General features: G+C 36.1%; 1 protein-coding gene across 2 annotated transcripts; it reads left to right on the plus strand.

The window, feature by feature from the left end:
- The first annotated feature begins 1,154 nt into the window (after positions 1-1,154).
- Il13ra2 (interleukin 13 receptor subunit alpha 2) lies at positions 1,155-48,099 on the plus strand. 2 transcript variants are annotated; one of them, XM_070038970.1, is made up of 11 exons: positions 1,155-1,230; positions 29,828-29,946; positions 30,198-30,326; positions 31,990-32,141; positions 34,953-35,106; positions 35,838-35,958; positions 39,481-39,665; positions 40,342-40,487; positions 42,702-42,846; positions 45,554-45,669; positions 47,913-48,099. In XM_070038970.1, exons 3-11 carry the CDS (start codon positions 30,233-30,235, stop codon positions 47,997-47,999), a joined length of 1,200 nt encoding a protein of 399 aa, XP_069895071.1. In that variant the 5' UTR covers positions 1,155-1,230; positions 29,828-29,946; positions 30,198-30,232; the 3' UTR covers positions 48,000-48,099. The 2 variants fall into 2 exon arrangements, with proteins under 2 accessions (XP_069895071.1, XP_069895070.1); XM_070038969.1 differs by lacking the exon at positions 29,828-29,946 and having other exon boundaries at positions 1,159-1,230.
- Positions 48,100-65,865: the final 17,766 nt, after the last annotated feature.

Here is a 65,865-nt window from a genome sequence, read left to right on the forward strand (position 1 = left end):
ATTTGAGAGAGGTAGTCAAGTCTGAGCCTCTATTCCAAAGTGAAGATGAACTTTATCCATTAGAATTCTAGGTGTTGGGGAGACTGGATGCAACCCAAATTTATTCCCCTTCCAGACATTTTAACTCTAGAAAAGCATCTAAAGCATATGGTTTATTATGGTTTTGTGTACGTCCTCGATGTGGAGAAAACAGGAGAGACAGAAAAAAAATTGTGGAAATGTGAAGGATAAAGAACAATTGAGTGTTGGCCTGAGTCTTTTAATGTCTTCATGGATGAAATTTCTATCCTTTTTAGTTATGTAAAGAAAGATCTTTTATAAACTTTCAATGAACAAATAAATGTATACATGCTACTTACTGAATTTTTATGATAACACCAAGGATTTCAGAAACCAGAGGAAGGAACCTTAGCTATTATCTAGTTCTATTAACTCATTTTACACATGAGAATCTGATCATTTCTTAAGTAAAGTTCAGTGGAAATTTTTGTTTAGCAAATGATATATTCTTTTCCTTTCACTTATGTATTCTGTGGTGGTGAGAATTGAACCCAGGACCTCACAATTGCTAATCACATCTTCTACCAATGAGGTACATCTATATTCTCAGCACTTATTGTGTGTGTGTGTGTGTGTGTGTGTGTGTGTGTGTGTGTGTGTGTGTGTGTGTTTGCATGCAAACTTGAGTCCCAGAGAGGGTAAAGTAACCAGTCAGGATGAGAGAGCGCTGACTAGGAGCCACATCTCTGGAACAGAATCCAAGTTTCAAGATTCTTTGTGTATTTATGACTCTTAATATTTAAAGCTCTTTGAAACTTCAAACAATGATGCCTTTAGGTAGTATATGCTGAACAAATATCAATCTGGCAATCATACACTTACTTTTGGATTTAGCGCTCTATTTTCGGTATGGTGAGTCACATAGTAAAAGTAACATTGGCATACTCAGAAAAGCTAATTAAAAGGGAAAGAAAAGTTAATCAGATGAACTTTGTAATTTCCTCTGATTATATTTCAAATCTAACCTTGAATAGCTGACCTGCTTTGAATGCAAATTTTCTCATGACAGTTGGTAGTTTTCATAGTTAAGTCAGAGCTCCTCCTACATAAAGTAAAGGCTGTAGTTTAAGGTCATTTAAAATCCATTAAGCTAAGAAGCTGTTTGTGAAGACAGACTTCAGGAACATTGCAGAACATTGGGATTACAAGTGGACACACTATTCACATAGAGTAAGTCTGGAACTGTAATTTGGGGGAGAAAGTTTAGGAATGAGAGGGAATTTGATTTGAATAATTGTTTGCCTTTCGGTCTTTATCTTTGCTTAATGGGCTCATGAATCTTTTTCATGGCAAAAGCAGTTGATTTGCCATACAAGTAATTGGGGGACATACTGCTTTTTTACATGAAGACAATTAATAGATACTCGACCACCAGCATAGATACTACTATCATTTTAATATTCATTATTTTATATTGGCCTTTGCTTCCCATAATAATCATAATTCTTCATAAACACCTGGTGCTTTGGAGATGGTAAGGATAGTTGTGTTTGACCATTCTCTCAGACTGTTTTCTATGTGTTTTTTTTCTATAAATGATAATAATCCAGTTTGGTGCAAATTTTCTCTCCTAAACCCAGAGGCAACTGTAAAGTCCCTTTAAAATGGATATCATTTATCTTTATTTGATATTTTATAATACATACTCTGTGTGATTTTGTTTCATATATTGTAAAGTTATTAAAATAAAATTTGCAATTTTCACCACCATTGCTCTGAAATATACCAATATCTTATACATTTGATGCCTGTTTTCCTATGAAAAATACATAACACTTAAATACCAAAATCACAATGAATGCCAATGACTCACCTGTAATTATAGATATTCAGCAATATGAGATCTGAGGGTTGTGGTTCAAAACTAGTTGAGGGTGGAAAGTTCAGGAGACTCTTATCTGTAATTAACTAAGAAGCCAGAATTGGACACATACTTCAAGTAGTAGAGCACCAGACTTCAGTGAAAAAGCTAAGGGGCAGCACACAGAGTTCAAGCCCAGTACTGGTACATACACAAACAATGATCACAATCACTTTTACCCATTGCAGGCTCTTGGATGTTTCTAGATTAGTCTTCTTATTTTAATATACAATCACATACATAAAGCCAAGTCAAGAACTTATCAGTGATTTGACTGAAATTTTATTAAATGTTTTAGAGTATTGAAGCATCATGTAAATTTCTTGGATCTGTTGTTACCATCGTTATTGTTAAGTGCTGAGAGTATAAATTAAGGGAACAAAGGTCTGGTTTCCAGTTCTAGAGCTCCCTCATTATAGCTCTGTTGCTTTGGAATAGACATCCTAGTCTTCATTGGCTCAGGTTCTAGATCTGTCCTGATTCTGCTTAGGGTTATGAAGGGCAATGTAACTGTTAGAAAGAACTACTTAAACAACAGGATAAAACAGAGGAAAAGTTCAACAACTATTGGAAGGATTTTTTTCTTTTTTTTTTGAAGTACTGGGGGTTGAACTCCAGTTCAATTAGTTGTCTAATTTAATTAGGCAGAACACTTACTTGTTCATTTTAGCTTTATTTTTTGCCAGTGGGAAGGTTAAGGATAGAACTTTCAAATGCACTTGTCAGGACAGGGAGGTGTTCATGTATGAACTCTGTTTTGCTTGATACCTTAGGCAGCAATGTAGAATAGCAAAAAGTATTCAGATAAATTGAGTGAGGCAGACCTGATATTGAATTCTGGTTCTGCCATTTTCTACTCTTTGAACTTGTACATAGTACTTAATGTCTGGGAGCTTCACTTGTCTCTTGAGTAAAACAGAGGCAGTAGTGCACATTCATAGGACTTTAGTATGATAACTGTAATGTGTTGAACATCTGCTATATACAGGTAAATCCATATTCTGGTCCTGTGGGGGAGTGATTAATGTTCTTCACATTTTGGATAGAAAATTAAAAGTTAAATTATATCATGATGAACAAAATGAGCAAGATCTCTGACCTCATTGAGTTTATGGTCAGCAATTGATCAGAACATTTCACAAATAACTACAAGATTAGAATCAAAGTAAGTCTCTAAAGGGAAAATAGTCCATACTCTCAAAGCAACAGGGACCTCAATTTATCTTCAGCAGGTAACACTTGAACTGAGAGCTTGAGAATGATTTGGAACTGACCTACTTGTCCTTACATTCATTTAGATTTCCTTTAACTCTTACATTTTGGCAAGCCTCCTCATCTTCCTCCTCCCCCTTCCCTCCTCTTCCCCCCTCCTCCTAACTGATAGGGATTGAATCCAAATCATCATGTAAACTAGGCTCACACTTTCCTGCAAAGTCTCATCTCAGCCATCTTCTCAACTATTGCTTGATTTCCAAAGGTCACCTGGTCATTTATTTCACATACAAAGTAAAAATCTGTAAGGTGTGTTTGAAATATTCAGCTACTGACCTTCCACATATTAATTGGTATTAATTCTTTAGTTCTGTCTCAGTGGAAGAAGTAGCCCTCTCAGTTCAAGTTCAATTACTGCACATGTGTTTCAGATCCTATCATGGCATACTCTTGTTTTCTCAAGGACTCCTTTTCATTATTACTCCATTTGTCATATATATATATATATATATATATATATATATATATATGTGTGTGTGTGTGTGTGTGTGTGTGTGTGTCTTCTGTAAATATATAGAAGATGAATGGTGTAATATATTATATATAATAATATATTACATATATTATATATTATATATTTTATATATTATATATATTTGGTCTGTTGTGGTTTTTTCATATATCTTTTATTGTAAAAATACTGTACAGAGGGGTTACAGTTACATGAGTAGGGTAATGAGTACATTTCCTCTCAAGCATTGTTACCCCCTCCTTTGTTTTTCCCCTACCATTACTTCCCTCCCAACCTCCCCAACTCCTCTTCTCTCCCCTGAAGTTGTAAAGTTCATTTTCAACATAGTGTCTTGTACATCTCATTGTTACAATGGGTCAACCTGTATCCTTATTTAAGCATTTTGTTTTTTCCCTTTCCTTCCCCAAATTATAAAAATATATATACAAGATGCAGGGCACCGGAATCAGATACAGGGGTTATACAGTTGGGGAAATGAACCCAAAGACAGGGACACAAGTGTTTTTTTCTTGCTATTGTTTTTAATGTACTTATAAAGCACTATATGATTCTTTTGTTTCTTTTATATGTTGAGTTTTATCAACTCTTTATGATTTGGTTTTTCAGTTTAATACTTGAGGCACCTAGTAGATTATTCAAATATTAGAGAGAGGCATTGGCAACCCAAAATATTAAGTAATCCCTTTATTTATTGATCATTAATCTTCTATCAACTTCCTGATATGCATCTTCCTGAAGCATCACATCGTCCCAACATGAAATGGCTGTTTCATATGTGCTACTGCTGCTCCTATGGTATGTTTATGAGACTGGATCATTGCTGAGATTGCTCTCCTGTTTCTAAGGACCAGACTACACAGAGAAATACCTCTGAGTATTATCTCCCTTCCCAAACTACTGCTATCTAATACTGAGCTGTTCTCTATTTTCCCTGACACCTCTAACCCTTACCAGACCCTTGAATTATTTTTGACTTAAGTATATGTCCCTTTCCCTGTTCTCAGTACTCTAAAAGGAATTTGATCTGTTCTCTTGAGACCCTCACTGACATTCCTAAGCGTAATTTCTCCCATGAACTCGGGTTGTGGGACTTCTGGAAACAGGAGAGGAGGAATCTCGTTGGATAACGAACAATAAATGAAGGGGAAGAAGCCTAGAGCAAAACACAAATGCTTATCAAAAAATAATTCTCATACTTGTCTTTTTGTGGATATGCAGTACTGGGGTCTGAACTCAAGGCCTCTTGTATAGGACTTGCTGTAAAAGTCCTATTGTTTCAGCCATGTCTGTTTTTTAAAATTGTTTCATGCTTTAACTTAAGCTAGCCTTGGATAACTATCCTCCTACCTCCACCTCTCATGTAGCTTATATTACTGGGGTGTGGCACCACACCCAGTCACAAACTTGGTTTTTAATATTTTTTTTCTGGTACTGGTGCTTGAACTCAGGGCCTGAGCCCTGTCCCTGAGCATCTTTGCATTCAAGGCTGGAGCTCTATCATGCCACAGTGCTACTTCTGGAATTTTTGAATAGTTTATCTGAGATAAGAGTGTCATGGTCTTTTCTGCCAGGTTGGCTTCTCACCATGATCCTCAGATCTCAGCCTTCTAAGTAGCTAGGATTATAGGTGTAAGTCGTTGGTGTCCAGCTTTGGTTGTCTATTTTACTAAGTGGTGAGTAAAATTACTAAAATCATTGCAGAACTTCATTACCTAACATTTTATTCATCAGAATGGAGGATATACACATAATCCAGGTTGAATAAGCTAACATGTCTAGAAAGTTATAAGTACCTCAGTGAAATCTCAATGGCTAGGAGTAATGTCAATGTTGAGGTCAGATGAAGCAGGATTGCTCTAAGTGGAACTGCATGGGCAAAGTCTTAGGGAGAAAACAAAATCCTCCTTTTCAAGACTTACAAGTAAGTAATGAACTCAAATATGTTAGTAAGGTCCAGAAAGCTGAAAGCCTTGACTTCCATGGTAAAGTTTATGATATTTTATGAAGAACTATAACCACATAGAGGTTAAATGTCCAAAATCTGAAAGGACATCTTTGAATCTTGGCTCCATTACTTGCTGGCTAATGAGGCTTGGAGATAATCATGCAGTTTGTCTCTGCCTCGGGTTACCTTATTAGTAAAATGAGATGACGTCAGTCTGTACCCCATGCTGTAGAAAGGATTAAGTGAGTGAATACAGTGAAGTGCTCAGAGAATCACTGATACACTGTGAGCACATTGAATTATGAGCTGTCATTATAATTATCAACTATTCTGTAGAACAATGCAAAGCCAGTGAAAGTGTTGGGACACATTTGAGGTTTCTTTTATTATTTAGTTTTATTTTTCTGAACTTTATAAGTTTGTACAAGGGGATTATAATTAAACATGTCCCTTTAAGTGACTAGTGTTTTCTGTTTAGAGTAATCTTTTCCATTAATCTCCCCCATCCTGTCTGTTCTCCCTTCCCAGACTCATTTATATTTCCCCCTTCCTGAGAGGAGGAAGCTAGTTCCAGAAAGACAAATGACACGTTTTCTTTCATATGTGGACCTTAGAATTAAAACCCAACTTTCTATATAATCACACATTCTGGCATATGCTTACATTCATGATCTAGTTAACTTTCATATATGCATGAATGAATTTCCATGGAATAAATTTTTTGAACAATTAACAGACAGTTTAAACCAAATGAATACCACAGGGGAAATGAGTTATAAGAGGGTAATGGGAGGGGTGGATGAGAAAAAAGAAAACAGGTGACAAATACAGTAAGAATATACTCAATGTGCTAGTTTATGAGCCTGAAATTGACTTACTGTAATATGAAAATGCAGGTTAAGTTACATAATAAAATTTGCACAAAAAAACAAATATATGCACTCTGCCTGTGATGTAGAAAAGATGGGGTGGGAGCAGAGTAAACTTAGGGACATGTTCTACAAAGCTATTGTCCAGAGAGATTATGTAGTTATGGTGGTGATTTGACTAGCATGGGAGAGGAGATGGATATAAGTAGTTTTAGGAATATGTATAGATTAGACACTAGGGATGTAGATGTATACATGAGGTGCTTCTTTGATTTCTGGATTATAGTATTGAAAAGAAGCTGCAAGAGCACTGATTTCAGATGGAAGATTGTGATTTAGCACTTGATATCTTGCATTTGAGGTACATTTAAGACTTACAAGTGAGGATCTTGAGAAAACTATTGGTTAGTAGTTCAGGTGGGAGATACACATTTGAAAGTCATAGGCTGTAAGGGTGAGTACAATTACCTGTGGAGAACATAGACTAAGTAGAGATGAAGGTCTTACAAAAAGGTTAAAGAGCTCTGAAAGTTACTATTAGAATAAGTCAAGGGTAAGCCTGACAATGAAATAAAATGAGTGGCCAGAGATGAAGAAGGAAAAATTGTCAGAAACAATGGAGAGAAATGTATGTCAATGATGTTGGTAAATTGGGAAATGTTGCTGAGAGATAAATGAGATTGTATTCAGTAACATTGGAAATAACATCAGAAAACAGTTATCTGGAGAGACCTGTTGGGAGAATCATGGATTAGTGATTAAATGAAGTCAGACCCCAGAAAAGACTGGAATTATAAAGAATAAAGGGAATGTATGACAAATGTAGACAACTTTCTGGAAATTTGGTTTGAAGAAGTTGGAAGTATTGGAGCAGTAACTGAAGGCAACCCTGTGGACAGGTAGTTTGGCTTTGCTTTTAAGGATAGTGTAAAGTTGAGTACTGGTGGTTCACACCTGTAATCTTAGGTACTCAGCATGCTGAGATCTGAGGATGATAGTTTGAAGCTATCCTGGGCAGAAACTCTTATCTCCAATTAATCACCAAAAAACTGAAAGTAGTGCTGTGGCCTGAAGTGGTAGAGAGCTAACCTTGAGCAAAAGAGCTCAGAGACAGCTGCAAGTGCCCGGAGTTCAAATCCCATGACCAACAAAAATAAATAAAAAGGAAAAATTATATTAAGTGAAGTAAGCCAAGCCCAAAGAAACATAGGTACCATGGTATCCCTTATTTGCAATAACTAGTATATGTCTGAGACAAGCAGAAAAGGTCAGATAAAATTATGTTAGGGGCTGGGAAGATGGCTCAGTTAGAGTGCTTGCCTTGTATGCCTGAGGTCCTGGGTTCGATTCCTCAGCACCACATAAGCAAAAAGAAAAAGCCGGAAGTGGCGCTGTGGCTCTAGTGGTACAGCGCTAGCCTTGAGCTGAAATGCTGAGAGACAGCACCCAGGCCCAGAGGTCAGGCCCCATGACCGGACCCCTCCCCCGAAAAAAGATGATGTTAGGCGAAATGAACCCCAAGATAAGGATACAAGTGGTTTTTTCTTTCTTGCTATTGTTTCGAACATATTTATAAGGTGATTTTTTTTGCTTTGTATGTCCTCCCCCATGGTATAACCCCTGCTTTCACTGTATTTGATGTTGGTATAATTTGGGGAGGGGAAGGGAAAAAACCCAAATTGTTTAAATAAGGATACAGGTGGACCCATTGCAACAATGAGATGTACAAACTGCTATGTTGAAAAACAAACTTTACAACTTTGGCTGGGTGGGCAGGAGTACAGTCATGGAGATGGGAGGGCAGGGCTGGTAGGGGAAAAACAATGCTTGATAAGAAATGTACTCATTACCTTACTCATGTAATTGTAACCCCTCTGTATGGTGTTTACACGATTAAAAAAACTTATTTAAAAAAGGAAGGGTTAAATTAGCATGTGTAATGCAAATGGCATGTGCCCTGCTAATATGTGCACATCCATCTGTTTATTTTATGTGTTCTGAAGATATATTACAGAGGAGAAAAAAATAAAGTATAAGATTTCTGAGGGGTTGGGAAGGTGGCTCAGTGGTAGAGTGTTTGTCTTGCATGCATGAGGTCCTGGGTTCAATTCCTCAGCACCACATAAGCAGAAAAAAAAGCCAGTAGTGGCACTGTGGCTCACATGGTAGAGCGCTAGCCTTGAGCTGAAGAGCTGAGGGACAGCACCCAGGCCCAGAGTTCAAGCCCACGACTGGAACTCCCCCCCCCAAAAAAAAAGATTTGTGAATTTTGGAATTCAAAATATTGTGAAGACTTTTACCTTAGACAATAGAAACTGTATATCTTTCATAATAACAAGAGGAAAGGAAGGGAGAATGTATGAAGATTCTTGTTTCAAATGAGAAAAATGAAGGAATTTTCATCTAATATTTTCTAGTTTGTTCTTAAAGAGGCCAGGTCTTGTGCTAAGATGGATGAAAAGGAGAGGACTGGTGAGAAGTTTCTACTTATCAAGAATGGAATGATGCTGGCTTGGTGAGAACTCAGATAACGTAATTCCTTAGAAAAGCAAAGTCACAGCTCAGCAAAATAAAATACCAGCAAGTAGGTACTTGAAAGGGGTGGCATGGAGTCAAGGGGAAAATGAGTGGACAAATGAAGAGAAGAGGAGGTGCATGCAATCAAGAATCCAACATAAATCCTAGAAAATTTAGAAGAGTGAGGGAAGGGCTGGGTAGAGGAGGGATGGGTGAGCATGTTGAAAGTGGAGACATTAATGAAGATATATCCATAAACTGTTAAATGGCAACTCCTTTGTTCATCTGCTTAAAGATAATAATGCTAAAACAATTTAAAATTAGAGGAAAGAGGATAATAAAGAGCAACAGAATGTTGAGAAAAGAATACAATGAATTTGAATAGATTTGTAATAAGGCTTTTGAATAACACTGTGGGCTTATTTAGAATTGAATGTTATAAATTCATCATGTAAGTAATTTATTATGGGATTTTGATAATCAGAAATTACCTGCTAAAGTAGAGGCACAGAGAGAATCTGAGCTGATTCTAGGGTTGGGTATTGTCAGAGTGTTATGATAAAACAGGCAGAGGTCAATCTGAGTTTGGCTGATGGAAGCTGATCTAGATTGAATGAAGATGGGAATAAGGCAAGCCAGGTACCTGTGGTTTTTGCCTGTAATATTGACTGAGAGGATCACAATTCATGGCTAGTCTGAGCCAAAAGCTTTTAAGATTCTTCCCCTCAACCATTATCTGGGAAGGTGGCACACACATGGGAAGTTGAGATAGGAAGAATCATGAGTCCAGGAAATCCTGTTCTAAAAGATGTTTGTGATATTCCATCTTAACAGAAAAACCTAGATTTTGTGGCATCCTTGTCATCCCATCCATGGTGGGAAACATAAATAGGATGATTGTGGTTCAGGCTGGGCCAGGAAAAAAAATGAGACCTCTAAATAATAACCAGAGCAAAATTGGCTTGAGGCATGGCTCAAGTAGTTACAGTGCCTTGCTAGCAAGTTCAAAGTTATGAGCTCAAACCCCAATACTTCCAGAAAGAGAAAGGGATGAGGCAAAATCCAGAATAGATTTGGGAAAAAATAGACAAATTTGTGAAGTGAAACATTTTCAAAACTGGAAAATAATCACGAAGGATATACTTTAAAACCCAAGCCAAGATGACTTGCACTGACCTCTTTCTGTGTCTGTATATCAGCCATAGTGATAGGGGGTGGAAGTCAAATATATGTTTATAAATTTGTATATATACCTCATTATTTTTATGGTGTAAATAGCAAGAAATTCAAGAGGGTTGAGGAACTCCTGTAAAGCATCACATCTTCTTGTAAGGAATGAGGTGACAGTTTAGAGGATAAGAGATGTTACATGTTATTATCTTGTGGGTAGTTGGTTAAAGGAAAAGCCATCATCTATAAATTTAACTGTATTAAATTAACGCTTTTTTCTCTAGACATGTTTGACTTTACTCATCCAGCAACAATTAAACTGTGATCATGGAATCAGCTATCTTCTTTAACACTTCTGCAGTAAAATCCACATACATACTTGATAGACTTAGCATTGATTCACTGACAGAAAACTTGAACTCCAGGGTATCCTGATAATAAACAAATAGGATGAGCTATTAACCATTTGGAGCACAGAGACATGATAGAATCAAAAACATGTGAGCACCCCATCAGGACATTATTCAGAAAACTGTGACAACAACTGCTAGTGGGGGAAGAGCTTCTATGGTTCCTGTCACAGTAGCAGAATTCCCTGAGGCCAGAGAAGTAACTTGAGGACCTATGTGGTATATTTTCTCATGTTAGTATTTTTGAATGTTTTAATAATTGAAAGTGGATCAGTGTGGTGTATTTCCTAGGCACTTGATGAGAACCAAAGGAAGTGTGGTGCAGGCTAAATATGGCCTTCACAGGAATGCTGCTTGAGCTTCAGACTTAAAGTTTATGTTGAAAATGAGGAATGAGACTGTGTAAGTGCATTCTTCTTAGATTACTTGGAAATTTGGAGGTAAAATGATATGAACTTTGCAGATATTTTTATACACATTGCTAAATATCTCTTTAATTAGTTTTAAGTTTCAGATTCTATTTAACTAAGAAAGCACTGTAGTTTGCTCTCACATAACTCCCTGGGGCTAGCTAAAGCAGCAATGCACAAAAATATGAAGCTTTATTCTATGAGGTCAACAGAGGATTGGGACAGCTCTAAACTGATTGTTTTGACATATCCAGAGTGTTCCTTCTTCTGCTTGTTCAAAGGAGACTCAATAACCAAGACTACACTCCAACAGGTAGGATCATACTCAGAGATTTGAGCTAAAATTCTCATTTGCATCGTGTAGGCCAGTACTTGAATCACATGTTACCTGTAACTGAAATGACACTTAGAAATATAATCCTCATTTTGTGTGACCATGTACCCTTCTAAAACTTTGACATTCTGTTACCTCTAAGAAGAAGAAGATAATAAATACTAGGGATATAATAATCTCGGTGCACCTCTGTTCAATTCACATCTATACAAGTAACTTGCTAGAAAACTCACATTTTGTTTTATTTATCTACTCATTTATTTGAAGGCCACTCCTGGAACTTGAACTCAGGGCCTGAGCACTGTCCCTGAGCTTCTTTTTGCTCAAGGCTAATGCTCTATCACTAGAGCCACAGGGCCACTTCCAGCTTTTTCTGGAGATAAGAGTCCTATGGTCTTTCCTGCCCGGGCTGGTTTTGAACCATGATCCTTAAATTTCGGCCTCCTGAGTAGCTAGTATTACAGGCAGGAGCCACCAGCATTCGGCTAAGACTCCCACTTTATAACAGTTATTTTTTCTGCCCTGTCAATAGATGTAAGAGCAGGGGATATCCGTATTACTGAGTAAAAAATGGAAACAGGAAGTTGCTAAGAAATGAGAGACTGGACCTATGCTTATGACTACGTCAACACTAATACAATAAACTGAGTTGAAGGTTATAGGCAAAAATTATAATAATAAAGTCTTGAGGTTGTGATTTAATGAAAAACTCAAAAGTTACTTAGGAAACTTTATAGCCTAGGCCCCAAAGTAGCTATCAAAAACATCAAGAAATAGGTAATAGCTGGGCTCCAGTGCCTCGTGCCTGTAATCCTAGCTACTCAGAAGGCTGAGATTTGAGGATCAAGGTTTGAAGCCAGACCAGTCAAGAAAGTCAGTGAAAGCAAATATTATACCGTGGGGGAGGGACAAACAATGCAACAAAGAAATAATCTTATAAATATGTTAGAAACAATCGCATGAAAGAAAAAAAAACATCTGAATACTTATCTTGGGGTTCATTTCACCTAATATCAACTTATCTGACCTTTGCTGCTTGTCTCAGACATATACTAGTTATTGCAAATAAGGGAAACCATGGGGCCTATGTTTCTTTGGGCCTGGCTTACTTCACTTAAAAACGAACTTTACAACTTTGGTGGCGGGGGCGGGGGGGGGGGGAGATGGGAAGGGATGGGAAGGGGAAACAAAGGAGGAGGCAACAATACTTGATAAGAAATGTACTCATTATTTTGCCCATGTAATTGTAACTCCTCTGTATGGTATTTTCACAATAAAAAAATTATTAAAAAGTCAGTGAGACTCCTATCTCCAACTAATCTCCAAACAAATGCTGGAAATATAGGTGTGGCTCAAGTGGTGGAGGACTGGACTTGAGGAAAATGAAAAGATCAAGGAAAGCACCTAGGACCGACCTGAGTTAAAATCCCATGACCTGTACAAAAAGAAAGAAGGAAGGAAGGAAAGAAGGAAGAAAGGAAGCAAGCAAGGAAGGAAGGAAGGAAGGAAGGAAAGGGGGAAAGGAAAAGGAAGGAAGAAGGAAGGAAGGAAGGAAAGGAGGAAAGGAAAAGGAAGGAGGAAGGAAGGAAGGAAGGAAGGAAGGAAGGAAGGAAGGAAGGAAGGAAGGAAGGAAAGAAGGATGTAAGCAGACTACTTTGGATTAAAATATTATGAGCTTCTAAGCAGAAAGTTTTTAAGCATTAGTCCTTTTAAAGTAGGAAATTTATTTCTAATGAAAAACAATCACTTTATTGAACAACTATAAAACTCTATCATATAAAAATAAAGAATACGTCTAGGGATCATAAGTACTTTTTAAAAGTAAGCTTGTGGTTATAAGATGGGTTTAATCTCTAAGTGATATATGAAAAATATTATTCTGAAGCCAAAGAGCTAGTGAAATGTATTTTTATTTTATTATTTGTTTCTTTTTTATTATTTTAAGTTTATTGTCAAGGTGATGTACAGAGGAGGTATAATTACATAAGTAAGGCAGTGACTACATTTCTTGTTGAACTTGTTACCCCCTCCCTCATTTTCTCCCACTTTCCCTCCCCAGTCACCCCTCCAAGTTGTACAGATCATTTCCAACATATTGTCTTATATCTCTATTACCTTGGTTCCCCCTTTGTCCTTTGTCCCACCATTTTGTTCTTCCCCTTCCCTTCCCTAATGCAGATAAATGTATTGCCTGATATGACAGTAAATTTTTGTAATAACAGCACTCCTGTAGCTTGGATAGGAAGACCCTAAGTTCTAGCTTGGTCTGTTTGAGATCTTAGTGGTTTGAAGTCATCCTGATCTACATAATGATATCCTATCTCAAAAGAAATAAAATGGGGGAGAGGAAAGAAGAAAAAGAAAAGAAAGAATTGCCCTAGTATTTAAAAAATAAACACAACTAGTGATCCAAACATTTATTAATTTCCATGTAGTAGAAAAGAAAGCATTGATTTTTGAAGCATCTCCTGCCATTAGCATAGACTGTAAAGTTTATGGGTTTCTGCAACATCCATATTTATTGAATGTCAACAGATTCTCAAGTGACATCAGTTTTATCAACTTTACTGCCATGATTATTCTTTGTTTCACTTGAAATCATTACCATGGAAATTCTTTATTTTTAAAATTTCAATCTTAATTGCCAGTTTGTATAATACTCAAATCACACTTCAGGTAATCACACCCAGGGTAATTTCCTAGGTAGAGGCTGTGAGGAGTACATCGATATAGCCCATGAAAAGTTATATGTTGCTATACTGTGCTAAAGTTTGAAGTGTCTGTCCTTGTGTGTGTCTGTGTGTCTTTGGTTTACTCTGATGTGTCTAATAGGTTTGATATGTCCAATATATGGTGGTTCAACTGTTCCTTGTTTTGTAATGTGTCTTGATAAGTGTAATAAATTTATGTGTGTCTGGTTATTCTCAATGTTTACTGATTTCCTCCTTGCATGATCAAGGTAGCAAGTCATTTCATATTGACATTGGTACCCAAATAACTCAGGGCAAGGCACAATCTGATGAATATAATCAGTAAAAAAGGAAAAAATGAGAAAAAGGAAAAAGAAAAGTAAGAAAGAGAAAAGACAGGGACAGGAAGGAAAAGCATACAAGAAACTGAAAAACACAAGAAAGTGAAATGATTCTGTGCTCATACTCCACATTCCAAGTAGACTGCCTATATAATCCAGAATTTCAAAAAATAGTGTTATCTGGAGTTAAACACTCATGGAACTCTCAGAGTATGCTCAGCTATATTGTTTGATCCTTCTAAGTTTTCAAAATCTAATTAAAATTTTATGCTCTTTTTCCTTTCTGTATTTTGAAAGCAGAACCTGAACTGGAATTTTTTGTATTCTTTTGGTTCAGAACTTGTTATATTTCTAGACTTAACAAGAAAAATATTTTAATTTTCTTTTTTCGTTGTCCAAGACCGGGACTTGGGTTTGCCATCTGACACTTGTTTTCTCTCGTTGGTTGGTGCCTTACCACTACTACCATCTCCAATGCTCAATTTTCTTATTAAAAATAATTGAAGTTATTTTGATTACTTGCTGAAGAAAATAAATTTAGATTAGATGAATAGCCAGGGCATGGAAGCTTTGTGCCTCTTCTCATATACCTTTCCCTCTGTCTTCCCTCCATCTTGTTATTCATCTGTATCCTTTGTAATATCCTTTGTATATAGTGGTAGGGTGGAGTCATAAAGCAGGTCTGTTTTTAATTTTCTGAAGAATCCCTGTACTAATTTCTATAGAGTGGTCATATTAGTATACATTTCCACCTATGGTCTATGAGGGTTCTATTCCCCCCACCCCAAATCCTGGCCAGCATTTGTTATTTGTTTTATCGATGAATGCCATTCTGACTGGGGTGAGATGGAATATTAATGTGGCTTATGTTTTGCATTTCCTTTATAGCTAGGGATGTTGCAAATGTCTTCATGTATTGATTGTTCATTTGTGTTGCTGCTTCTGAGTACTGTCTATTCAGTTTGAACGCCCATTTATTTTTATATCAAATATTTTAATCATGCTTAAGTCACATATAAGCAATCAAACAGATTTATAGTTTACTTGGTCACTTTTCAGAAATCCATACAAATCTGTGTGTGTGTGTGTGTGTGTGTGTGTGTGTGTGTGTGTGTGTGTGTGTATCTGTGTGTGTGTGTGTGTGTGTGTGTATCTGTGTGTGTGTGTGTGTGTGTGTGTGTGTGTGTGTCTGTGTGTCTGTCTGTGTGTGCATGCATGCTGGTTGGGGCTTGAATTCAGGGACTGGGTGCTGTCCTGAGACTTTTGGTGCTCAAAGTTAGTGCTTTACCATTTGAGCCATAATGCCACTTCTGGCTTTTTCTGAGTTTATTGAAGATAAGAGTTTCACTTTCCTGTCCAGGCTGGCTTCCAACTGCAATCCTCATATCTCAGCCTCCCAAGTAGATAGGATTATAAGCATAAATTGCCCATCTATTAATTGGATCATTTGTTTTACTTTCTGAGTTCTTCATGTATTCTGGCTATTCATATTTCATCTGATGAAAGCTGGCAACATTTTTCTCCCATCCTGTGACTGTGTTTTGGTTCTGGTAACTGTTTCTTTTGCTGTGCAGGAGCTCTTTAATTTGATGTAGTCCCATTTGCCAATTCTTGCTTTTATTCCCTGGGCATCTAGATACTTATTCAGAAAATATATATTGTGCCTATAACTATCAGAGTTCGCTTACATTTTCCTCTGGTAGATTTAAAGGTTTGGGTCTGGATCACCATCCTCATCACCATAAACATATCTAGTTACTTTGGCCAAAAATAGAGGCTTATAAGTCTCTACACTCAATGCAGCAGGACATTCTATATGCATGCCACTGCTATAAACTTGGTTTGAGTAATTGTCTGTGCTAGCCTAGACTATGCCTCTAATTTTTCCTTCCATATAATAGTCTTTAAAATGTAATTTATACCAAGTCACTGTTTATGACAACCTAAGTGATTCTCATTTCACAGAAAATAAGTGGTAAATTTATTAAAATGGTCCAATGTCCAAGATTCTCTTCCAACTTAGTAATCACTACTAAGCTTATTCCAGTCTTAGAGATTTGCAATGTGTTCTTTCCTCTACATAGTCGAGTCTTCCCTTGTATCCTTCATTCCAGTCTTTTATGTCATTTTTACCAAGAGGCATTCTTTATTCATTTTACCTTCTCTTACACATTATCTTACATTCCTTTCCTTTATATAGCTTGTAATTATCTGAAGTGCTTATCATCTGTCTCCCATACCAGAAATGGAATTGGGCACTTATTCTTGTTCATTGCCATGTGCTCAGTGCCTATAACAGTATTTGGCTCCTCAGAATAATTGTTGAGTAATAAATACACGACAAAAACACTTAATTGTTTTGCTAACATTCCTTCCCATAACTAGAGGTTAACCTTATAATCCAACATTGTATTTCCGTGCTCTTGCAGATATAAATCAGTAAACTGGTGGAACAATCTTGAAGGGTTATAAAACCTTCTGTTGTACAGTTTGTGTTCTGTTTTTAATGAGTATTAACAATGTGAGCACACCCTATTCCTTACTTTTGAAGTAGTTACATGATGTGAACAGTTTGGGTACAGAACATACTGTGTTTCTGAAAACAAGAATTTGGGAGCATCTGGGGAGTGTAGAGGAGTGTTGGAACAAAAATGAGATAGTTTTGTTAATTCCAAAGCAGTGTTGCTTTTCAAGATAGTATTTTGCTCTTCAGCTGTGACTTCATTTGCCTAGACTATAAGGTATAGTTAATAATAACAATTTGACTTGTTTTAAGAAATATTTCCTAATTGATGGCTTATTGGAAAAATAGCTTGTACTTTTTTAATTAGTTATTTTTAATGAGCTTGTGGGTGGTTTGTTGGATAGAATTATAAAATTATTAAGCACTGATATAATCAGATCAGGGACAAACTCTGAAATGTGCAAACAGCTTTAAGTATTAATACCATAAACCTGGTTGCTGTTGTAATAACTTCAAACCAAATATTCTAGTTTTGACAGCACGTGAGGAAACTTATTAGCTGGATGAACTCAGGATGTCATATGAGAAATCAGCTAAAAAGAATTATGACTACTTGTATTTTAATATGATTTATTGAAAATGTTCAATAAGTATTAATGCGTATCAATGTTTGTATGCAAACTGAGCAGGGATGCAAATGAAATCTCATGTATAACTGAATGTTATGGTGTATTTGTTCAAAAGAAATCCTACCCATATTTCAGTTACATACATCTTCAGCAAGTGCCTAAATTCCTTGTGTATTTTTTTTGTTGATCATGGGGGCTGAATTCTGGGCCTGGGCGCCGTCCCTCAGCTCTTCAGCTCAAGGCTAACACCCTACCACTTGAGCCACAGCACCACTTGCAGCCTTTTTCAGCTCATGTGGTGCTGAGGAATCAATCCAGGGCCTTGTGCATGTGAGGCAGCACTCTTCCACTGAGCCACCTTCCCAGCCACTCGTGTATTTTTGTAGGAAATTACTTACACTATTTGGGTAATAATAAACAGGATGAATTTGTCTTGTTCAAAGTCCTTTGGTTTTTGAATATACATAAAATCATCTCCAGCACGCTTTATGAGTTACTCCATTGCAGGACATGTTATTTTCCAGTTATCATCAAAAGTAAATTAGTTTTGGGTGCTGATGCCTCACCCCTGCAATCTTAGCTACTCAGGAGGCTGAGATCTGAGGACTGTGGTTCGAAGCCAGCCTGAGCAGAAAAGTCCATGAGTCTATTCTCTCCAATTAACCACAAAAAAGCAAGAAGTGAGGGAGTGGCTCAAATGGTGTGGGGGGGCTAGTCTTGACAGAAAAAGCTAAGGGACAATCCTGAGTTCATGCCCCAGTACCAGTATACAAAGAAATAAATTTGGTTTGACTCATAACTCTGTCGTCAGCTTATTAGCGAGTCTTGCATTGATATCAGAATGTTGTTAGATGTCAAGCCGCTCTGATTATGATGCTGAACATGACCTTATTCCAGAAGCTATAAACAAACCTTTATACATGTTGGATCTTCTCCTTGAAACAAGATTAGTTATTCAAGAGGTCAGTGTTCATGAGTCACATCCTGAACTGATGAAATTTAGAACATCATCTTAAGGATAACATATGAGAGAATGGAACTTGTGAGAATGAGATTAATTGAAAGAGTATTATATGTTTAAAGAAGCATAGTCTTTAGAATCTGATATAGATATTTATTTTTTTTAAGTTTTAGGGCTTTGAGAATTTTTCTTTCCTCAACTCTGAATGCCTTGTTTGCAATGTTGAGATATTACTAGTTGTACTACTAATGTTTGGGAGATGGAAATTAGCTAATCCATATCAAGTATATGCCACAGAAATTGATGCCTAGTAAGGGCTAAATAAATCAATGTGAGCTATCAATGCCAATAGGAAAATATATTAAAAAAAACAACACTATTAAATGAAAATTATCTTGAAACTGGATTTTTAGATCCCAGTCTAAAACTCCAGGAGTAGCATGTTAGGTCAAGCCACTAACTCCCATATACCAAATAAAGAGATATAGTGAAGGGCAGAGAAAGGAGATTTATCATGTCAGAGATGGTAAGACAAGACTTCAGTATAACTTCAGCTGTACTCTACAGAGCAAACTTTGGCCTCAAATAGGGAAATGTTTTTTCCCTTCCCCTCCCCAAATTATACCAACATCAAATACAGTGAAAACAGGGGTTATACCGTGGGGGAAGGACATACAAAGCAACAAAGAAATCATCTTATAAATATGTTAGAAACAATAGCAAGAAAGAAAAACCATTTGAGTTCTTGTCTTGGGGTTCATTTCACCTAACATCAACTTATCTGACCATTTCTGCTTGTCTCAGACATAGACTAGTTATTGCAAATAAGAGAACCCATGGGACTTATGTTTCTTTGGGCCTGGCTTACTTCACTTAATATAATATTTTCCAAGTCTTTCCGTTTCCTAACAAATGGGGCAATGTCATTCTTTCTGATGGAGGCATGAATTCCATTGTGTGTTTATACCACATTTTCTTGATCCATTCATCTACTGAGGGGCATCTGGGTTGATTCCATATCTTAGCTATGGTAAATAATGCTGCAACAATGAGATGTACAAGAAGTTATGTCGAAAAATGAACTTTACAACTTTGGCAGCGTTGGTAGGTGGGAGTTTGGGGGAGTTTGGGGGGAGTTTGGGGGAGTTTGGGGGGAATGAGAGGGCAAGGATGGTAAGGGGAAACAAAGGAGGAAGCAACAATGCTTGATAAGAGATGTACTCATTTCCTTGCTCATGTAATTGTAACCCCTCTGTACAGTATTTTCACAATAAAAAACTTAATAAAAATAATAGAGAAATGTAAGAGGGGGAAGTATGCATAATTAAAACAGTTCCAAGGTGTGGCTTGATTCCCCATAATCTTAGTCTGTCTAAGAAATTCCTAAGAAGTTGTTATGGCTTCCACTTGAGAGGAGCAGGAATAAGTTTCCTGGCAGATTAACTCTCCTGAGCTTAGATACTCATCAGAGAATTCTGTCTTCACTGAAGCCTTGGGTAATTGTGAGTGTTGAAAAGCTCAGATCAAACAGCACACATGCAAAGAAGGGGTGCTTGGTGTCCAGCTTTTAATTATTTCACAGCACAGTGAAAGCACTTTTTCAGTTGCTTCTTATAATCTGGCAAAGGTGCTGCTAGAGCTGAGGTCTCTTTGTCAATACATTCTATGTAAGAAACAATTAATTTCTTTGCCTGCCATGAGTTAAGCATCCAGTTACAGTATTTTCCATTTCTCTCTCAAGTTTGATTGCTGTATTTTCTCATTTTTTTTATTCCCAAGTCCTACCCTAAATGGTTTGGCTGCTATTGTTAGACATCTTAAAAATGTGGATGGGAAGTATCATATTTTACAACACTGATTTTTTTTTAAAAATTCAAACTGCTTTTTATTATCTTTAAGTGGTTTTACAAAGGAGTTACCATTAAACAAATTGGTTTATGTCAAAGGTAACAGAGAATCATGCCCACACTGTTTAAAAATCTAGATTAAAAATATTTTATTGTAAAGATGCTGTACATGGGGTTACAGTTACATGAGTAAGGTAATGAGTACATTTCTTGTTGAACATTGTTACCCACTCCTCTGTTTTTCTCCTATTATCCCTTCCCTCCCCCATCTTCCCCACTCTTCTCTCCCCATAAGTTGTAAAGTTTGTTTTCAACATAGTGTCATGTGAGTCTCATTGTTGCAATGGGTCATCCTATATCTTTGTTTCAACATTTTGTTATTCCCCTTCCCCTCCCCAAATTAGATAGATGTACATGACAGATGCAAGGTACCACAATCAAATACAGTGACAACAGGAGATATACCATAGGGGGAAGAACATACAAAAGAAACAAAAAATCACATAATACATTAAAAACAATATTGACAAATAAAAACCTCCTGTGTTCATATCTTGGGGTTCATTTTGTTTAGTATCATCTTATATGGTCATATACATATAGATTTTGAGCTTTTCTACTCATCTGATAAGATTATCCTAGGCATATACTAATTATTGCAAATAAGGGAAACCATAGGGCTTGTATTTCTTTGGGTCTGGCTTACTTCACTTAATATGATTTTTTCCAAGTCTTTCCATTTCCTAACAAGTGGGGAGATGTCATTCTTTCTGATGGAAGGATAGAATTCACACACACACACACACACACACACACACACACACACACACACACACACACACACACACACACACACACACACACACATATAATTTTCTTGATCCATTCATCTACTGAGGGGCATCTGAGTTGGTTCCATATCTTAGCTATGGTAAATAATGCTGTGATAAACATAGTTGTGCTCGTAGCTTTAGTATGGTCTTGTTTGTGATCATTTGGGTAAATGCCCAGAAGTGAGATTGCTGGGTCATAGGGAATCTCTGTGTTTAGTCTTTTGAGGAACCTCCATACTGTTTTCCAGAGTTGTTGAACAAATTTACACTCCCACTAACAGTGCAGTAGGGTTCCCTTTTGGCCACATCCCCTCCAACATCTATTGTTTTTACATTTTTTTGTTATAGCTATTCTAACTGGGGTGAGGTGGAATCTCAATGTTATTTTGATTTGCATTTCTGTTATGACCAGAGAAGTTGAGCATTTCTTCCTGTGTCTATTGGCCATTCTTATAAAATCTAGATTTTAATAGAAGTCACTTTAGTAACATCGCAAAATTCCATGTATCATGTTCCAAATAGATAATTATGTATTTCAGCAACTTGCTCACTTTATTTGCAGTCAGATAAAATCAGAAGCCTTTGTCCTTTTCAGATCGTTTGAAAGAATCTTCATTGTCAGCATAGAAAAGAGATTTCTCCCTCCTCCTTTTTTTTGCTAGTTTGAATTATTTAAAAATATTTACAATGCATTATTTTCATGTAGAAAAGTTACAGCTTTTACAAAAATGTTAGCAAAGGAATCTAAGCATTGTTAGAAGGACAAATGTTCCGCCTTATGAGACTACTTCAAAGGACAGTACAAACAGAAATTCCAACTGGGAATATTACCACATAATATACTTGACAAAAATACACAATCTTCAACTCCTTCTTTATTAAAAGAATCCCCCAGGCGTCTCTGATAGATGCTTTAGCTTTAAATAGGGTTTTGCCCCCTCCCCCTTTTTAAAACAATATCAGATTTGAACTTACAGCCTTGCACTTACTTTGATGATATTTTACCCCTTGAACCATGCCTCCAGCCCAGCTTTTTACTGGTTATTTTGGAGATAGAGTCTATCAAACTTTTTTTTTGCCTGGACTGGCCTTGTATCCTCCTCTGTATCTCAGCCTCTTGAATGGCTATCATTACAGATGTGAGACGCCCATGCCCAGCAGGAAAATGGTATTTATTTAGAATCACATTATGCGTTATGACATAGCCATAAAGCATCTTTCTTGTCCTTTGCTTCTTTTTCTTTTCATTTTTGTATTGATTATGGTAGTTAGATCATTTCTCTTCACCTCACTTTTACTGTTAGTAATCATGTATCAATGTTTTATGCCTATGTATGTGTTAAAAATTCAGTGAATAGTTTATAAACCATAAAATGTTCAATTAATGAAAAAATGTATAATGCTGCAAATTATTTTCAAGTTTTGCTGAGTGGCAAGGCCCTTCAGAGCAAACCCTTTGCACATGTGTAGAGCAATTAACCATTCTCAGAGTACCTTCAACGACCTCAGCACACCTGTGCCAGGCTTCTATCATCACCTCCATTTTATAGCTGCAAATTGAGACACAATTTGCTTCTAAGCACAGTGATTTAGGCTGAAACATAACCCAACCTGATATTTACGCTGTTGTGGCTTTGGTTATGACAAGCTTCTCAGTTACAAATCTGAGAGTGTTTCCAAAGAAAAATTTAGTACTGTCAGGTTTTTACAATACCTGGATGTCATTCTGAATTTGTTTTAGATGGTTTTTAGTCTCACCCGTAAATTCCTCTAGCTTGTGACTTGTAGAATATGTCCTGGCCCTCTGGCTATTTCTTTTTCCCCCCCTCTGGCTAATTCATTGTGTTGAATTTTCTCAGTATACTTGTTTATCAGACAGGAAGGAAATTAATAGAGATTCAAATTAATATCTTCTAAAGATTAGAGAAGAGAAAAAGAGGACTTATGATAACTGCTTATGATAACATATTTCTTGAGAAACCATATTATGGGTAAGTACCTGGAGTTTCTCCAAAAATGCAAAGATTATCCAGCCAAATTTTTTCCTTTGGTTCTGTGAATTGAATCCTGGCCTGGTGTATGCTAGGGAAATACTAGTATCGTGCTATTCTCAGTTCCAGCCAAATGTTAGAATGAAGGGATTATGTTGCAGTATATCGAAAAGTTTGAAAATAAAGCTGAAAAGAGGAAACTGCTGTAGATTTGCCCTTCCAAAGATGATTGTCAAGTGGACCACAGATTAATTGTGACACTCTGTCAGAATAATTCTGTCAGAAGAATAGTATAAACACACTACGCACCTGTTTTTCCCCCAGTACCAGAGTTTCAACTTGGAGTTTTGTATCTGCTCAGCTTCCTTGCTAGATACTCTGCCACTTGAGCCAGACTTCCAGTCTAGATTTTTGCTGCTTATTTTGGAGCTGGGATCTTTCTGACTTTTCTTTCCAGAATGAACTTGAGTCTTAATCCTCTGGATTTAACATGATGAGTAGCTAGCATTGCAAGTATGAGCTACTAGTACCCAGGTTTCATATCCTTTCCTTCCTTTCTGCCTCTCTTCTTTCCTTCTTTCTTTCCTTCCACTGTATGAAACAATGCATGTAAAATGCTTGCCTGCCACTGAAAGTGTTTAAAATGTTATGAATACTGAATAAATTCTAGGAAATAATATTACAGATATCATGAGTGTTGCCATTTGAACTTGCATCTAGTACAAGATTTATCTATAATAGTAACTGGCAATAAAAGCAAGAAAAGAAAAAGAAGGAGGGAAAGAAAGAAGGAAAGAAGAGAGGCAGAAAGGAAGGAAAGGATATGAAACCTGGGTACTAGTAGCTCATACTTGCAATGCTAGCTACTCATCATGTTAAATCCAGAGGATTAAGACTCAAGTTCATTCTGGAAAGAAAAGTCAGAAAGATCCCAGCTCCAAAATAAGCAGCAAAAATCTAGACTGGAATTCTGGCTCAAGTGGCAGAGTAAGCTCAGCAAGGAAGCTGAGCAGATACAAAACTCCAAGTTGAAACTCTGGTACTGGGGGAAAAACAGGTGCGTAGTGTGTTTATACTATTCTTCTGACAGAATTATTCTGACAGAGTGTCACAATTAATCTGTGGTGTGGATGCTAGATGGCTTGCATTGTGACAGTGGGTTGAGGAAAGTTGGTTAGGGTAGGCTTTTAGTAAAAATAAGTTCAGATTCCTTTGGACAAGAAAATTTGTTAGTGGGGGCTGAGAAGGTGGCTCAGTGGTAGAGAGCTTGCCTTGCATGCATGAGGCCCTGGGTTCAATTCCTCAGCACCACATAAGCAAAAAAAAAAAACTGGAAGTGGTGCTGTGGCTCAAGTGGTAGAGTGCTAGCCTTGATCTGAAAAGCTGAGGGACAGTGCCCAGGCCCAGAGTTCAGGCCCCACGACCGGACCAAAAAAAAAAAAAGAAAACAAAAGAAAAGAAAATTTGTTAATGAAAGGATTCAAGAAGCCTGGTTCTCAGGTATAGCTCTGTTATATAAGTTGTATAAAACAGAACATTTATCTTACTCTGGCAGTTATTTTCTCACTTTTCAAACTAAGGAGATCATGACACAAAAATAGGCCCTAGGAGGACCAATGGGACAGAATAGAAGACCTAGAAATGAACCCACAGACCTATGGCTTTCTAATATTCAACAAGGAAGGAAGCCCAAAACATAGCTGGAAGAAAGACAGCCTCTTTATAAATGGTACTGGCAAAACTGGATATGCGCATACAGAAAACTGACACTAGATCCTTATATATCACTTGCACCAGCATCAATTAAAAATGGAGCAAAGACTTCAATGTAAGCCTAGAAAACATGAAACTTTTACAGGAAAGGGTAGGGGAAATACTAGGGCTCCAATTAATAAATGGGATAATGACTTAAAGACAGACTTCTCAAGAGAAGTAAATGTGACCAACAGACACATGAAGAAATGTTCTCCATTTCTGACCATAGAGGAAATGCAATTCAAAACAACCCTGAGATTCCACCTCAACCCAATTAGAATCCCATTGTCAACAACAATAGCAATGATAAATGCTGGGAGAGATGTGGCCAAGAGGTAACTCTATTACCATATTTGTGGGAATGTAAGCTTATTCAACCACTTTTGAAAACAGTATGGAGGATTCTCAAAAACCAATACATAGAACTACCTTATGACCCAGCAATTCCACTCCTGGGCATTTATACAATTGACCAAAAACCAGGCTACACTAAAGCTACCAAAACAACCATGTTTGTTGCAGTATTATGTATTACAGGCAAGATATGGAATCAGCCCAGACACCCCTAAATGGATGAGTGGATCAAGAAAATATGTATATGAAAAGGTCAGATAATGTGATGTTAGGAAAATGAACCCTTAAATATGTATTTTAATGTTTTCGTTTCTTTCATGCATATGTTTCTAACGCATTTATAAGATTATTTCTTTGTTGCTTTGTATGTCCCCCCCCCACAGTGTAACCCCCGCTTTCACTATATTTGATGTCAGTATAACATGTGGAGGAGATGGGGGCAAACAAGTCGTTTAAGGATTCAGGTGGACCTGTTGCAACAATGAGAAGTACAAAATGTCATGTCAAAAACAGCTTTACAATGTCGGTGGGGGGGCGGGAGGGGGGTATAATTGGGTGGGGGGAGGGGGGAGGCTGGGAAGGGAGGTGAAGGGTAAACAAAGGAGGAGGCTGCAATGCTTGGTAAGAAATGTATGCATTATCCTGCCCATGTAATTGTAGCCCCTCTGTACAATATGTTCTCAAACAAAATAAAATAATATTAAAAAAAAAAGAAAATATGTATATGAACACATGGGAATTCTACTCATCCATCAGAAAGAATGATAATGTACAGTTAGTAAGGGAATGGAAAGAGTTGGAAAAAAATTACATTAAGTAAAGTAATCCAGACTCAGAGAAACACAAGTTACATGGTTTCCTTCATTTGTGGGAGCTAGACTGTGCCTATAAATCTATAAGTAAACACATTGGGTGGTATGCAAGGGGTTATAAGTGAATTTACTGAAGTATAATAGACTTTATATGGACAGTGCAAATAATATAATTCTTTAGAAAGACTAACATAGAGCCCAACAAAATAAATCTCAGGAAATGGGTACTTTCAAGAGATGGGGCAAGAGGAGTGGCATAGAAGAATGAAGAGGGGAAAGGAGTAGAATACACACAAGAATGCATTATATATGCCACAGAACTGAGAAAAATAATGGAAAGGGTGGGGCAAAGGTGGAGTGAAGATGGTGAAGGGATGATCCAGATCAAGATGTATTTTATAAGTAAATTGCTTTGTTAAATGTCAAAAAATCCAATATAAAACCTAAAAAATTAAGAACAGTGAGGAAGGGGTGGGGTTGGAAGAGGTGAATGAGAATGTTAAAAGGAGTGACATTTATCAAGAGGCACTATTTTCATAAACTACTTTTTGAATGTCAACTCCTTTGTATAACTACTTAAAGATAATAAAATATTCAGAAAATAAAAGTAAGGAGATCACAAGGTCTGCTCTGACCTATACGCAGCAAGTGTTTTGCCACTGAACCACTTCCCAGTCACTACACATTTTTTATTGACTCTTCTGTTTCCAGAAGTGCTGAATAAATTCAAATGACTATACTTTTAGTGACCTTTTGCTTCAAACCAATAATTAATAGTGATGTTTTTGAGAAAATAAAAGTATTCACAGGTAAACCAGGATACATATATCCTCTGCTTATCCAATTCTACATCATTAAAGAAAACATTCCAAGCATCAAGAAATGGATTGTTTTCTCTCATAACCTTAATTCTCCAAATCATTCTATGTATTATTTGATTTTAACTTGCATCATACTTTTTTCAGTCGGATCATACATTTTTCAGTTTTTTTGTTCTTTCAATAGTGTGTAATTAATTGCTTTAATTTTTGATGGAAGGGAGATTATTACTATAACTTTGAAAAATCATACTTTTGAATTGCCACATATGTTTAGATTAATTCTAGTTCTCATGCAGCAATTCATAATGGATATTTTTCTTTGACAGTAAAATTATCTTCTTCATTACACACACAGATTTGACAGTAAAATTATCTTCTTCATTACACACACAGAAATAAAGAGATCAGACCACATCAGTGGTGGTATCTGTGAAACACAGGGTATAGACTATATCTGAAACTTTTCAAATCTTACATATCTGCATTTCCTTCTCATCTCACCTTTGTCCTTATTGTAGAAAGTTCAAGTCTTCCTGGTAAAGCCCTGGCTGCCCTAATGAGTCTCATAATTTGTAAGCCAACAACACAATTTTGTTCATATTTATCAGGGGAGACAGATGGCAAGTCCTTGCTTTCAAGGAAGAAAGAATTAAGGCATTAACTCATGGAAGACTTTATTAGATTTACACAAGCAAATTCTAGGTTTTATAAAAATAGAATTGATCATAAAGTAATAGTACACCCCAAAGGAAACTAAAGGATGTCAGCTTGATGAAATGTCAAGTACTCAGAGCTCATACGCTTAAGCATTTGTATGAATAGATTTTTTTCTTATGGTACCAAGTGTTAAGCTTTCTTGACTGGCATTCTATCTTTTGAGCTATGCTTGCAGCCCAGCTTTTTGGTGGCCATTTTGGAGATGGAGTTTCCTGGACTTTTCTGTCCAGTCTGGCTTTGAACTGAGATTTTCCAGATCTCAGCTTCTGAGTTGCTAGGATTATAGGCATGAGCCAAATGTACCAGGATATGAATAATGTTTTATGATATGCTAAGAATATATACATAATTGTGGAGTTTTCCAAGAAGTGAGAGGGCATTTCTAAGAAAGTAGGAACAGGGAATAGTTTACCTAATAAGGTGGCCTCAGAGCCAAGATAGCAATTTGAAGGGAGGGGCCTATATGAAACTGCAACTGTAAGGATATATAGATGAGGAAAATGACTAAGCTCTAAAATTGGTAAAGTCCCTATTGAGGTTGTTGCTGGGATCTGTTGGCCATTGTACCAAGCAGTAGCTTCAGCTGTGTTGAGTACTCTGGGACAATGGTGGAGCATGATGTTTGGCAAATGAACCAGGATATAGTGTCACAACTATTCCCTGGCTCCTTTGTTTTATTCTTTCTTTTTTAAAAATCTGTGTAACATATTCCAGTGTTCATTTGAAAAGTCTTTGTCAGATTCTAAATCTAATTCAGGAACTCATTTTGTGATTTATCTATAAATGACTTCAAAAGGAACCTATCCCATTTCCTATGCTTAAATGCATTAGGCAGATCCATGATTTCTAATTTAATAAGTAGTCAGATTTCAGTAGCCTATAATGAGAATAGAAGCAAATAATTTTTAAACTATTTAGCATTTATGCTACCCATTTTGCAGGGCTATGAAAATTTTACAGAGAGAGTGATAAAGAACTGTGTTAGGATTTTTCTAAAAGCATTTTAAGGGTTTGGTTGTCATAGATGATATGGGGTTCAAGTCACACTTAATTCTGTAGGCCCAGTAGTATCCAATATGTTCATCTATATTGTTATCTTATATGAGACCAGATCTGTGGAAGATTGGTAATTTTCTTTTTTCTTTTCCTTTTTGGTCAGTGATGGGACGTGAGTTCAGGACCTGGGCATTGACCCTGAGCTCTTTTGCTCAACTTTCTACCACTTAGAGCCATAGCACCACTTTTGGTTTTCTAGGGCTACTTAGCTACTTACAGATGAATCAATGGACTACCCTGGGGTAGAGATGAAGAGAGAGGAATTGAGGAGACTGAAAGATGTGCTAGATCTCAGCAAGAGAAGTGGAATCCTTTTATGATTTTATGAAGCATAGAATGTTAAAAAATAGCATGATATTGATTCAGCCAGGTTAAATAACTGTAGGAAGCCATAGATGGAAGGAAGTCCCAAAAGAAACGCTTTTGTAATGTTGAATCAAATATTTGAGACCTAGCATGTAGGGCAGAAGTGCAAAGCATTGGGAATCAAGAGGTGTTTGCTTTGTAATCTTAGGCCAGTTTGTATTTCAATTACTATTATCTAAAGAATAATTTGACTAACATTGTTTCAGATAAATCAGTTACCTCCAATTTGATTTTAGTCATTAATGGATGTGTATCAACATTGGAACAATATAGAGGGACCAGATTGGATGAAAAGGGTATAGGATTTGTCTCTTTGAATTAATCTATGCAGGAGAAAAGAAAGGTGGTGTATGAATCTTGGAATAAGTGACCTTTAATCCTTAACAGTTTGTGAAATTGTTGGTTCCAGAAATATAGACTCAAAAAGAAATGTGTGGACCTGGGAATACTAATTTAAAAAATTCTTTTTGTGGCAGTCTTTTGGGGCTTGAACTCAGGTCCTGACCGCTGTCCCTGAGATTCTTTTTTACAAGGCTAGTATTCTACCACGGAGCCACAGTGCCACCTCTGGCTTATTCTGAGTAGTTTATTAGAGGTAGGAGTCTCACTGACTTTCCTGCCCGAGTTGTATTTGAACTGTGATCCTCAGCTCTCAACCTCCTGAGTAGCTAAGATTACAGGCATGAGCCACCAGCAACTGGCACTAAGTTTTCTTTAAAAATAGAATATTTTAGGCCAGGCTTGGCTATGCATGCCTATAATTGCTGCTTTGTAGGTGTAGCAGACTTTGGTGTAGGTTCTGAGCTCTCTCAGGAGAAAGGTAAAAGATAGTTTGTTAGAGATTTTATTAATCTTTTCCTCTGTTGCTAGGGATGATCACTATGGAGACTACTGATGCCACAATGCCCTCTGTGTACCAGTAGGAACACTATGGGGGTCAGACCCCTGTTTCACAAAGAAGGCTATTTGAAGAGAAGGGTGATATGTCGGTATGACCAGATATTTTGTTTGCTTTGCTTTGTTTTTACTCTTATTAAAAAGACGAGACTAGAACCTTCCCACTCAAATTATACTTGTTCCAAACTTGATTATTTCTTTTTCAGTGGTTTAAGGATCATAGCTTTATCCAACTTTTGGCAGAAAGTACAACAATATCTCCCAAAAGTCTTATTAATCATTTTTAGTCACTTGATTGTTTGGAGTAAGATAAAGTTACTATGCCATATTTTTTTCTTTTTAGATTGACAATAATTCAAGGTATTAAATTTTGGAGAAATGGCTTTTATTTGTCTGGATGTTAGAAGTACATGTATCTTTTTTATCTGCATAATATTTGGCTGTACTTTGTCTTCAAACACAGAGATAAAAGGTAAGTAAAAAATGGATTTTAATGGGATCTTTAAAAAAGTTGGAATATCGACTGTCTTTTCAACCTATACTATGAAAAAGTATAACTAGTAGATGGATTGTTAGAAATAGCTTTGGAAAAAATTAAATCCCCCAACAACAATTCCTCAAAGAAACAACTGCCAGATAAATAAGTGGACTAAAGACTTACAGAGAAACTTCTCTGAAGAGGAAGTAAGAATGGCCATTAGACACATGAAGAAATGCTCAACTTCCCTAGGCATAAAAGAAATGCAAATCAAAACAACATTGAGATACCACCTCACCCCAGTTAGAATGGCTATAATCAAGAACTCTAATAACAACAGATGCTAGAGGGGATGTGGACAGAAGGGAACCCTACTGCATTGTTGGTGGGAGTGTAAACTTGTTCAACCACTTTGGAAAGCAGTATGGAGATTCCTCAAAAGACTCCACATAGAGCTCCCCTATGACCCAGCAATCCCACTTTTGGGCATTTACCCAAATGATCACAAACAAGACCATACTAACGCTACCAGCACAACTATGTTTATTGCAGCATTATTTACCATAGCTAAGATCTGGAACCAACCCAGAAGCCCCTCAGTAGATGAATGGATCAAGAAAATGTGGTATATATACACAATGGAATGCTATGCCTCCATCAGAAAGAATGACATCTCCCCATTTGTTAGGAAATGGAAAGCTTTGGAAAAAATTATACTAAGTGAAGCAAGCCAGGCCCAAAGAAACATAGGTCCCATGGTTTCCCTTATTTCCAATAACTAGTGAATGTCTGAGACAAGCAGGAACACTCAGATAAGTTGATGTTAGGTGAAATAAACCCCAAGATAAGGACTCAAATGGTTTTTCCTTCTTGCTATTGTTTCTAACATATTTATAAGATTTTTTTGTTGCTTTGTATGTCCCTCCCCCATAGTATAACCCCTGTTTTCACTTTATTTGATGTAGGTATAATTTGTGGAGGGGAAGGGAAAAAACAAATAGTTTAAATAGGGATACAGGTGGACCCATTGCAACAATGAGATGTACAAGACATTATGTTGAAAAATGAACTTTACAATTTTGGCGAGGTGGGGGTGGGGGTGGGGGTGGGTGGGGAGATGGGAATGGATGGGAAGGGGAAACAAAGGAGGAGGCAACAATGCTTGATAAGAAATGGATTCATTACTTTACCCATCTAATTGTAATCCCTCTGTACGATACTTTCACAATAAAGAAAAAAGAAAAAAAAAGAAATAGTTTTGGAAGTGGCGCTGTGTCTCAAGTGGTAGAGCATTAGCCTTAAGCTGAAGAGCTGAGGGACAGAATAAATATATATTCATATATATATATATATATATATATATATATATATTCTTACTAGTCAGGCTTGTAACTGATAAAAAATACCTTATATGAATTTATATAAATATAATCAAATAATATGTGGTAATTGTGATTATCCTTTTGCATTTATGTTTCAGGGATTTTTTTGTGTTATGGCATATACTTGTACTTCATTTATTTTGTGTCCATGAAATATTTAATTGTATGAATTTATTATATGTTGTTCATCCATCAGCTTAGAAATAATCTATAGTTAGTAATTGTCCTCATAAAATACAAAGAGAACTTAAAAAATAATTTAAATTTCATTTCAGTTAACCCTCCTCAGAATTTTGAAATCGTGGACCCTGGATATTTAGGTTATCTCCATATGCAATGGCAGCCTCCACTGGCTCTGGATAATTATGAGGAATGCACAGTAGAGTATGTTCTAAAATACCGAAGTGTAGATAGTCAAAGATGGAATGTAAGTAAAACAATATGACAGTGGCTATTTGGTGTTTTGTTGTGACACTTCAGTGTCTATTCTAGATCTCAATATTTCTATTTAGTATATAACACACTGCCAAGAATTCGTCTGTTTCCTGTGCATCCTGTCAGATTTATTTCCATCCCATTCAGGACTACCAGTAACACTACAAGCACAGGAAACAAAAGTACTTCTTTCTATAGAATTTAGGCTATGAAGACTATTTAGCATTTCTCCATATTTAAAAAAAATAGAATGTTATTGTTATTATTAAAGTATTGTATACAGTGATGACCATTTTATAAGTCAGGTAATGAGTACTCGTTTTTTCTCAGACAGTGTCCCGCCTTCCTTTGCTTTCCCCCAGTTTCCCCCTTGCATCCCTGCCCACAAGTTACATAGGACATTTTTCACTTATTGTATACTCAATAACATGATTGCATTTGTTCTCTCTTCTTCTCTCCCTTTCTGCACTCCTTTTTGCCCTGCTAAAAGAAAAAAAAACTAAGCAAAACAAACACTACCACCATCTCCAAAAACATAACATAAAATCATGTTTGCATTTCCTGGAGTTTGTTTTAATAAATAATATTTTAAATGCTCAGAGAAGTTACACCTAGGGTTCTTCCCCTAAGGGCATCCTTTAGTCTGTTTGGGTGTGAATATCTAGGGTCTTGTATAGGTTTTTCATGTTCAGTTCTATTTTAGATCTAGTTTCCACATTTGAGAGAAAATGTGTCATTTGTCTCTCTGAGCTTGGCTTACCTCAATTTAGTATGATTTGTTTCAGGTCCATCAATTTCCCAGCAAATGACATAATCATTCTTTTTAATGGATGAGTAAAATTCCATTGTGTATTGCATTGTTGGGGGAATGTAAACTAGTAGAAACATAGATCTTCCCTATGACCCAGCAGTACCACTCCTGGGCATCTACCCAGAACATCATGAGCCAGGATACAGCAAAGATACTTTCACGTTCATGTTCATTATTTCACTATTCACAATGGCAAGGATATGGAATCAGTCCAAATGTCCTATAACAGATGAGTGAATCAATAAAATGTGATATACATTTTACCATATATATTATATATGTATATAGATATATGTGAGTGTGTATGCCAGTTCTGAGACTTTATCTCAGGTCCTGGTCACTGTTCCTGAATCTCTTTTTGCTCAAGTCAAGTGCTCTACCACTTGAGCCACGGTGCCACTTCTAGCTTTTTCTGAGTATTTTATTAGAGACAAGAGTCACATGTATTTTCCTGCCTAAGATGGCTTTGAATTGTGATCCTTAGATCGCACCCTCCTGAGTAACTAGGATTACAGGTATGAGTTACTGGCGCCCAGCCATTTTACTATATTTTATAGTTGCTTACAATACAAATCCATTTTCTGTTTCTATAAGAAAATACTTTAGGCTTCATAATGGATAAAGAGAAGAAGTTTATCTTAATTATGGTTTTGGAGGCCAAAAGTTCAGGATGGTGTGGCCCCATTTGTACTGTCTTTTGTGAGGGCTTCACGGTAGATGGCATCATAGTGGCAGCACATGTGAAAGGGTAACATAGTGAGATAAAAATCTAGATTGTGGGAAGAGACAAGATTTGCTTTTTTAAGCCACTCTTACAGGGTGAACTAGCATTGCACTGCCCTGAAAGCAGTGTTCTCAGTGACCTTATTACCTCTTAAAAAGTCTATCACCTCCCAGCATTGCTACATTAAGGACTAAATTTAAGCAGGAGGAGCCCTTGAGGTATCCTTCAAGCCATATTTTGTACATGGCAATTGTATACTTAGATATGTGTCTCATATATGCTACTGTTCTGTGAGGATTTCCTCTGCACAAACCAAGTCTTATTTATCTTTGTATCCAACTCACAGTATGGATCTTTGCATATATTGCATATATTGTAATAAAAGTCTCCATGGAGTTGTATTGGATTTTAAACTATTTATACACTCAGCAATCATGCTCTTCAGAGATCTTGTTGAAGAAGACATTCTGTTAACTGCTTATTCAGCTAGGTAGTTCCAAGGGACAATTCGAGTCAAGTATGTATGGAGCAGATTTTTGTACCAGATGCTCTGTTACGTATCAGGAATGTAAGAACTGATAATGTATGCCAGGCTCCACTAGCTCAAGCCTGTACTCATAGCTATTCAAGAGGCTGAAATACAGAGGACTGTGGCTTAAGGCCAGCCTGGGCAGAAAAAACTTCAAAAGTCTGTATCCAAATAACTACAAAATTCCAGGCTGGAAGTAAAGCAAGTGTACAGCATCAGCCTTGCAAACCTCAAAAGTGAGTGGCTTTGAGTTCAAATTATCCCACAAAAGACCGGGGGAGGGAGATAGAGAACTATTAACATATAATTTTCATCCTCCAGCTTTCTCTGGTTCCTTGTAGGATTTTATTTTATGTGATTTCTGAATGAATCATATTATATTTGAAAGAGGACAAATCAGTTGCTATTATATATAATGCGAAAATTATCTATGTGGTTCCAAGTGTCTTAGAGCTCATGTATCTACCATAAACACCTTTTTTTCCCCTTCTAGAAGTTTGTGATTTTCTTTTTTGCTTTGAGTGAGATGTTAAGATTCAAATGATCTTTAATGATATGGTGTGTAGAGGTGAGCTTGGCCAGAATATATGTGGGACATTTTAGATGATAACCATCAGGCACGTTTTAGATACGAGGAACCCTCCTGGATAGGTGTTAATGACTTCTCAGTCTGTTAATGTGGCTCATTATACTATAGGTGTTTCTAAACTTGACCTGGTTTCTTATTTTCATCAAACAGACTATCATTACTAAGAATCTACACTACAAAAATGGATTTGATCTTAACAAAGGAGTTGAAGCAAAAGTACACACACTTTTGTCAAGCCAATGTACAAATGGATCAGAAGTTCAAAGTTCATGGTCAGAAGCTACTTATTGGAAACCAGAACAAGGTTACAACAATACTCCTTTTTCACATTTAATATTCCAGAACAATCTATATAGTGAATAAATTCCATAATCCTTAGATTCCAGGTTGTATATACAGTGGATCTCTATCACTGTGGCACAAAATAGAATACTTAGTAATGAATGAATGGCTTTTTAAAATTCTTTTTTTTTGTTGGTCATTGGCCTGAACTCTGGGCCTGGATGCTGTCCCTTAGCTCTTTAGCTCCCTTCAACTCATTTTGACCACTTGAGCCACAGCGCCACTTCCAGCTTTTTCTGCTTAGGTAGTGCTTAGGAATCAAACCCAGGGCCTCATGCATTCAAGGCAAGCACACTACCACTGAGCCACCTTCCCAGCCCTGGCTTTTTAAAATTCTTTCAACCACAAAACATGCTTGGCGAAACCTACATCTCATTATATTAATATAGTTCTCAGGTTTGTGAAATATCAGTGAACCTGTGTGAAGATTTGTTCAATTACTTGTCATATCCTGGAATAATCATTTGCATAGTTTGGAACACACTACTATCACTAAATGAACACTTAAAAGTTTTTAGTTTTGAATGTCTCACTTATACTAAAGTGATTTTCAATAACTTCCTTTTAATATTATGCATGTTGTTTGTTAAATGAAGTGATAGGGCCAAAGGAAATAAAATAAAATTGCCTAATTATTTCACAAATGATTCATCACCATGCCTTTCAAATATTCACAGTTCATTCATTTCTTAGGAAGTGTGGAATCTAAGATTCAGGATATGAATTGTGTGTATCATAACTGGCAGTATTTAGTCTGTTCTTGGAAACCTGGCATTGGTGAACATATTGAAACCAATTACAACTTGTTTTTCTGGTAAGTATTTCTATGCTTAGGAATCTCTATTAGAAAAATGACAATCAAAATTAATCCACTATATAAGAAGCTATATTTAAATTTAAAATCACTATATTTATCAGGTTTATATTTATGATAATTATAATTATTTGGGTTTAGAATGGGAGTAAGTGGTCTTAGGCTACAGATGTTACAATGAATCCTATGAAGTAATATCGGAATAAGGTCACTGTTTTTATACTGGATGAAATTTTCCCTCCTTCAGAGTTATGTTACAAAATATTTGGGCATATTTTTTATTCTTTTTTAAAAATTTTTATTTATTTTTTATTGTGAAAATACTGTACAGAGGGGTTACAATTAGATGGGCAAGATAATGAGTACATTTCTTATCAAGCATTGTAGCCTCCTCCTTAGTTTCCCCTATATTTTTTATTCTTGCCTCTTAGAAGAGTAGTTACATATTAAGCTGGATTAAAACATTTCCTATAGTTGTTAACTGTCACCAAAGCTTTTAGAGCCACCTCAATTCTAGTTCTTTTGTTCATTAATCGTTTGATGACAACAAGGACAACCATGTTTTAGCATTCCTTTGCAGATTGGCATATCTGTTGTTTCCCACCTCTATTGTAAGATTCTCTTCCTCTCCTTTCCTACCTGGATTATTGCTATAGTTGCCCAATGTTTAATCTACTTCTAATGTTTCATCTTCCAATCTGCCCTTTCCTGTTTATTCTGCATAGTAGGGGCACCTTCATCTTCATCTTCCTCTACCTCCATCTTCATATGCCAACCCCATATTCAAAAACCTTTAGTGTCTATGTATAGCCTTCAGGATAGAATTGAGGCTGCTATTTAAGTCTTGGTTTCATTATATCAATGATTTTCCAACATTAGATTCTACTATCAACAATGTGAATATCTTGTTCTACTTCATTCCAGCTCTACTTTCAGCCATGTGATGACCTTTTATGCCTTGGTGTGCATTGTCTTCTAGAATGGCCCCTGACTCTCTCTTTCACCAACTCATATCCATTCTTGAGTGCTCATCTGATATTCAGATTCAATGACTCTTTACAGCTCACATTAACTTCTGTTTAGTTTTTCTCTGAACCATGCTTTTTCAGTTCTTGTTTATTGCCCAGATGATATTTGAAGTTATCACATATGTGTGCTTTGTCTCCTTAAGCTTTTAGGGTATTGATGGGCTTTAAATTATTTCTTTCGGGGCTGGGAAGGTGGCTCAGTGGTAGAGCGCTAACCTTGAGCTGAAGAGCTGAGGGACAGCACCCAGGCCCAGAGTACAGGCCCCATGACAGGACCCCCCCAAAAATAAATAATTTCTTTCATTTCTCTTGACTACCTCCAGAGTGTTGTGCCCAGAGTAGATTATCACTAATATTGACTAAACCAATAGAAAAAATTGTGATTTCCTTGCAAATTAATAGGTAAGGATCAGAACATAGGCATTTATGAAATAAAGCAAATTGACTAATGGGCCAAGTGCTACTATTTGTGAGCTTTAGGCCTAGATTTTTATGGCATCTATATTTACAAAATTTTAATTTATGTGACTACATGTAAACTATTAATGCTCCCAAAAACTGAGCTCTAATCCCTGTTCTCACATCATTTAACAGGTAGATGTTGGCCAGTAATTTCTGATTTTAGGATCTCAATTTCCACACTTGAAATTGGATGGGACTATTTCTAATCATTTTTCATTAATTCAACAAATATTAATCACCTACTAAAAGCAGACAATATTCTAGGTAAAAGCAGAGAATATTCTAGGTAATTAAAAATAAAAGTATCAATAAGACAAATCACTTTCTTTTTGTTCATTGTTCACCTTTAACAGAATTTTATTCTCAAATAGGGAGAAACAAATATTAATGTTGTAAAGATATCTTTAAACTTTTACTCTGACAGAAAGTCAATTTGTATAAATTCAGGCCCAGCACTCAAGTCTCCCACGTGTAAATCAAGTGAACTGTTTCTTGTAACTAATCGATTATAATTTTTCCAACTCTGCTTAAGGTAAAGACCTGTAGCAACTTGTTAACTGCTCTTTAGCCTTTTAAAGGTGTTTTGGGCTGCTTTTAAGGCGAATATCATATTTTATAAAGTCAGTTATTCTTAAAATATTATTATTGTTTTCTTTTTTTCCAGGGCTGAGGACTGAACCCAGGGTCTTGCACGCCAGGCGGGCACCCTTCTGCTGGGCTAAACCCCCAGCCCCTTAAAATATTATTTAAGAAAACAAACCATGCATTTGTTATTTTGGAAATTAAAACGAACCCCTCTCCCCCAATTTCCATTCACTTTTTTTTTTACTGGAATAAGATTCACTTTAAATGATATGGTAACATTTCTTTATTTCTTGTTCAGGAGAATGTAAAAATTAAACATTTACTTGCCAACTTCTCTTTCTTGTCTTTATTATCATCTTGAAATGGTTGTACAAAGCAGTTGATCAATGTCACCCCTTGCAACATTCTCACCTATTCCTCCCCTACCTAGTCTTTCCTTCACTCTTCTTAAGTTTATAGGGTATATATTGGATCATTAGATTCTTGGCTGCATTCTTCCCTTTCAAGCACCTGCTTTCTGGTATTTCATTTTGTTGAACTTTGATTTTGCCTTTCTGAGGAATTTCATTATTTAAGATCTCCCTTGAATCTATCATTTTTCAGTTAATATATTTTTATACACTTACATACCACTCAAGTTTATAGCTAATCTAGCTTCCACATATAGGAGAAACCATGCATTCTTTGTGTCTCTGGGCCTGACTTTCTTCATTTAACATAATTTTTGTGCCTGGCCCACCCAAGTTGGATTTTCTGAGATTTATACTTTGAGTGTGTTGTGTTGAAGATTTTAATTCATTTTATTAAAAACAATATTCTTTGAATTCTGCTTTAAAATATAATTTCTTGTAAAATAATTTTCCTAGTAAAACACTTAAAAGGCAGCATGACCCAAGATTTTCTTTTCTTTTTTTTTTTTTTTTTTTTTTTGGGTCCGGTCGTGGGGCCTGAACTCTGGGCCTGGGTGCTGTCCCTCAGCTCTTCAGCTCAAGGCTAGCACTCTACCACTTGAGCCACAGCGCCACTTCCGGTTTTTTTTCCTGCTTATGTGGTGCTGAGGAATCAAACCCAGGGCCTCATGCATGCAAGGCAAGCGCTCTACCACTGAGCCACCTTCCCAGCCCCCTCCAAGATTTTCTTAATAGAAATCTTTGTGTTGGATTTTTAGACTCTGTTGACGAGTTGCCATAAACTAAGGATATGAGTAAGATCTTTATTTTTTCTTTGGAGTTTGTGACATTTCCCATTGGATTATGAACTCTATGAAACCCCATAAAAGATCTGCTTTACTTGCTGTTGTAACCCTTGCATTTATCATACATATGGTAAACAGTAGGTGCATATGAAATAGTTTGTTATTCAATTGACTTATTTACATGACATATTAAGACAATTGAAAATGTTATAATATCATTAAGTATAATTCTCTAAATGCTTCTTTTTACAGGTATGAGGGCTTGGATCATGCATTACAGTGTGTTGATTACATCAAAGCTCATGGAAAGAACACTGGATGCAGGATGCCCTATTTGGAGTCATCAGACTATAAAGATTTCTTTATCTGTGTTAATGGATCATCAAAATCCAAACCTATCAGATCCAGCTATTTCATTTTTCAGCTTCAAAATATAGGTGATATAAACAAACAACTTTAAATTCAAATTCATTGTTTCTAGTTTTTCCAATGAAAGAGGTAGATGAGAGCAAGAATGTGAGAGAATGAAAGAGATAGAGAGCCTTAAAGAAGTGTAAAGAGAGCAGAAATGGAATAAAGTATGAAGCAAATTTTTGAAGTCTGGTTTAGCCATGGAGTACTTATAAAATCTTATTCTGAGGCCTCTAGATAAGGGGTTGGCTATTTTCTAAGTCTAGTTCTAGTTATAACCATTAAAAGAGTTTATAACCAGTAAGACGTTTGTTTGAATCGGGTTGGGCCACTTTCTATGTACTATGTAAGCACTACATAAGGGTTAGCTACCAGTAAGAGAAATAGTGATACCTATTGGGGTGGTTATTTTTAAAGTTGCAAAATGGGGAAAATATTGCAATGGTTTGGGTCTTCTAACATTTCTCTTGGGCTTAAATATTTGCTAATGTGACATTTATATTTTAAAAGTGTTGTTTAAAAAACTCAAATATCTCAATAAGCTCTCCTTGGTTGGCAAACAACTCTGATTTTTATTCATATAATAGAAGATAACCTGGAACCATGTGGTTTATCCTTGAATGCTTTTGATATCAGATGTGCCCAGGATTGGGTAAGAGCTACTGCAAACTATGTTAAAATGGTTTCTTTTATGTTTTTCAGTTAAACCTTTGCCACCAAACACTCTTAGTCTTACTGTGAAGAATTCATTTGAAGTTAATCTGAAATGGAACACACCTGAAGGACCCATTCCTGCAAGATGTTTCATTTATGAAATTATGTTCACAGAAGATAATTCTTCCTGTATGGTATGAATATTGCATTTATTTTGGAAAATCATAAATGCAGGTTTTTAAATATAGGGAACTTGAGAACCAAAATCAATTGCTATCCATATGATGGAGGGAACATGATAAGTATGTCAAATTTGCAGAGAGCTAGATTTAGTGGACCCAAGAAAGCTTTTTGCCATCTAAAAGTATAATCATCACAACAATTTTGTCCTGGGGCTTGAATTCAGGGACTGGGCACTGGCTAGTACTCTACCTCTTTGAGCCACTTCTGGTTTTCTGGTGATTAAGTGGAGATAAAAGTTGTATGGACATAACTGCCTGGGCTGGCTTTGAAACATGATCCTCAGATCTCAGCCTCTTGAGTAGCTAGGATTATAGGTGTGATCCTGTTGAATCACGCCAATTTTAAAGCTACATAGAACCTTGGATGTAGCTTGAAACCCTAGTCATTTGTTTCTAAATTTTTGTCAGAAAAAGTTGCTGAAAAACTAAAATGGATTGTGAGAGTCTTTGGGTAAAAGCAACAATCACAAAATACAGCCATGAAGTCAGGATTAGAATATGGCAGGCTTGTAAGATATCGTCTTAACCAGAGCAATGGAGCTTGTAACAAAGGAAGTAAGCAATGCATGTGTGACCAGTTACCTCCCAGCATCAATAAAATGGTGATGCCTTTAACCCTACATTGTTTTGATTATTTTGATTCTTTAGTTTCCAATTTAGGGTGAGGTGGAGACAAATAGGTGAGCCACTGGCTCTAATTAATCTACTTCATATACAGAATAGATTAAATCAATCTCAAAATTGATAATTGGATTAATTTGCAAGGTCTCTGGGGGTTGTGGGATGAACTGACTTCAGAATCTAGTTATTAAGGTAGAACTAGAATAAACATCAGTCAACTTATGTCTACATTATATTGTAATGTTTCCCAGGATGTTTTTTTTTAATTAAGTTTTTTATTGTGAAAATACTGTACAAAGGGGTTACATGAGTAAAGTAATGAGTACATTTCTTATCCAGCATTGTTGCCTCTGCCTATAAGTTGTAACAAAAGAAATTTTGTTATATCAAAAAGCGAACTTTACAACTTTGGTAGAGGGGGGATGGGAGGAAGGGGAGGAATGGTAAGGGGAAACAAAGGAGGAGGCAACAATGCTTGATAAGAAATGTACTCATTACCTTGCTCATGTAATTGTAAACCCTCTGTACAGTATTTTCACAATAAAAAACATTAATAAAAAAGAAAAAAGAAGAAAAAAAAAGAAATTTTGAATGAGAAAGACTCTGCAGCTCTTTAAAATGTAAAATGTTTTCAGCATTTGTTTGTGTGTATGTGCACGCACATATTTGTGATCACTCATTTTTTCATATTCTAATATCTAAAAGTTTCAGGCCAATCCTTCAATACTATTACGTGAGTATTTTGAAAGTTAACTAGAATAAGAAAAGAAACAGCTATATGGATATAGTTTCCATAAAAATTCTATAGTTTCTATAAAAACAAGATTCATTGGGTGAGATTCTTGAAAGATGCATTATATTCATAAACTGTTTTGTTAAATAGCAATTCCTTTGTACAAATAAAGATTTTTTTAAAAATGAGAAAAAGGAAAAAAATTCATATGATGGCTATGTCTTTTGGTAATTCAGTGCATGCACCATCTTCTACTTTATGGAATCTGGAAATTTTACACAGGTCCAAAATTGAACATTATAGACAGGAAAACCACCTAAAAATCTTGCCCTGCCAAATGTTACTCTTTATTACAAGTAACCCATCAGCACTCTAGAAAATATTCAAAGTAGAAATAAGGAAGGGGCCAGGTGCAAGTGGCTCAGACCTATAATTCTACTTACTCAGAAGGCTGAAATCTGAGGATCATGGTTCAGAGCCAGCTGGGCAGGAATGTCCGTGAGACTCTTATCTCCAATTAACCACTAGAAAACTGGAAGTGGTGCTGTGGCTCAAGTGGTAGAGTGCTTGCGTTGAGCTGAAGAGTGGAGGGACAGTGCCCAGGCCCAGAGTTCAAGCCCCACGACTGACAAAAAAATAAATAAGGAAGGGAAGAAAGATAAATTTTAAAATATCTCATCAAACAGTAGGAGATAATCCTGCTAGTTTTTTATGTGTGTATTTTATGTTAAAATGGTTTTATAAATGACAGACTCTGTCTAGCTGCAGTTAGGTCAACTAATGACATCTTCCGCCCCCCCTTTGGCTTTCAGACTACCACAGTTGAAAATGAAATAAACATCCCACAAACATCAAATGGAAGTCAACAACTGTGCTTTTCAGTAAGAAGCAAAGTGAATATATATTGCTCAGATGATGGAATTTGGAGTGAGTGGAGTAATGAACAATGCTGGAAAGGTATGTGCTTAAAGTAGTGTAAGCAACTAAATGGAATGTTTGCTAGCAAAATTAACTTCTTTTTTAAAAAATTAAATGGTGTAGTATTTTTTTTATTGTGAAAATACTGTACAGAAGGGTTACAATTACATGGGCAAGGTAATGAGTACATTTCTTTTTTTACGGGGGTCCCGTCATGGGGCCTGAACTCTGGGCCTGGGCACTGTCCCTCAGCTTTTCAGCTCAAGGCTAGGGCTCTACCACTTGAGCCACAGCGCCACTTCTGGCTTTTTTCTTTTTTCTTATGTGGTGCTGAGGAATCGAACCCAGGGCCTCGTGCATGCAAGGCAAGCACTCTACCACTGAGCCATCTTCCCAGCCCATGAATACATTTTTTATCAAGCATTGTTGCCTCCTCCTTTGTTTCCTCTTACATCTCTTCCCTCCCCACCGCCCTGCGTCTCCCCCCCTCCCACGCCAAAATTGTAAAGTTCGTTTTTTGACATAAAGTCTTGTACATCTCATTGTTGCAATGGGTCCATATTCCCCTCCACAAATTATACCTACATCAAATACAGTAAAAATTAATTTCTGTTCATTGTATTTTGTAATAGTGAAAATTAAAGGCTGTTGCATCTAGTCTATCAGTAGAGAAGAAAAGTTAGCAGGTGCACAGGACAGAGTTGTTGAAAAGCTAATATTCATTTAAAACTAAGAGTCTTATTGTGTTTTTTCCTATAAAATGCATCAATATTTCTTATGTTCATTTATTCCAAAGTCTTGTATTTTTAATATGAACATTCCTGTTTTTTTGTCAGTAAAGAAAATATGCTGGCTCTTTTTGTGGAACATCAGGAGCCTATTTAAATTAGTATTTTCTTAGATTTTTAGTTTCTAAAAAGTAAGGATAGGTCATCACACACTTATTTACAAGTTTCTAGTACTACATCTAATGAAAAAGTTTCTAATTATTATGATTAAAATACATTATCTTCACTTCCAACACTGATTTAAAGTGATAACATAAAAGGCATTCAAATTAGCTAGCAGTATGATCTTAAGAAGCCTAAAGAATGAGATTAAACTTCAGAATCCATTAACTTTATTAATAGAAATGAGTAGTAATTATGAAATAGTCAAAGAAGCAAATCTAATATTGCTTTCATGTATATGGAGATGGATTCAGCTATAGGTAGAGACAGGTTTATTTCTATTAATTCTATCATCTTTCTTGTGATTCTAGTGTAGTGGGATTGCTATTATCTCCCAATAAATATAGTGCTATTTTTTTTCCACCTCACTCATTACACATTTATTAAGCACTTAGAATGCATCGGACTCCTTTCAGGAATTAGAAACACAGGAGTAAAAAAAGAACACTAATCTCAAAAACTTCTCTTTATTTACAAATTGAGCAGGAACAAGAAATAAACAGACCAAACTTATCAGACATTCAGTACACCTCTTACTTATGGGTAATGGAGTGTAGATAAAAAAAAGTTGGCAGTGTATGGGAGAACTCAAGTAATCACAGCACATATGCAATCGGAAAGTACTTACTATTTCTATGTTTTTTATTTTTGTCACTGCTATTAGAAATCTGGAGAGTCTATGTATAGTTATATCTTAATTTCAATTTTGTCATTAGTCAATGCATTATATAAAGTGGATATAATGAGTTTTTAACTACATTCTAAAAGATTCATCCTTTCAGGTGTGTTACATACAGTCTTACTAGTAATTTTGATAAAGTTTTTTTTAATTTAATGATATCTTTTGGTAGACTTAAATTGGGAATGAGGATTTTGTTTTACTTGTATGGGCACTTAGTTCTTTGGAATAATTTATTATTGCTATTTCAAGTTATTGGTAAATAGGATAATAATACTTAAATAAACATAATATCTTGTGTATTGAAAGGAAGTAGAGCCTCAGCAAAGGAACTTCCTGTTTTCTTTCAGTGAATTTTGCATGCCAGAAAACTTGTCAGCCATTTCTCTGGAAAATAACCTTTCAAATCTTAGCTGAGTTTATGAATTTTACAAGTAATTTTCTAGTAGAAAATAAGTTCATAAAGTAATGAGACAAATAAATAAATGAGGAGACATTTGTAGGTTAGAGTCTAAGATTCAATATATTCTACTTTGTTATTCCACAGCAAGCAAAAGATGCTAATTTGGGAAGGACAATCTTTTGACTAGTCATTACTCTTTTCTCATTATGCATCAGAACCATTTAAACTTTTAAAACCATCAAAAAAGAACAAAAAAATTGTGAGACACCTTTTGAAAGGTGAGCTTAAAAAAATAGCTCCATTATACATGTGTATCTCCATTGAAGATTACTGAAAATCCTGCTTCTTGCACTATCTGATGAGTGCAGATGAGATCACCTGACTCATTGAGACTTAAGAGGAACAGAGAACATGTTTGCTGAATTGTTTGACTAAAATTATTTTATCATTTTTAATGAAGAATTTCACATAGTCAAATTTGAAGTAAAATCATGAGATAAGAAATGTATTTTTGGGAGCTATTTTTCTAAGTAAAACTAAGAGTTGTGACAGTTTAGTAAACTTGTTCTGTGTAAAAATTAGGTGCTCATGCACCAACAAGAATGACAGCTTAACTCAATTTTTCACTATTTACTAGGAGTTTATAAAGTAATTGAGTTTTAAAAATAGGTATAAGCCTCTAACTGTTCTCTTTTTGTTATTTTTTAATCCTAGGTGACAGATGGAAGAAAACTTTGATATTTTTTGTGATGCCATTTGTTTTTGTCTTTGTATTTGTTATAGTTATGATGTGTCTGCTTTTCTATAAGCAAAAAGCTTTACTGAAAATGGTAAGTTGTATAAAAGTTTAATGTTTAGAGTGAGACAGTATATAAAGATCTGCATTCAGAACTGATGTGTGTATACTTTATAATTTTACCTGTTTACTGTGTACAATTAATATTGTTTGGATTAGGATGATGTCATCAGAAAAATCATGAAAAAATTGACCCACAAAGCTGCATCTTCTGGGCAGGGAGGATTTAGTATTGTCAATATAGAAGAATGATGCTTAAGAACATGAATTATTGTTTATTTACCTTTAGATTAAAAAGAATGTAATGGAACAGTTCCAAGAGTAAAACAGAATTAGGAGAAAGGACAGTAACTGAATGGTGCCTGCTGTGGGAGCTCTTCCTCTTATGGCTGGTGGGACAGCATCCATACAAAATATAACCTGTGAAATACAATTAAATGATTACTATTTGAGTTGTACAGTTACTATAGAATTTTAGAAGATAGAAATCACTATAGGCTATTGAGCTTTAAATAGAAATTAAGAGTTGAACTGAAACATCTTAGTAAAATGTCCTTTCAAGATAAAAATATGTGTGAATGAACTGCTTCACTTTGCATGCTGAGTGCATGTTTTTGCCTATTTCTCTAGGTTATTTAATCCTCAGTGAAACAGTGTTAATAATGACAAAATGGTAAAACAGCTCCTTCTAAATTTCAGATTTTTCATATGAAATAATAAGTATTTCTTATCCATAGACACTGTTGAAATACCAATTTCCAGTCATATGGCCAAATGTTCAATTAGTATTATTAAAATGATTTTTTCTTCCAATGTTGAATACACATTACTGTATAACATTATAATATTTACTTATTTATTGTTTGTTTTGGCTTGTTTTTCTGACAAAGTCTTACTTTGTATGGAATTCAGTATGTACTCAAGATAGTCTAGAACTCGGTATCCTCCTAACATAGCCTCACTAGTGCTGAGATTACTCACTTTAAAAAGTATATTGCAAGAAGCTTTAAAATATTCAACCCCTCAGCTAGTAGTAAGTTTTATTACATTCAATTAACAGTTATTTTTTTCTTCAACTGCTCCTGGTGAGAGTGCTGTATGTACAGAAATCAAAGGATGGACCACATTTTATTCACTGATACATTAATAAAGTAATGTGATTTTGAAATTAGCACTAAGTCATGGAGATATTGCCAAATCATAAAAAGATAGATTCTATGGAATTTTTGTTGATGATGTTTGTTTTAAAGTGCTTTCTGGATGAAAATCTTCACAATGAATAAGATTGTTTGGCTTAAAAAATCAGAAGGCAGGAGATTTTAAATATATTCATAGCCCTAAATATATGCTTCACATTTCATGTAAGAAAAGTAGTAGAAGAAATAGCATGCTTAATAAGGCTGAAAATAATGAAACTACTAGGGATCATATCTAAAACTTCACTGAATTATACAATAAAAGCCTTGGAAATTTATACTGCCTGACAACTACCCTCTCCTAATTTCTCATGGTGAATTTTTTTTTTGTCAGAGGTTGGGGTGGGGACTTCAGGACCATAGCCTGTGCACTTAGGAAGAGGCTTTCTGAAAGTACATCCAAACTTCAAAGGATGTGGCTACCTAGGTGTAGACAGTTACTTCAGACTGAGACAGGAATGGACTATGGTAAATAGCCACGTTTTAGTTTGGGCTAATTTTATTTAATATTATTTGGAGCAGAGGAAGCATTCCTTGAGAACTTGTTAGAAATTCTCCAACCAAAACTTACTGATCAGTCTGTATTTTAACAGCATTTTTAGTAACTCGCTTGCTCAATTTGAAAAGCACAAATATGTAACAGCACTTTGGAATGAAAATTACTAAAATCATGTAACGGAGAGGTGACTTCATGGACAAGATCACTACAATGGTGATTTTCATGGTCATTGATCATCTCAAAAAAGGGAAAGAGCTAAAACTGAGCTTTGAAACACAGTGCTGTCTTCTATCATCACTTATAATCAACAATAGATTGCATTTTGATTTCCCTAAGAGGACTTGTCATGAGAGCTTCGATGGTAATATGAATCAAGACAATATGACATAATAGTCAATTACTGTTAAATCAGGGCTTGCTAAAATGTGCTCTTAGTTTGATAAAGAATATTAGAGAGGAAGTAGGAATGTGGAGGGGAGAGGTCAAGGTGAGGCTTGGAAATGACTGGTATTTCCATTCTGTATGCTAAGTGGATTTTGGAGACCTAGTATTCTAGTTTCTCTGTTTTGTTCATGACAACAGGAGCTACTATCAAAGAATTTCTGGAATTACTGCCGTAAATCTAGAAGATACTCCAACAAAGCAAATTTGAGAATAAAGTGTTACTAAGCCTTGCAAAGGACACTTGGGACTCCTGACCCATTAGCTATGTAGGTTTATTAACTTTGCAATAATGTGACCACAAATTTAATAAAATTGAATTGTATGAAGTATAGTTTTTGCATTATAATGGAGTCTTAAGATATTGAATATTTTCCAAATGCTTGGTTCCCTGGTATTTTCTTAAGTCATGATTCTTCTCATCCATCTGTCTTCTAGTACCTCAGAGTTCTCTTTGCCCTTCTTCTACTGTAAACTCCCAAATGTACAACTAATGAATAATAGCAGTCATGACAGGAGTCCCTGATGATACTACTCTAAGAATGAAGTAAGCATGGACAGTTTCATATGTGTGTGCTCATGCTTGTAAGGACATGATTAAGTGACCTGTTGTTGCCATCTTAAAATTCTTCAAATATTTGAAGAGGAGATCCCATGTATCTTTCTGTACTCTCCCTGCTGTTTAGGTTACGCTACTCATAGCATCATTTCCTATTATTCTGTTCAGGATGAATCATTAAAACATGGGTATCACCCATATTTTTATATTGATAAATTGGAGATTAGAAACTAAGAAACTGCTCTGATCATCTATTTTTCCATTCAACTTTCCATGAATGGAAATGAAATAAACTCATTTCAACATTTATTACATACCTTATGTATGTCAGCCACAGTGCTAATGGGCAGATACAGCTATTCCGCCGGGGTTTGCTGGTTATCTGCTTGAAGGGCAAAGGTGTGACATAACCACTATGAAGCAAATGAATTATATATAAAATACATGCAACAAAATTATAGCAATGATTATCTCTTTTTGTCTGGTGATATATTTTAAGATAACGGTTAATGATGGACCATGTATACAATACTGATCCCATTATATTATATTGCCCAATGAAACTATAGCTATCTTAGTTTGTGTAAACAATCTCTATCATGTTTATACATTGAAAAAAATCACCTGATGATATATGTCTCAGAACATATCCTCATTGTTAAATGACACAAGGTTGTGTTTCAACCATATCGTACCTAAAACATACCACAATTTGACAGGTATTTACAGTGTTTACATTATTAATGAAAGTATCCCAACTTAAAACATTCGTCTCAAATTTTGGAGACACAATCAAAATTCATTATCATTTTCATTCTTAGAACAGTCCCATGGTGGCCTGATGGTCTCTGTGGACCCTTTCTACCAATGAAAAAACAATAACCGGTGAAAATTATAAAAAGTGAAAGTCACCAGAGATTGTTCTAAAAACTTACACGAATCAAAGAACTTCTCATTAAAGAAAAGCTATTAAGTCTTAGTAAAATATACCATATATACTTTGTAAGACTTGAACCATGAAATGCTTTTTCCAATTTTCTCTACCTTAGTGAAATGCAAACTATAGTCAAGGTATGTGGGGACAACAACATGGTACTCCATCTTTTCCCAGCACAAAGTAGAAGGCTGTGTTTCTTCTGGAAGATTTTATTGGTCATCAACATTCCTTATCTTCCTCAGCTCTGTATTGTTCATCTGTATTTCAGGAAGTAAAGTCTGATTCTCCTTTCTCCACACACATACTTCTTTTTTTTTTTTTTTTTTTTGGGTCCGGTTGTGGGGCCTGAACTCTGGGCCTGGGCGCTGTTCCTCAGCTCTTCAGCTCAAGACTAGCGCTCTACCACTTGAGCCACAGTGCCCCTTCCGGCTTTTTTCTTTTTGCTTATGTGGTGCTGAGGAATTGAACCCAGGGCCTCATGCATTGCAAGGCAAGTGCTCTACCTCTGAGCCACCTTCCTAGCCCACACACATACTTCTTGTAAGACATAAATGTTAGTTACCTCATGCATGACAGGACAAGAATACTGGTCTCAAATAACCCCAGCCTCAGCTTGTTTGTAGGGCAGAGGCTCCACAATCAGAAGGAAAGACAAGCTTACAAGACTGCACATGGTCCCAATTCTGTACACCTGCCTGTAAGAAATACTACAAACACAATGGACTTTTGTATTGTGCAGCAGTAATTCAAAGTACCTGCCAAAGGGGAGACTTAGGCCATAGGAACAGAAAGCACTAGAGCTCTCTCTAAGGGAGACTAACTTTATGTGGAATAGAGAGCTGGAAAGTTCAAGTCTAAGGCAATATAAAAATGCAGATTATTTCTGACGAGCAATTAAGAGATTGTGATTTTCATGACAGTAATGGTAGCAAGTAAGAGCAAAAAGGTGGATTACTTTGAACTTGAAAGCGTTAGGCAGTGAAGAAAAGCCATCCTGCTGTGAGATTATTCCTATAACAGGACAGCGTGTAGGTGGATCTCACTCTGGAACAATTCGTGACCCAGACCAATGAAGAAAACAACCAGAGTTATGAACTAATAATTAGTCTAGGTTAACAACTGAATATGCCAACAATATAGGAAACTCAGGCAGAAATTTAAAAGAGATCATAGAGTAACAAACTGTGGATAGGTTTCAAAGAGAGAGCTTGCTCATATCCAAGGATGAGCCATATGGGTAGCAACATCAGAGACTACATTGAGAGGATATATAAAAAAAGTAAAATAACCAATGAACTAAATAAATATTTAAATATTTAAATCACCAGTGATAACCAACGTGGAGATCAGAATCTGGTTACTATATTGTCAAAATGTCCAGTTTTCACCAAAGTTATAAATATATAAAGACACAGAAAATGTGACACACAGAAAGAAACAGTAGGCAACAGAAACTACCTTTAAGAGGGCCCTGATACTACAGTTAACAATCAATGACTGCAATGAGGCCTTCACTGTAAATATGTTTCAAAAACACATCTAGAAGAAGCCAGGAAGTAACAAAGATATGAAGACAAGGTCTATTGCTGTTCAAGAACAGCAGTAAAAATTATTTAAGAAATCCCAAATGCAAACTTTGTATTGAGAATACAAAAAGTGAATGAAAAATTAACTAGAGGGATTAAGTGACAGATTTATTTGAATTCATGGAAGAATCAATGAACCCAAGGCTGTACTGATAGAGATCATAACATGTGAAAAACAAAGAGAAAAAAGGAAATGGAGAAAACCTGAGAGAAATGTGAAAATCATTAAAAATACTAGTATTCATATCATGGGAGAACAAAGAAAAAAAGAAAGAGAAACAGACAAAAAATAAAGTGTCTAAATACTTAATTTGATAAAAAGCATTAACTTATATAACTGAATAGCTCTATGAAGTCCAAGCAAGCTAAATGCAAAGACATCCATGTCTACCTTCATCCTCATGTCCAGTAAAAGAAGAAATTGGGAAAGATGTTCAATATAATGAAAGTGATACGAAAGTTCATTAGGAAAAGAGTATCAGGTCCATCCACATGATGGGAGGCAGAGAAAGGAGGCTTATTACTTGGCATGATGCCATTGGAAGGCATCACTGAAGTTCATCTTCAGTCATCTTCAGGGTACAAACGTGAGCATTAGGTTTAAATAGAGGAAGAATTAAGGGCGGGGGCAAATGGTAAGCAAAAACTATATACATTGTCTTAGTTCTGGTTCTCCTGGGTCCTATAAAAATTATTGCTGCTGCCATCACTTGAGGTGGAGCAATGTGGTTCCCATGACATGATTTCTGTGTCTGAGAGGAAGCCTCATCCTTGTTGGTTAATTATTCTCATTTGGGCTTAGTCTGTCCTGCAAAGTTATGCTGTTAGCTTTGGGGTGGTTTCAATCATTTTTCACACAGCAAGAAGGCTGTTGAGGCTCAACCCCATAACCCTAGCTACTTGGGAGGAGGAAATAAAGGATAGAAGTTTCAGGCCGGGGTAACCCTGGCAAAAAGAAGTCCAAGAAGCACCATTTCAACCAATGGCTGGGTACTTGCCATGTGTCCATCAATCCCCTGGTCACAGGTTGAGCATCCCCAGGTTGTCATCTCCAGGTTGGTCTGAGCATGAAGTGAGATCTTATGTTAAAAGTAACCAATGTAAAAAGGGAATGAAAGCCGGAAGCTCGTGGCTCACATCTGTAATCCTGTTTACTCAGGAGGCTAAGATGTGAGGATCATGGTTCAAAACCAGTCTGAGAAGAAAAGTCTGTGAGACGCTTGTCTCTATAACCACAAAAAACAGGAAGTGGTAGCCTTGAACACAAAATTTCAGGAATGGCACCCAGACCCTGACTTCAAGCTCGAGGTCCAGCAAAAAGAAAATGAAAAGGGAGGGTGGAGTAGAGGGATAAAGCTAGGGATCAAGCAGGAGAACACACACCATCAATTTGGAAATGACTTTCCAGTACAAGAGGGCTCTACTCAGGGAAAATAATTCCATGTTCAAAGAACAGTGAGGGACAATGGGAGATTGGATATTGCCAAGGTATGCGTGATTGATTTGTTCAACTGTTGGGAACAGGATATTAATGAGATCAAAGTCCAAGGCCATATTCCAAGGAACTTACTGCCTTTCATAACCTTCTCAGGCTAGTTTGTCGGTATGTGCCACTGACCATTCTACATATTGGGTCACACTGCCCTGCAAATGTGGAAGAATATTGAGTGCAGACCATTTTCCCCAGCTGGAAGTTTTACCTCATGGTTAGAGTTAGTAAGGTTGGAGTCTGTGGGTGAACATCCTTCCTTGTGCTCCATGGAACTTTCCTCTTCTGGATCTTCATAAGTATTCCATGGAAAAAGGATTGTGAGATCAAATAATTGGAGCCCTTCTGGAGTTAATAAAATCATTTTTTGTTTTAACTAAAGTCTTGGCAGAGCCTTTATTATGTTAATACATGTTATGACTCTCAGATTGTAACATTCTGCATTTTCCAAATTTGTTTGAGCAGAGAATCACTTCTTTAAACCACAGTTATTTACATCTCCCAAGGGAGTCTTCTAGGGACAGTTTGGGATTTATTAAGGCTTCCAAAATCCTTTCACCTAAAAACTGAAGTGATATTAACTTTAGTACAGAGTGTGTATCCTGGACACACTCAAGCTTATACTGTATTTATTTACTTCTAGCTTAGCCAAAATGCTGTGATATAATCTGATGCTGAATGGAACTAAAGTTATTCTTTAAAGTCCTAGAAGATAAAAATGTTTAGAAGTGCCATGACAGCTAGTTTATGTGACAACATGAAACAGACTGTTAGACTGAGGATGTAGCTTTATGGTAGAGTGCTTGTCTGGCCATGTGCAAGGTGCTGTTACACTTCCAACACTGAAACATAGAAAGGAATAGAGAGAGAAAAAAAGAAGAAAGGAAGATTGTTTATGATGGAATTCAAGTACTCCCCAGCCAACAGCTGTAGGACAATGGACAGACAAAGGACTAGATGTAGAATTTGTCTTCTGTTCACTTCTCTAATCTTTCTCTTGCATTGGCTGTTATCATGTAGTTAGGCCTCAGAGCTCTGTTCTAAATAGGTTTCCCCTAGTTTCATTCTCTCTTCCCTGCCTTCATCTTTCTTCGTGGGTTTGCAGATTACCTCCTGTTTCTTTGATCTAGAGTTCTGATTTGAGTCTCAGACCTGTGTGTCTATTAAGATGTCTGACAGGCCTCCCAAATTCATCCTCTCCAAAATGTAACCTCCTTTCTATATACTTCAAACTTGCTGCTGCTAGAACTGCTTGGAGCTGTTTTACAACAATGTTTCTGGATAGAAGATACAATGGATCATTGCCAAGGATATAATCTGGGGGAAAGTATAAAACCATGTTTAGATCCCCTTTCAGATACTCATTTAAAAGGGATGTGGAGGGCTCAAGGTGTGGCTCAAATAGTGTAGCGCCTGCCAAAACAGCATGATGTCCTCAATTCAAAATCCAGTACTGCCAAAATAAAGAACTCCTCCCAAACAAAAAAACTTAAAAGAAAAGCAGAAAACTAAAGCCCCTGACTAGATACAATGCAGCACATATTTCCAAGAAGTTTCTTAGGCTCCCTGGATATTCTTAGGGAACACCATCTTTAGATCTAGTTCGTTTTTAATAATGTGAACATTGTGATGTGGAGGAATGGAAATTTAGATTTTATGAAGTCTACTCCACTGTCTCAGGGCTCAATGTGAGAAATGGCAGCTTATAATCCACAGGACTAAGTGGGAGAGGCTTTTATGACTTCTAGTCAGAGGCTAAGACAGTAGTAACACTGTGAACCTGTGTTAATAGGTAGTCACTCAGTAGGCTAATGACTCAAGGACAAGTTGTTGGGGCAAAGCAAAAAGGTTTCTTTGAAAAGGTAGCAACCCAAACAAGATGGAAATTATTTCTGATAAAGACCATTTTCCTTGGGAGTTGCTTATATAGGAAGGTGTGGGAAAGGATATTATGAGAGGAACCTGAAAATAGGTGTTTTGCTGGGCCCATGAATCAACTAAAAGCAGGATAAAAGCTGAGCTCCCAGACCCTCACAATACATATGTGACCTTTGATCTGAGCCATTCTCTTCTGGAATGATTTTGCCACTACTTTCAGGAAGAATAGGATGTACCGGTAAACATTTTGTGACAAAAGATGAACTGCTTCTCACATAGGCAATGCCATCTTATCATCTTGTAACAAAAGGCAAAACTGCCTCAATCTGCACAGCCAAAAGATCAGGACACACCACCTGTCCTGCAACAGTGACTTTCCTGCTCCCCTCAAGTGGTGAAGCTCTCAGAAACCCGTTTAGAGGTAAATACAGGGATAATGGTCCACCATACCATACCCATGACTGGGGATGTTTAGTTATGTGTTGTCTCCTATTCCTAGTTCCCTGTCTATTTAAAGCTAAAGGAAATATCTGTACCTCTGATGAAGTCTGATAATGTACTGAATTTCTGTCTTCTTGTGGCTGCCACATAATAAATCTCCTTTCTCAGTCTTTTAATTTGACTTATAGGGGCAAGTGTCTGTGCCGGATATGTAGAACTCCTTGAGTCTGGGCTTGGGGGCGTATTAAAAACCCTGTTTGTTATTGGATAGTTGATTATCAGGGCAGGTACCAATTCCAAAGTAGCTACAAGATTCAGAGCAGGGCTATATTTCTCATGCTGTGACTTATAGCCACTGACATTCTGGGTAAATCTACACAAAAAATGACATATTAGAAAGTCTTAGGATCCATAGTTTTTAGTTCCTTTTCCCAGGAAGTGCTATTTCTGAAGTTAGTTATTAGAACACAAAAGGCAGCATTCCAGAGATAGGAAGCAAGAGGCTATTCCTTCCTCAGGAAAAAGGGGATAGAGAAAAGCAACTTCCTCTGAAGGAAATGTGTGCTGGAGAATGGCTTTTAACCTGTTAGGTGGCTTTTTGTAAGTAGTGTCATCTATGGCGAAGCCCATGGGACGCCAGTTATTTACTGCCTAGCTGTGTGCAGGAATAAAGCTATAGGGTTTATTTCATTTTTTTTCATTTGGTATCACTGGGAGACCAGAAATTTGATATTACTGCTTGAGCTTTAGGATACTTCTTTCTTGTTTTTCCAGGAATATAAGATATCACACAAGAATCACTACAGAAGGAAAGAAATGAGGGGTGGAAAACTTACTTAGCGCTTGAAAAGCACTGAATTTGATCCTCATACTGAAGAAAAAAAAGATGTACAATATCTTTTCCCTTGGGCACCTCTTGAAGTATTATTTGAGTGTTAAAGAAAGGCACAGCTTCTTAGCATCTATGCTAGTCAGTTTCTCACTGCTGTGACAAACATGTGAAAAAACAACAAGAAGAAAAGTTGATTTCACTCATGACTTCAGAGATTTCTGCTCGTGGTCACATGGCTAAGTTCCTCCTGGGCTTATATGTAGTAAGGCAGAGCATGATTATTGGCAGCACATGGTTGAGCCAGGTGGCAAACTGGCAATCTGTTAGGAGAGAGAGGCAGGGGGAGGGAGAAGGGAAAGAGAAGAGAGTAGGGAAGGAATGGAGAAGAGAGGAAGGGAAGAGAACAGAAGAGAGGGGAGGAGAGGTTTTGGAACAAAATATATCATTCAAAGGCATGTCTCCTTAGTGACCTACTTCTCTCCTAATAGTTCAACTATGAATCTTATGATGCAATCACATTTTAAATGCCTATCAGGAAGCAACCAAGCCAATAATACACAACTTTTGGGGGACATTTTATATCCAAACCACAACAACCTCCCTTTAGTTCCCCCCACCAACCCTTCCTTCTATGTAGATGACTTTTTTTGGGGGGGTCCGGTCGTGGGGCCTGAACTCTGGTCCTGGGAGCTGTCCCTCAACTCTTCAGCTCAAGGCTAGTGCTCTACCACTTGAGCCACAGCGCCACTTCCGGCTTTTTTCTTTTTGCTTATGTGGTGCTGAGGAATCGAACCCAGGGCCTCAGGCATGCAAGGCAAGTGCTCTACCACTAAGCCACCTTCCCAGCCCTTGTAGATGACTTTTGATCCTTCTACTCAGAGCCATGGAATTGTTCGAAAATACTGAATGTTGAAAATGTTGTACAATCAAAACAAATGTACAAATTTACAATCAAAACAAATCTGTGTCCTGGTTCTGGTTCTAATCGTGTAACTATGAACAATTTTGATTAAGTTTTTTTAAGTTTCTTTTTTTATTTTTATTTTTATTTTTTGTGAATACATTGTACAGAGGGGTTACAATTACATGGGCAGGTTAATGCGTACATTTCTTATCAAGCATTGCAGCCTTCTCCTTTGTTATAAGGTTACCTTTTAACTGTGTTATTTGTATTTTGTTTTTAATTTATTTATGAATTGTACTTCTGCAGAGAAGACAAAGAATTTAAGGCATAAAAGAATGGAATGTAGCATTTGGATTTATGTAGGTCCCATGGCAATAAAGTAGGACAGGTTCCTAATATTGTAGGGTGCTTTCATTGAAATAATTCTTTAAAAAAAACCAATGCTGTTCAGGTAGATTGGTCATGAGTGTCACTACACTGCAGATTTTTGGCAGTATTTTCAAAAGAATCATGCTAAAAAGCATCTTTAGTATAAAATCTTATGGTGAAGGGAAATAGTGTTAACAGTTTTGGGGTGGACAATTTATTTCAAACCAACTATGAATAGGGATAAATTATGAAAGAAAATTCAGATTTTCTTTTTCCCCTTCTCTCCCTCTTACTCCTCCAAACCCCTCTTGTCTTCTGTCACACCATAGCAGGAGTGTTAAAAAGTACAAAGGATTGCTGATATGTCCCATGTGGTAGAGTACTTGACCAGTAAGTGCAAAGCCCTGACTTCAAATTTCAGTACCACTAAAATTATGTGTATACACATCCCTGATCAAGAGAGATTCCATCCCCACCAGATTAACTCATCTAGTTGAAAATCACTATTTATAGTAAGGCAAATTTTCCTGCAAGAGGAAGTAAGGAAGGTGCCAGGAGAATGATTTAGTTTTGTTTAGAACTGTGCCTTTGCCCAGGGATTCAGAAATAAAGGCAGAAGTTAACAAAGCTCCAGACTTACAAACTGGTGACACTTGGATTGTGGCTCTGGTTCTGCCACTAAGTAGTTTTCCTGATCTCAAGTACTTCAGTTATTTCTTGGAATAAATTTGAGGTGCTGTAATATTTTACTGTATGTTATTTAAAAAGGGTGATTATGGCTGAATGATGCACTAAGTTAAGCAATATTTAATGCATTTATTTCCTCTTGTAACACACTAATGTCGTGGAGGGTTCTGTAGAGGAGAAATTAGTATGCAGTGTTTTTTTTCTTTTTTAATTTTTTATTAACCATAACATCCCTCTGATTCAGAATCTCTTGTAGGACTAGTACATTTTTTTTGATGAGGATGAGGATGACTGTGATATTTGGTGTTGGAGATCAAGCCCAGGGCATGGAGTGTGTCAAGCATTCAAATTATTTTGGATTGTATCTAAGCTCTAATGCTCTGCTTTAATACAGCTGGTCTAGGTGCTCTCTAGGGGAAATCTCCAATTCTTACCTATTTTGATTTTTTAAAATGACATTTATTGACAGTTCACTTCTCTGTCTTGTTTACACTGTTTTCTAAAGCAGGCTTAAGCATTTATCTCTGACATATTGAGAGAACATTCTCTTGTTGACATACCCTGTAAAGTGGCGGTATACAATTATCTTTGTGTATTTTCACATGATGGTATTTTTGGAATAAAGCATTTAGAAGATAGTGATTAGCTTAGACTAGTTGTTCTATATAAGAAGCTTTAGGACATCCTGTGTTCATAATTAGTTATGCAATCTAGGGGGTCATGTTGTAAAGTTTCTGCAGAAAATGCTTTGGGAAACTACCTACAGAAATTTTGCCAAATACACATGAACTCCTATTTCCTAAAGGCCATATGTTCCCTTGTTTTAGATCTAGGAAGATTAGGCAGGGCAAAACAAAACACAACAAGATTCCCCATGAAACAAGATTTCCCTTATTGCCAAAGTGCTAGGTTTAAAGGATTACAGCTGATCTGGTTGATTAAATGTCAAGAGTGTGACAAAACCATATCTCATATTGGAAGGAAAAGTAGATCATATGACCTTGGGAAAGTCTCCCTTGTGGTCTAGGAATGGTCTTCAGTGAGGTAGCCCTCTTGTTTTAACTATTAGTATTCTGCGAATCTCTTTCTTGGATGTTAGCCTTCAGACTGCCAGTTTTTTAATTAACAGATACCACTGGGAAATGTGTTCTATGGATTTTTCTTGAGTTATTAAGAAAAACTTTATCTTAATTGTTCTAAGGCAATGAGTGAATGGGATATGAGACTGCTTACAAATGTGGAAGAAATCAAACATGGGTAATGAAATATGTGATGTGGATGAGTAGAATAATGCTGCAGAAGTGTGAAAGTTACTTCATATTTGCAACAGAGAGAAAAATAATTTGTATAGTTTGGGAAAAGAAGCACATTAGAATGTCCAATTAAGGGACTAGTAAAACATACCCACTTCTTCCTAAAACTCTTTTTTTTCATGACACTTAGCCAACACATGACAGAATGAGGAGGAATCTAAATTAACAGCATAGAGACTCTAAGTAGTTAGCATTACAGTGGTGGAACAAATCAAGTAAGCAGTAAAATTAGATACAATAGAATTCTGACATGGATAGGTGCTATAAGAATGTTTTTATGTATATTACTTTTGTTTATTTAAGAAATCATTTCCTACTCTAAGGTCATTTCAGTATTATTTACATATTTCCTTCTACAAGTTTTAAATTTTTTTCCATTTAAGTCTTTAGTGCATCTTGAATTAGATGTTGGATATTAGTATAAGTATTTTCTTCGAAAAGTTTAAGCAATTTATCCAAATATATCTTATTCAATCATTCCGTCTCACTTGATTCATGATGAGCTCAGTATATATAATTTCCATATGAATGAATATGCATCTTGATTTTTATTCTGTGCCAATATGTGTATTCTATGGTAAAACCATAGTTTGCATTTCTGTAGATTTATAATTAGTCTTGAGATCTTGTATGGCACGTTTTTATACTATAAATTCTAGACACAATTTCCTCATTTCAAGATTAGAAGTAAAGTAATTTGCATTTCTTTGTCTCTGTATGAGTTTGATTAGTATGTGAATAATCAATCCCTTATAAGTGTGATATCATATGCTTCTAAACCATTTGAAACTCATATGTACTTTTGGGAAGAATTTAAACTACTGATTCAAATAATTAACAATTATCTGACTGTTCACACTGTTTATATGATATTTAGTGTAGGTTATGTTTTTAATAATCACTCTACAAGTTTAAGATTATTGGCATAAGACTGCCAATAGTTAAACTACTTTTGTTTCTACAGATAACTATATCTTTAATTATTTCAGACAATGTTGAAATATTTCAGACATTTAAATTATAAAGTATGGTTGACAGAGGATAAAGATCATGTATTTAGTTTACAATGCAATCATTATTAGTATAGGTTTACATTATGTGACCATAACTTAGTCTAATTTTGGGATATTTTTGTTGCTCCAAACATAATCTTTTGCCCATTATCAATCACTCCCCATTCTCCCACCAATGCTTCCCTCACTCCTAGACTGTCTATGCCTGTAGATTTGCCTATTGTGGGCATGTCATATAAATGTTATTCCACAGTATGTGGCCTTTTGTGTCTGGATTCGTTCACTTAGCATACTGTTTTCAAAGCTCATCTATGTTATAACACGAATCAGTAATTTATTCTTTTTTTATGGCTGATTAATATTCCATGATATGGATACACTGCATTTTGTTATTTATTGATTAGTTGTTTCATTCTGTGCTTATGCTTTGATTATGGTATTCATGATCAAGTTGTGGTTTCAATACATCTTTTCAATTCTCAAGTCTATATACCTACATGTAGAATTATTAGGTACATGTGAGAAACTACCAAGTTCTTTTTCAAAGTGACTACACCATTTTACATTTTCTTCAGCAATTTATGAAGGTTTGATTTTACCATTCATTATCAACAATTGCTATTGTCTAATTTTTTACTGTAGCCATCCATATGAGTATGTAATGTTAGCTCACTGGATTATTTGTATTTCCTTGATGCCAAAGATGTTGAACATCTCTTCAAGTGCTTACTATTTGACTATTGGTATATCTTCTTTGAAGAAATACCTGTTTGAGTCCTTTGCCAAATTCCTATTTGTATTAGTACTAGGGTTTGAACTCAGGCCTTGCTCTTTCTAGGCAGACACTCTATCTTTTGAACCATGTCCCCAGCCCTTTTTGCTTTCATTATTTTTCAAATAGGGTCTCACACTTACCTCAGAGCTGGCTTGGAAGTAATCCTCCTATTTATACTTCCCTCATAACTAGTATAACAGTTGCTGTGCCTAGCTATTTATTGACTGAGATGGGGTCTAATAAATTTTTTGCTTCAGGTGGTCTCAAACTGCCATTTTGCTATAGAGCTATAAGTTTTCTCTATATGTATTTCAGAGCATACCCTTAAATATATAACCAAGAAAACTGAAAATAGATATTAAAACTTACATATGTTTTCTTTGTCTATGGACTTTCAATTTTACAATGGTGTCTTTTGAAGTACAAATAATTTTAGTGTTGATCAAATCAAATTAGCATTGCTAATTTATTCCTTGTGATTTTGGTGTCATATTGAGCCAGAAAGACTAGCTTTAGTGTTCTTTTCTACCTTGTTAAAATAGTATTAGCTCTGATGTAAATATCTAAATATCTATGATTGATTTTTACTTCATTATTCTATATGATGGTATAGCTTAATTCTATTGCATTTTATACTCATTTGTCTCCACATTGTTTATTGCCAAGATTATTCTTTTTTATTAATAAGTTTGTTTTATGGGATGGTAAGTGGAAACAAAGGAGGAGGCAACAATGTTTGATAAGAAATGTACTCATTTCCTTGCTAAAGTAATTGTAACACCTCTGTACGGTATTTTCGCAATAAAGACTATTCTTTCTTTTGTTGAAAAGCATTTGACTCTAAACATGAGATTTACTTGTCAAAAGGTCATATATGTTCAATGGATCAACATCTTTATTCCTCTACCATTAGCATATTGTTCCAATTTGGACAGGTTTATAGCAAATTTTGAAATTAAGAAGCGTGAATCCTCCAAGTTCGTTGTTCAATTTAGTTGATTTCTTCTATGGTAGCTCAAATCTTCTATTGAGTCACATTCATGAACTTTTTAATCTACTTTCCTAATCCCTATGTCCTATTCAGTATTTAAAAAAAATTTAGCTAGTTTTTAAAAGATGATATCCTTTAAATTTTATCATATTTAATATAGCTTATTTATCATTTTTCTTACTTATTTATTGGTTGTGCTTTTTTTTTTTTTTTTTGCCAGTCCTGGGGCTTGAACTCGGGGCCTGAGCATTGTCCTTGAACTTCTTTTGCTCAATGCTAGACCTCTACCACTTGAGCAGCAGCAACCACTTCTGGCTTTTCCTGTTTATATGGTACTGAGGAATGGAACCCAGGGCTTCATGCATGCTAGGAAAGCACTCTACCACTAAAGCACATTTCCAGCCCCATTTTTCTTATTTATATCCAATTTATGACTTCACAAATACTTCCTGTGATTTCTTTTTTTTCTCTGTACAGCACATGGTGTATGTTTCTTGTTCCTTTGTATGTCTCATAATTTATTTGTTCAAAAGTGGATATTTTAATCAGTATAATGTGTCAACCATAGGTATCAGATTCTTGTACCTCCCTAATATGCATATGTTGTTATTTTTAGTATGGTTGCTGATTTTTTTCTTGATTATTTTCTGAACTAATTATATTATCTAAAAGTACAAATTCTTAATTGTCTCTGTTCACTTAGCTGATTTATAAACTAAGAGAAATTTCCTTAGATATCTGCAAGCAGGAGGTCTCCTAGTCATTGCTGAGAGCTTTTGCATGGTTTGGAGAGGCTGTAACTGTGACACTCAAACAGGTCTGCAAGATTTCACTTCTTGTTTCTACAGAGTATTAAGATCAGCCAGACATGACAGATTTAGGTTTTTAGTCTTCTTAATTCTCAGGAATATACTACAACTTTTTCAAATCCCTGATTAATATTTTATTTTACAGGTTTTCCTTTTAGATTTTTATGTAGCCTAACATTTGCCCCAACTCATATTAACCTCTTCAGGTAGCCTCAAATTCAAACAAGTACATTTAAATTCTTTTATTAAATTTCCCTGAAAGGGGAGGGGAGACTTTTAGTACTGGGAAAGCTCAGAGACGGGTCAAGTCAGAACCACCCTAACTCTTCATTTAGAGTGTTCTGGAGAACTACCATTCATATCAAGTAATGAGATTTCTCTGGGAACCAGGCTTTGGAGGACTTCCAATCCTGTATTGCCTGTCCAGTGATTGCCACACTGTTGGTTCTCATCTTGACGGCCATGAGAGCTAGGAAATAGAATATAGAAAATAGACTATGAATACTGAAAGATCAAATATTCCAAACTCATTGTTCTCAAGATTCAGTTTTTGAAACAAAAACCAAAACCTCCCTGGATTGCTGTAAGTTTGTAATTAATGTGCAGAGTTCTGAGTTTTCTTCGTCTGCACAAAAAGAGAAAATTGTTAAATGATTCTCTGCTAGTTAGATTTTGAAATCACTTTCTTCCATAACATGCCTTTCCCTTTTTAGCCTAATTGGTTTTTAATTTACCCCAGAGTCAGTGTCTTACTATGTCACTCAGGCTGATTTTTAAAACTTGGACTCAAGTAATCCTTCTGCCTCAGTACCCTGAGTAGCTGGGGGTCAGAAAATCCACACTGTGTATACGTGTGTCTTGATGAGAAGTTACAATTATTTTTTTACATTGATTAAACATAATTTATATCAAAACTAAATTATTTTATATTCATTAGTATTTTTATTTGGCTTTAAAAATCAAATCCATTTACAATATACGTTTTGATGAGTCTTAAAAGTATTTCCACCTACTAAGTAAATGGGATATTTTAATTTTTCCCCAAGTTTCCTCATGACCTTTTACACTGTATCTCTTTTTACATCACTGTTTGGCATCCACTGATCTATAGATCATTCCTCTACTTTCTTTTCCAAAATTTCACTTTGATAGTATCATTGTGTATGTATTCCTTTCAATGTCTTTAAGTTTGCTATGCTGTGGCATATGTAAGGAGTTTGCTACATTTTATTTTATTTTATTTTTTGCAGTGGTCTGGATTATACTAAATCTTACATATGCTAGGCAAGCAGTCTACTACTTGAGCCACACCCCATTACCGCGCCCTTTTGCATTTTTTTCTGATTTGTTTTCCAGATAAGGTTTTGAGGTTGCTCCAGTTGGCCTGGAATGAAAATCCTCCTATATTTACCTGCTGAGTAGGCAAGAGTACAGGCATGCGTTACCACATCTAGTTTGTTCTTTGAGATAAGGGGTTACTAGCCTTTTTCCTGGGCTAGTATCAGATCAACATCCTTATATCTCTGCCTCCAAAGTAGCTGGGAAGGAATTATATTCATGTGATACCATGCCCAGGCACATTATATATTTGTTGTTGTGGTGGTGGTGGTTGTGCGGCTTGAACTCTGTGCCTGGGCACTGTCCCTCAGCTCTTCAGCTCAAGGCTAGTGCTCTACCACCTGAGCCACAGCACCACTTCGAGGTTTCTGGTTGTTTATTAGAGATAAGAGTCTCATGGAGTTTTTTGTCAGGGCTGGTTTTGAACCATGATCCTCAGCTCTTACTTTCTTGAGAAGTTGGGATTATAAGCGTGAGCCACCAGTGCCTGGCAGCTTCCTTGTATTTAAAGTATCCTTCCATTGTTTGGATGCAGTGCTGCTCAACTTTCCATCAATATTTTCCCAAAACCTTGGAGATAATCAATGGACAAAGAGAGAAGATTTATTTTGGTTCAGTTTTGAATCTTTTAATTCATGACTGATTGGCCTTGTTTCTTAGGATCTGTGATGGTACATCATGACCAGGACATGTTGGGAAGGAAAATAATTCACCTCATGACTCTGAGAAATAAAGAAGAGACCAAAGTACCACAATCCACACTGACAGAATGCTTCCAATGACTTGTCCCTAAGTCCCACTTCCTAAAGTTTCTAGCATTTTTTCAGTAGTGCCAAGTTGGAGACCAAAATTTTAACAAAGAAACCTTTGAATTTCAGATATAAGATATAGCATATTAACAAAAATTTGTTCATTTATTTATTGTCCAGTTTACACTTGTCTTTTATGTCTAGGACTACAGTGAGCATTCATATGCAGTTATTTGTGGGGAGGTATATTTTATTTCTCCCAAGTAAATATATTAGAGTAAATTTTTGGGTCATGGTAAATGAATGTTTAACTTTACAAAAACAACTAACCTGGGTTACAAAGTATAATATTTAACATTTTCACCAGCCATGAGTGATAGTTTTAGTTCTGCTCCATAATTACTTACCCTTGGCATTACACATTTTTTTAAGTTTTTCTTTTCTTTTTGTTTTTTTTTATTTTTTTAAGTTTTTCTATTGTGATGTTTTTGTAATTGTAGCTCCTCATGCCTGTTATTATTAATGAGATTGAAGGCTTTCATAAAATTATTGACAAAATGTTTGTGTAAATCACCTAATTTTACCTTGGGCTTCTATTATCTATTATTAAGAATTATGAGTTATTGTTATAGGTTTTTAATAGTAAAAAATATGTACAAAGGAGTTACAGTTACATGAGTAAGGTAATGAGTACATTTCCTATTGAACATTGTTATTTCCTCCTTTGTTTTTCCTTTAATATCCCTTCCCTTCACACCTCCCCCCCACCCCCCTCCCCCAAGTTGTAAAGTTTGTGTTCAACATAGTGTCTTCTACATCTCATTGTTATTATGGGTCAGCCTGTATCTTTATTTCAGCATTTGTTATTTCCCTTTCCCTCCCCAAATTAGAAAAATGTATATACAAGATGCAGGGCACTGACATCAAATACATTGAAAACAGGGGATACACCCTGGGTAAAGAACATACAAGATAAACAAAAAATCACATAGTACATTTTCAATATGTTAAAAACAATAGCCAGAAAGAAAAAAACCACTTGTGTCCTTATCTTGGGGCTCATTTCACTTAACATCATCATATATGGTCATATGTACATTGCTTTTGACCTTTTCTGCTTATCCTAGACTTATACTAGATATTTCAAATAAGGGAAAACATGGGACCTGTGTTTCTTCCGGCCTGGCTTACTTCACTCAATATAATTTTTTCCAAGCCTTTCCATTTCCTAACAAATGGGGTGATGTCATTCTTTCTGATGGAGGCATAGAATTCCATTGTACAAATATACCACATTTTCTTGACACATTCATCTACTGAGGGACATCTGGGTTGGTACCATATCTTAGCTATGGTGAATAACACTGAAATGAACATAGTTGTGCTGGTAGCTTTAGTATAGAATTGTTTGCGGTCGTTTGGGT

The sequence above is a fragment of the Dipodomys merriami genome, unplaced genomic scaffold (assembly GCF_024711535.1).
Source record: "Dipodomys merriami isolate MVZ:Mamm:240054 unplaced genomic scaffold, mDipMer1.0.p SCAF_3, whole genome shotgun sequence".
Lineage (NCBI taxonomy): Eukaryota > Metazoa > Chordata > Mammalia > Rodentia > Heteromyidae > Dipodomys > Dipodomys merriami.

Bases quoted from the DNA above. Each gene is read 5' to 3' on its own strand.
- Il13ra2 (XM_070038970.1), top strand. From the start codon at position 30,233: ATGGCTTTTATTTGTCTGGATGTTAGAAGTACATGTATCTTTTTTATC. The intron at 30,327-31,989 runs GTAAGTAAAAAA...ATTTCATTTCAG, and splicing joins TTCAAACACAGAGATAAAAG to TTAACCCTCCTCAGAATTTT. The intron at 42,847-45,553 runs GTATGTGCTTAA...TTTTAATCCTAG, and splicing joins TAATGAACAATGCTGGAAAG to GTGACAGATGGAAGAAAACT.